The 60,948-nt window shown below is 45.6% G+C and overlaps 1 protein-coding gene across 1 annotated transcript; it reads right to left on the bottom strand.

Moving 5' to 3' along the window:
* Nucleotides 1-8,240: 8,240 nt before the first annotated feature.
* On the bottom strand, nt 8,241-21,968 carry LOC135896801 (uncharacterized). Its single transcript, XM_065425291.1, has 5 exons — nt 21,894-21,968; nt 20,861-20,927; nt 16,023-16,234; nt 13,054-13,270; nt 8,241-8,609 (listed from the first exon to the last, which is right to left on the bottom strand). Exons 2-5 carry the CDS (start codon nt 20,919-20,921, stop codon nt 8,317-8,319), a joined length of 783 nt encoding a protein of 260 aa, XP_065281363.1. The 5' UTR covers nt 20,922-20,927; nt 21,894-21,968; the 3' UTR covers nt 8,241-8,316.
* Between the last annotated feature and the right edge of the window lie 38,980 nt (nt 21,969-60,948).

The raw sequence follows: 60,948 nt of genomic DNA, 5'->3' as shown, positions 1-60,948 counted from the left end.
AATAGCCGCAATATCGAACGGCGGCGGGCCTAGAGTCGCTGCCACGACTGTGCCCGCTATCGAAACAGGAGGTGAGTTAAGTCTGAAAACTGTCGATAAGTAACATACGTTCAACGTGTTATTATTGTATGTCTAGCCTTGTGCGTTATTAAGGTATCACTGAGGTGACGCCATTCGGAGCTTTCTCGAAGTGCCGTGCGGTGTGCCGCACCAGCGTATACATTCCAATCCAGGTAACTAGTGAAGCTCCGAGGAAACACTTTTGCTAGCCTTCACGCTTCTCAAATTTTCGCGGTATCATTGTCTAAGCATTGTTTACCTAGCACTCGGACATCAAGCTTTCGAAAAATAAAGAGCTGTATCATAACTCTACCGGAAGTGCCGTTAACCTGATGAAAACGACCTGGTGACAGTGGCGCCGAATATGCCACGATCAACCAGACACACGCGAAGCGTTAAAAGAATATGCGCACTCTTAGGGCTCGAGTTGTGCATGTAAAAGGGCACCCCGCCTACTCGCGAGAGCTGAATAACGAAGAACTATACTATCCGCAGAACCAACCATATTTTCTGAAGTAATAAAGTGGGCAATGCACGCTTCGGCTAGACAGCCTGCCGGCGCGATGCCGAAGCACGGGAGAGTCCACGTGAACTAGGGGTGGCCGACACACGGTAGGGATGACTTTGGTTACAGAACGAAAAGGAACACTCGTTCATTTTCTTCGTCGGCGCATACTGTTTCCATAATACGTCCCCGGTCGACTTCCACCAGAACATTGCTGCCAATCATGATCAGACATTTAAACAGAGTAACCTTAATTAATAGAGGGAAAATCAGACATCCACCCGTTCGTAGCAATTGCTACAAAGGAAACCCATGCGCGTTCCTCGAAAGAAAAGCCTCAGAGTTGAAGAAAAATTCGTCCTGGTCCGGGACTCGAACCCCGACCACCGCCTTTCCGGGGAAGCCACTCTACCATCTGAACTAACCAGGCGGCTAACAGATGGCAGGGCGAAGTCGAATTTGTCGACAACACACGAAACAAAGGCAAATGTTTGACGTAGTAGTTCTGCGGAAACCCGCAAGGTGGAGAGAAGTTTACTTCTCTCGTATCGCTTAGAGTGTGCGTGGTAGTATTTAGAAATGAGGTCGGATCTTCGTGTAGTTTCGAGTGCGTATTTTACGCAACATTCTTTTTATTATTTCTTTAGTTCGGGTCCTTTGTGGACAAGAGAAAGAAAATGTTAGTGCTTGAGTCAGACGAAAGTGGAAGATTTGAGGAGCTTATTCGGAATATGTTTATTGTTTTGAGAGGAAAGCCTTGTCTTCACGGCCTGTGCTTGTGTCTCCAGACTTTTGCAAAGAATTCATTCTCCAGTGCGACACCAACAACCTTTGTCTAGGTGTCGTCCTTACCCAACTTAACGAACGCGGTGAAGAGCACCCCGTGCTGTACCTCATTCGAAAACTGACACCGCGAGAAGAGGCGTTTAGCACCTCGGTGGTTGTGCATCCTATGGGCCCTTCAAAAGCTAGGATGCTATGTTCAAGGCATGAAATTCAAGGTCGAGAGCGACCATTGCCTTCTTGCATGACTGAAGCGAATGCTGGAAAAAAACAGGACACTGCTGACATGGAGTCTCATTTTGCAGGAATACAACTTCGAGGTCAAGTATAGGAGAGGGAGACAGAATAAGAATACAGGTGATCTGAGCAGGGGATTTTAAGCAAGGAACTCAAGATTTTTTTTTAACGTATTCTGTACGTATCGCTATCGATATTAGTGAGATAGACATCTTATTTATGTCTTGCCAAGGGCTGACAACGACAAAAAGAGAAGAGAGACAGAGAGAGGGGCAGAACTTTGTAAAGCGGTGCCGGGATCATAGTGTCCCGTAGGCGTGTCACTCGGGCCCGCCGACCAGAGTCTGTGTGTGCTTGCGTTTTCTTAGGAAGAACGCCGCAATGACGCGAGTGCTGGGACCCCTAGCTGCCGTGGGTCCTCAGCCATAACATCGGAAGGGAACCCTCACGCTTCGGGCAACCTGACAGCTGGTCACCCTCAGGTTGGATCTCCTGTAGGAGTCTGTAACATCTCAACAAGGCCAAGGGCATTAATTAGACGTTTACCATGAGGCAACGCCTCCAACCCCCCCCCCCCCCCCCCCCATACATTAGCGTTGATCCAGAAGTTAGCGCAGCATTGACACCGACAGTTGACGGGTCAACAAAAGACCCCTCTAACCAGCAACCTGAAACAATTGATGAAAAAGGCCAACGTCGAATGCTACCGTGAGAACGGCTTCAACCTCGGATTCCCAGATTGCTACGCACTTGCTAAATTTGCGGGGGAGAATGTACAACATCGGAGGCGGAGTTCGGCGGAAGGGTGCGATATCATGGGCGGGCTATTGCGACCGATTCGACAACTGTGATTGTCCGTGATGCAGTCACCAGATTCCCTTATCTAGTCACCAGTGGCGTAGCCAGAAATTTTGTTCGGGGGGGGGGCTACGCCACTGGCCTCATGATTATATATATATATATATATATATATATATATATATATATATATATATATATATATATATATATATATATATATATATATATATATATATAAATATATATATATATATATATATATATATATATATATATATATATATATATATACATATATATATATATATATATATATATATGGGGCCAGTGGCGTAGCCAGCAATTTTGTTCGAGGAAGCTTTAGCTCGGGTGCTCCTATTAATATACATGTAGAAGGAGAATCCGTTTTTTCCTGCGACAACTTCACCAAATTTGAGGAGGTTTCTTGCATTTAAAAGAAAAAGTTTAATTCTAGTGACTACTGGTTTCGAATTTTTCATTTAGGTGGTCAATTCTTTATTAAAAATTGGCCAAATCGAAAATTTTCAGAAAATGAAACTATCAAGTTTAAAACTCCGTGACTCAACAATGAAAAATGATATCACAATTCTGTGAATTGCATCTAATAGTACATCTAGAGCGGACAAAATGGATATGTTACACATGAATCTAAAAAAAAAATAGTATTGTGGAAATATGGCTTGTGCAGAACCTTTGTACACCACGTAACCAATTCACGTAAGATACAAATTGACATAGCAAACTTGTCCGCTTTGACTGTTATAATAGATGCCGTTTACAAAACCACAACGTATGTTCTTCATGCATAGCTATTAGTTTGTAAACGTCGTGCTTCTATTTTTTCAAACTTTCGAATTTTTCAAAATATTTTAAACAAAATTCAGGCCCTAAATCGAAGTTGTGTTTCCAACAGAACTAGGATTTAGCTTTCTCTCTCAAATACAACGATTAGCAGGATTTTCTAAGAAAAGCGTTTCTGCGTTTTACAAGTATTTGAATAGGCCGCGTCGGATTGGGCCCGAGCTAAGGCTTCCTCTTAAACAATTTGTCAAGGGGTCCAATCCATGAATAATAACTGCATTGTCATTGCCAAAGATGCTGCAAACGAATTCTTGAACGCTACGCACAGTCAAAACAATAAAATATGTATTTTTTCATAAAAGAATATACTCGTATGTGCCAAAAATTTTGCCCAAAATAACTGATATCAATGCTTCCATATTTTTGTCTATTTAAGTAAAGAAAATATCACACGAACTTTAGAACTATATCAGTTCAAAACCAGGAAAGCAGTGCATGCCACTGATATGAAAAATTAAAAGGCAATGAACTGAACAAGTTGAGGACAAATATGTTAACGAAACTTTGTCATTCAAGAACCGTGCTTACATTCTTCTATATATGCAATGGCCAGTGAAAAATCTCAATGACGCTGTAATTTGTTTTAATGTATTACGCAGGAGCAGCTGCCACCGGTCGTGTATCGTGAGTAATTGCACCGAAATCATAGTCGCAACAGAGGGCACGTATAAAAAGCAGGAATTCTGCAAGATCTACGAGGGCAAGTCAAATGAATGTGAGCCAACAACGGGGTACTTTATTTAAAAGTAGTCTTCATTAGAATTTAGACATTTGTCCCATTGACTAACGAGTCGCGTGATTCCCGTCTTATAAAACTCCTTGGGTTGCTGCTTCAAAAAGTCTGTATCTGGTTCCCTTGAGCTGTTTTTTCGGTTGCCCCAAAATGTAGAAGTCGCAAGGTGACAGGCCTGAGCTGTATGGCGGATGCTGCAGCTTTTTCCACTTGAACTTTGCCAGTTTTGTATTAACGCCATAAGCGACGTGGGGACAGGCATTGTCGTGGAACAAGATGACCCCATTCGTCAATTTTCCACGTTGTTCGTTCTTGATTGCGACACACTGCTGTTCTGGCGTTTCACAATATCGGAAATAATTGATAGCCTTTCAAGATTTAGCAAATTCTATCAGTAATTTACCCTGACGACCGAAAAGAAGTCAACAACACCTTTCCAGCGGAAATGATAGCCTTTGCGTTCTTTGGGCTTGGTAAATTCGAATGTTTCCACTGTAAGCTTTGCCGCCGTGTTTCAGGCTCGTAGTAGTGGCACCAAGGTTCGTCCCCGATCACAAATGCAAAGAAGAAGTCGTCATCCTCATTGTGATACCCGATCAGATGAGTCAAGGCAGCGCGAAACTTCTCCGTCTTCTCGCGATGGATCAAAATCATGGGGATCCATTGCGCACCAAAGAGCCGATAACCGAGAAGCTCATGGATTATGGCGTGAACCAAACCGTGACTGATGTTCAGACGGTCTGCCAGTTCATCGATGCTTATCCTCCGTTCTTGTTTCATCAGTCCATGAACCTTTGAAATTGTGTGGGGGGTGATTGCACGACGGTTTTGGCCCGGTCTTGGAATGTCTTTACAACGTCCTTTAAACCGTTTGCTCCAACGCTTCACAGTGGTCAATGAAATGCCGTGTTCAACGTAAACGGCAGCCATACGGCGATTAATTTCTGTTTTGGAAACCCCTTTAGCTGTCAAAAACTTCGCGACACCGAGCTGTTCAACTTTTGAAGTGTCCATTATGTGACGCAACCATATTCAACCCAGTGTATGAGAGCATTAAAGAACAGTTATCTTCACACCTGCGTAAATGAGACATGCCGTTCTCCTACGCGCATGCCTCGCAGTATGAACCGTATGAACCGAACCATTATTGCGAGGTTAGGGTAGGCGCACTTTCCTTTGACTCGCCCTCGTACATTAGAAATGCAGATACAATGGGATATACAAATGCGAAAATACGGCTTGATAAAGGACAAAAAAGTATCACTGGAAACAAAGTTCACTGCATGTATACACAAAACCTCGCAACAAGATATTTAAGTATACGTATAAGTCTCCAATGAGTCTATGTATGTAAGAAAAAGTAACTGTATGTAATGCGTGAAACAAGGCAAATAAACATGTTGCACAATCATAGATTCACAGAATTCTAGATTCCGCCCCCATTCCATCCACTCCCCCCGATCTATTGCGCGCGACGGAATGCGGCGCGCTTGCTCCCCGCTTTTCTCCTTTGCGCATACAAGACTGAGCGACCATCGTCGGCTCACCCATTCCACCTCCCCTCCTACGCTTTCACTCGCACATACTGCATGCAGCGCGGGGTCACAATTGGATCACCCTTGGACTTTATACGAAACATGAGGGCGACGGCGACGGCAGGAATGCGCCTGGAGTGCCCATATAATGGCTATCGCAATAATGTAATAAACGCGTCCGGAAACTGAAGCGTGTCGTCGCCCATTACTTTCCACAAAAGAAGTATCAAAATCGAACTTTCACCATGCGACAATTCGCTGCGCCGCAACAATGAATTTTTTTTTTTCTGTGGGGCGGAGGCACCGAAATGAAAAAAAGAACGCATAGGAAACTATGTTGGCCAGAATCGAATGCCTACATCGGGCACCTAATGGGGCTACGGAATTAATACCGAAGAAAACATGAGACGATTGGCCCACTGAGAACCATACGCATACTGCTCAGTATCCCACACCGGCGAAACAAGACTTTCCGGAAAGGTTCCGCTCAAGGAACGCGATGCAATCCTTAGAGTCCCCACAGTGATGGCAGCGAGCGACCATTGTTTTTTTTTTCTCGCCTGCTAGCCAGAAATCTTCCAAAACTTTGTCAGGTGAAGATCCACTCAGCCGGAGCAAACCGAATGCCCACCGAAGTGCACCGCGCGGTGGTCGGGGCCATACGAGAAAAACATATGCGCTCTGGCTCGCTCTGGCAGCCCGCGGGTAGGGTAGCGAGAACAAAAAAAAAATTGAAGGGGCTCAATGTCTCCTCGGCGAATAAAAGTCAAAGTAGAAAAAAAAATAAGAACGTAGTTACTTTGGCTGGCTTTAGTGTCTTGACACGGATGTTCTGGCGTAGGTTGAAAAAAAAAATGTTGATATTTTTTATGTGACATGACGGCACAAATGAACCACCCCAACGCATCGTCTCATTGGACCTCGCTGCGTGCTTTGTCAACTCGTCTGCTAGTGTGTTGATTTGGCTTGTCTCGTTGTATGTTCCGATGTAAGACTTTAGAAAAGTCAACGGACCTTTGGCGTCAAATGTTTATAACAACATTAAACCCACAAAGTTCCGCAATTGAAAATTTAAAGCACAACTTTGGAAATGTCAATGCACGTTTCACATCAAGAGCTTATGAGATTTATACCCATAAAGTTTCGCAATGGATATCCGCGCTCCATAGATTCCGTGGCCTCAGTGAGATGCCGTGGCGAGCCCGCTCACAATCAAAGCGCCCTTCAAACTTTGTGCTTGAATGGGACTGCTTGGCGTTATGTGACTGCCGGTGTATGGGCGTTGCCACGAAATCCAGCCCGAGTTCGCAATCTTCGCGGTTAAATGTCTTTTCAAGCGTCAAAAAGACATTCTAGACAAAATCCAGAGTGATTTCCGGCGCCGGGGGTCGCTTTGGTCGGCGGTGCATGGACAGCACGAAAAAATTTCGGGGGGGGGCTGAAGCCCCATAAGCCCCCCCCCCCCCCTGGCTACGCCCCTGCTAGTCACCTAAGGAAGACGACGGTATTAAAAGAGGAGGCCTTTCCTGCAGTGAGAGAAGGGGCTGACGTGTCCTGATGTGAATTGACTTTTAATATGCTCCTACATGCAGTGGCTTCCGTTTCTGGAGCCAGTGTTAATATAAAATAAACCATTTTCCCTTCATTCCTACTACCGGACGCATTCGTCAATGGGCTTGGTGGATTCCTGTCCCAAACACCACCTCGAGCCGCGACACCACAAAACCCCCGCGACATAGTGCTTGACGTTTTGGCACAGCTACTTTCGACCACAGAAGGAGTGTGATAGTTGCAAGAATCATGACGTACCTTTCCTCTAATTAGCTTGCCATGTTATCTCCTGATGTGAGTTTTTTAAAGTCTTTTAAACATTACTGAAGTTTGCTAGTTACCGCATTTTTTTAAGAGTTGCCGTTTGAGCTTCTTGAATATACGAACCAATCACACGAGTTCGCTGGAGCGATCCTTCGGAGAACACTGAAAAATATTTTTGTGCCTGAGCTCAGCAGGCACGACTGGGTTAAAAGCTGCAAGCGTCATGAACTAGGCACCCGTAGTTACCGGCTTATACGCAGCGTCTATCCCGACTCGTGTATAAACACCACCTTGGAGCCGAAACAGGGTGTTAGAGGGGCGCGCTAATTGCCGGAAGACTGGTCTTCAAGAGCATAATGCGCTTTCTTCACTCCGTGTTACACAATGTGCTTGAACCATTTCGTTCCCAAAAAGTAATCACTTATTTTTTTTTCGGCTGATGTTCAGTTTCGGTTCAGCAACGTTCCAAAGATGTAGTCGTATTTTTCGGTCTGCCTCATGTGGCCGAAATTCTGGTTCAGGTACAGTTTTCCGTATAGGTTCAAGTTCGACACTTGGTTTGCGCACTGTTGTCTTCCTCGTTTGAAGGCATCCTCTATCGAACAAGATTTCATAACGAAACCGTTGCAAGTGTAGTGTACTGGTATTCGTTTACAGAAGTAGCATTTATTTCTTCATAAAGTGACGTAAAAAATTCATTTTGTCATCTCTATTTTGTGTCTTAGTCGCACTCATACCACGTCTGAATCTTTATATATTGGACGGCAGGCGTGAACTGATACACATAATGAAACACGTGACAGACAGGACGAGTGCCAGTCCTTATTGATATGTGTTCGCGCCTGTAAACCAGGCAGCATTGTGTCTCCAATTAGACCATCCAAAAATGTTTGAACCACTCTAGTGTTCCTTTTACTTCTTTTTCTGACTTTTTTTTTGGCCTTGCTTATGAACAGCTGCAGCGCTCACGCAGCAAGTCTCCTATTAGAAAGGCGAAAGAGCGTTTTGTCCAAGGCTCCAACCTTGGCCATTCTTTTCGGTATTTCCGAGCGATACGTCACGTTCAATGTTTTGACGATGATAGGCAAGATATGAGTGTACATTTTCACATTAAAGTCTGTCCAGACTTCTTGGGCCAAGGTCTGGTTCTTCTTAAAGTTTTGGAACTTTGGATTTGATGTCAAGTCACGGAATCTTGGAGACGTTGTCGTGTTGAGTTCAAAGGCTGTGATGTAAAGGCCGTAGCCATGAAGTTGACCTGTAAGAGAAAGAATGTATAAAAGAAGTCATATGCACCGACGCGGGACGTGACATTTAGCTATAATCTTCATTCTCATAAAGGAGAATGCCTCAGATTTCTTTGTATTTCAACGACGTTTATTGAAAGCAAAACGTCTTTCTTTTTCGTTACTGGTTATTAGCGTGACTGCCCTGCTAGTAAGATCCTACCTGTTCAATTCTCAAGGAATACTTCTTTTTCTCCAGTGCTCCTTCCACTTTAACAGTTACCTTTTTTCTTTTCCCTTGCGTTGCATTTTGAAGTAGAGTCGCGCTTGAGCTTGATTGTTTCACCAAGTAAAACTTCATCATACATAAAAAGGCAGCTATTGCGATAACAGCGGTTAAAGTTATGGGGGCCGCTGGCCTATTGCGCGATAGACTTAGCTTATACCTGCCACCCTTAATTCAACGGGGCACCTCAAAACACATCTGCATGCAGGTAACACGCCTTCGTTTAGGACGGGAAATTTGTCGAAAGTGCAACACTTTTTAAACATGGTAAATAAAGGTGTTTAGTCGGAAAACAATGTTGATAGGCTCATCTGAGCAAAAGATGGGCGCTTCAGGCACATATTGCCAGCTTATTTACAAAACCATGCGTATGCTGCACGAACAAAACTACCTCGGAAACATCCACTGTCCTCTTGAGCAACACGAAATATTTTTTTCAAGGAGGCTAAGTTGGTAATTCGCAAAAAATAATTACCGGAGCATTGTTTTGAATGCCAAACCTTCAATAGTGAAGTTGTACATCGAGCACATTAAGACACACCCAATCGATTTTATTCCACGCAGGCAGCTGTCGCGGTGTTAACTTTTCCGGGCTCCAAAGAAAGAGCCCGAAATCTGGAAAAGTATCACGTTACCATAGGCACTTGTGCGCAGTGACATCGGCACCTTCATACAAGTTTTGAATGAACAATCTGTGTTGCACGCATGCTGAACGTATGAATAGGCGGTAAGAGCAAATAATGGTTCCTAGACGACAACTACGCCTCGCCGATTCAGATGAATGGCCATCCGCAGACACAATTGTTTTTCGCGAATTGCGCAGTGTGCCAATAGCGAAAACGCTGACAGAACGTCAAAATTACCACGAGCTTTTTATCGATATCTAGCATGGCCCCAATTGAGCGAAAAATTTGTCTTGGCCAAAATTGGAACACATTATTTTCATCCCCATTGCTTACGGCTGGCTTATACATTCTGTACGCGTGCAGCATCGATCATTCACATAAAATGTGCTTCAGTGCACTACTATCGCAGCGCACAAGCGCACAATCACGTGGCCCTTTTTTTTCTTTTTTTTTCTCACATGCTTTCTTTGCACTTCAGAAAAAATAAACCCACAATACATGTTTTCATGGAAAGAAATCGTTCGAGTGTTTCTCAATACGTTCACGAACTTGTGTATGGAATGTTCTGCCTGCGAGACGATAGCTATAGAAATGTAGCTAATGTAGGTATAAACAGATTAAATCGCTCAATAAAAAGTAAATACTACACTGGTTGCGTTCGCCTAGCGTATGCAACCAGCGCAGTATTGATCATTATTCGGAAAAATTTTCCGCCCTAACGCTTACGGAGGCTTCAACAGCTGCAATCACCTGCGATCGCAGGGGAAGCTAGGCGCCGCAAGATTCGGGGAACGAGAGCGAAGATAAAACTTAGCAACATCAAGGTAAATACAACTGGCAGCGGAGCTTCCATAGCAGCCCATACGTTCAAAGCATCACACGGATGGTGCTCAGCCCATCACACGGATGGGCTGAGCACCATCCGTGTGATGAGGAAGCACTTCCGGCCGAACAAATGAACAATATTGAGATGCCGTATCAGTGGAAGATCATCGTCATCACGATTAGCCTACTTTACATCTTCTGCAGGACGAAGGCCTTCCCCGGCGATCTCCAATTACCTCTGTCTGGCGTCAACCAATTCCAACTAGCACCTGCGAATTTCCTAATTTCATCACCCCACCTATAGTCTTCTGCCGTCCTCGACTGCGCTTCCCTTCTTTTGGCACCCATTCTGTGACCCAAATCGTCCACCAGTTATCAAATGTACGCATTACATGACCTATCCAGCTCCATTTCTTTCTTTTAATGTAAATTAGCTAAAATATCGGCTATCCATGTTTGCTGTCTGATCCACACGGCTCTTTTCCTGTCTCTTAACGTTACACCTAACATTTTTCGTTCCATTGCTCTTTGCGCAGTCTTTAACTTGTTCTCGAGCTTCTTTGTCAGTCTCCAAGTTTCTGCCCCATGTGTTAGCACGGGTTGAATGCACTGATTGTACATCCTTCTTTTTAATGATAATGGTGAGCTTCCATTGAGGATATGACAATGTCTACAGTATACGCTCCAACCTATTTTTATTCTGTAAATTTCCTTCTCATGATCAGGGTCCCCTCTAAGTAATTCACTTAGGTAAACGTACTCCTTCACAGAATCTACAGGCTGACTGGCGATCCTGAACTCTTGTTCCCTTGCCCGGCTATTGAACATTATCTTTGCCTTCTTCATCTTCAACCCCACTGTTACGTTCTCTCTGTGAAGGTCCTCAGTCATTTGTTGTAACTCGTCCCCAGTGTTCTTGAACAGGACAATGCCATCTGCAAGCCGAAGGTTGTAGAGATATTCGCCGTCAATCTTACTCCTAAGCCTTCTCAGTTTAATAGCCTGAATACTTCTTCCAAACGTGCAGTGAATGGCATTGGAGAGATTGTGTCTCCTTGTCTGACCCCTCTTTTTATACGTATATTTCTGCTTTTCTTGCGGAGAATTAACGTAGCTGTGGAATCTCTGTGGATATCTTCCAAGATATTTACGTAATCCCCACGTATTACCCGATTACGTAATGCCTCCATCAATTCAGGTATCTCTACTGAACCAAATGCCTTTGTCGCAGGCACGAAATTTGTTTTCGTGGCCGGCAATTAAAGCTGGACGTTCTGTGGCTGGGTTTTCAAATGCCCCGCAATTCAACTCGATGGGCGTTTCGGTCGCTTAGCACACAAAGCGATACAGCCTAACGTCAGACACACGAATGTCAAGATTGCACCCGTGCACAGAACATTGTTTCTTTGCAGGCTAAAAAGAGCCTTGGGTGTTGAATGCTGGCCGAATCGTCAGACGCCAAGCAGCCGCACGAAAGCAGATACACTAAACTTATATGGTAGTCATAGCTCACTCCTTTTGACTGAACACGCAGAACAACGATGAAACTCAGCTCGAAAACAACTCGCCACCAGAATTCAGACAAACGTTGACAAACAAAACAACGCATCGTATGAGTGGGGCGTGTAGCAACACGTGAACTTTACGAGCATGCTCTTCTGCACACTTCAAGAGCTGAACTGCATTGCAATTGATGGCAGTTTTTATAGCGGCTTCTGGAAAAAAATGTATTTATTATTAACGATGAAGTAAACGACTGTTGTCTGTTTTTTCCTCGCCACACGTATGTAACATTGATTACGAACATTAGTTTCGTTGAATGAAGTGAAACTGCAGTCTGGTTTTAGCTAAAAGAAAATGTTTTTGCTTCTTAATGTTTGTTTCCTCCTTACATAGGTGCGCTTCAGTCACCGCTCCCATAATACGCCATACTAAAGCCGGTGACAATTGGTTTTGGACAGCTTTTCGCCCGTTTTTCACCCGAAGCTTCGCGACCCATTTGGATTGACCTTGGCAAAACTTTTAGGGGAGCGCGCTCCGAGACGTGTTATGTGTGATCTTGCTCAGTGGCCCTGCAGCACCATCACCGGAGATCGCAGCTGTTGAAGCCCGGTAACCGGCAAGAAGGAAAAGCTTAGGGTAGTTCCATTAGCGTGTCAGCGCATGCACATGTGCAAGCTATCTAGAACCAAGGGTCATCGGTAGACGATGTTATTACAGTCCAAAGCACAACGTTCTAGTGCTCTAGACAAGTTTGCTGACGACTGTACAACACTATGTATTTCCTACGCTAGTACAGACCCAAAATTTGATTACGAGGCTGCATACACAGGCTTCGGAAATATTCAGCTTTGTCACATATCCCATGGTGCATAAACTTTCGATGCCAACTGTACGTTTAACAAGCTCATAAGTAATGTAAACAACTAGTCAGTTACTGTAGCATGCTTAAAAACAGCCACTGAAAAGGACATTTTGCTCTCGTGTGCGTTTTTTTTTTCTAACTGCGGAGGAGTGACACATTATGTTGCCTATATAGGTATGTGCTATCCTATATCCGCTCTGAGACAATTAAGTTTCATGAATAGTTTGTAGGTGAGAAATAATCCGTGAAACATGCAGTGACCTGCTGCAGCCTCTATCTCGCGCCCAACCTCGTCAGCTCGGCCATGCACTCGGGCCAGAACACGCCAACTCATACTTAATCAGAAGGAAGAAAAGTGACAGAGTTCCACGTACACTTATTAATCTTGCACGTATTACCGTAGGTGTACACCGACAGCAAGGGAAGATTGATTCCAGAGTGCTTGATAATGACGGCATTGACATTAAAACTGTGCACGACGCTTGCGCCGTAGGAGAGCGACGCATCGTAGGTGGCGAGCGTGCCCTCCAGGTCCAAGTCGCAGTTCACCCACAGGCTGTTGAAGAACGGGTCCAGGCGGGCTTTGCAGTACTGCGCCACAAAGCACAGCTTGCTCAATTCACAGTTATTTTCTCGGATCCGCTAGCAACAGGAACTGACGAGAGTGGAGCTGCCTCTCCAAAATAAACGCGCAGATACGAGGATTCCTCTGTGCTTTTATATTATAGCTTGGCTCTCTCTCTCTCTCTCTCTCTCTCTCACACACACACACACACACACACACACACGCACACACACACACACACGCGCGCACACACGCACACGCACACACACGCACGCACGCACGCACACACACACACGCACACGCACACACACGCGCACACACACGCGCGCACACACGCACGAACACTCGCACACGCACACACACACACACACACACACACACACAGACGCGCGCGCGAGGCGCCGTTTCCCAACAACGAACGGTTCGTATAGTGTGGCATCCGAATTTCACCTGACAGTGTACCCACCGTTGGGGATACTTTCAATAATTTAGCTCAAGTCTCATAATGACAGAGAAAAGGAAAAAAGGCACACTCGTGATTTCTAGGCGATGTCAGGATAGACGGCCCCTTCTTATTATACGAAGTGGAAAGTGGATGGTGGGCCGTCATCATGGTTTGGAAAACGCGCAACACAGTAGGCTCCGAGTCAACTCGTATTTGATACCTCGTGTCATAAGCTGGAGTGCGAAGCGCTTCAGACCGTATCGAGGCTGATGGGAGGAGTTCAGTCGGAGCAATTGCCGGCAACTTTTGAAAAGCTAGGTTCACCTGCATCAAGCAACATCCATCCTATTCCTCATCCTCCTTGTCCCTTACAAGCATCAGGACGGAAATGTTTACGCAGTAGGAACGATGATGATGAATGTAGTGCTATGTATGACCAAAGAGCGCCAGGCCAGCGTTAATGAGTTCGAAGTGAAGCGCTAAATTACGTGCAGTGGATGTGACGTGGAAAGATAGGTGGGATCTTGTCGCTAAAAGGATTATAATGCAGCACCTGCCGCATAAGGTGTATGCGTTACGGGACGAGCGATTAGATCAGATTAGGCTTGTGGCTTGTTTCCATCTTCACCATATAATGATTTTTTTGTTTTCTTTTATTGATGCCAAACACCTTACTATTTCTCAATGAGCAGCTAGCACGTATTTCAAGTGTCCTTATGTTACATTGAAGCATTACATTATCATCATTTCGCAATCAGTCTATAAGAATTTGCTTTTTTACCATTTTTGTGGAACCAAGCATGTTCAAATCATTCTCTGTGCCCGAGTATCTCTGCATCAAACAGCTACAGTCATTTTAGCAGGACACGTACGTTAAAGCCCCTTTTGGATGACTCATCTGTAAGTTGGAAGCTCGTGAATCGCGATGTCTCATAGGCATGACAGAGTCGAATTAGCTTGGACTGACTTGGTGTTACTTTTTAAACCCTATCGTCGCTAATTTCGCCTTAGTAAGTTGTTTATAAGACTAGAAAATTAACTTCAAAGTATGATCTCTCACCGAAGTCGCCAGTACGTCAGTGCGGCATCACAGGTTTCAAGGTTTCTTTTTTTTTATTGGCCAGTTGCGGCTCAGGAAACGTCCTTTAATCTTGCAAAGTTTAATCTTTAGCTCCTCTAAAAATGCAATGCAGTCCATCCTTGCCAAAAAAAAAAGAAAGAGAAAGTACTAATCACGCATTCCACTCGGCAAACAGAAGCACTCAAAAGCGTCCCCAAAATGCTCTCCCAAGACCAGCCGCGTTCCAACAGGCGAACAGAAGCAGGAACGCTGAGATCCAATGGCAGAACAGGGGCGATTTGGCGACGCCGAGAGCAGTCAAGAGCAGTTTGAGCTACTCTCGCACTAAAGCTAAGCACAAAATAAGTCGCGCAACGTAAATGAATTATACCCGTTTATTTTGGTTATGTTTCCGTCGTTTTGCTTCAGCGTGCGGTAGTAATGACCGATGAGAAGCCAAGTTAGCGTGGTAATCCCCGCGGCAACGTAAACAACATGGTCACGAGATACAGCTTCGCCCTCTTATTTGCCCTCAGAGCGCATGGAATACCCACATGGGGGAGCAAGCAGTCGCATTCTTGTGGCGCTAGTGCTCTGCTCCTCTCTGCTCTTTGCCTCCGCCCCTGTTCTGCCAATGGAATGCGCCATGAGTTGGCCCGAGTAGATGACTTAAAAATCAGTGACGTCAAGGTGAGCTAGTGTGGCAACTTAAAGGCAGCGTCGATCACCACCAGTGTTTTGTTTCTGCGCCAGTTTTATGGTTTACTAAGCCAACTCTCACGGTGTTGTACAAAGATAACTTCCTCATACCTCTAGCATATAACGTGGGCTCTACCATATAACGTGGGCCTGCCAGAAAACAAATGCGGCGCCAATAATACCAAACCCGAGTGCAGAGCAATGGGAAGGAATGCTCTCCAGCGACCGTCAGGACGTCCAACTAGGGCTGATCCGACGGGCCCAGCTGGCAGCGGCATCCAGCGGAGCCCTGGACTAGGGGCAGACGGCCTTTGCCAAGAAGATGGAAGACACCATCTGACTCCGGGAAATTCATAAAACTTTCTAGAGCTCAATAAACGTTTTTCCTCCTCCTCCTCCTCCTCATACAGGGCAAATATTTTGTTTTCTGTTTTGAATCCCTTTACTAAAGGTGCTAATTAAAGACGCGTTTCAAGCCGGCGATCGAATGCGCGCGCTGCTTTTTGTTTTTTTCCGCAAACCTGCCCGTGGTCGTTGCCTTGCGAGTGCAATTGTGACTCTGCTAATCACCAACCTCTTCATTGAATTTGGGCGCGAATTTCCGGTGCAGGTCTCTCAGGAAGCCATTGGTCATATTGAAGCGGTATAGCGTGCTGTTCTTCGGTGCGCCGTCCTCCCTGATGGTGAAGTACGAGTCTTCCAATGGGAGATCATTGGGTCCGATGTTGGCGAACAAGTCGTGCAACACCTTGTTTTGGTCGGACAGGTTGCCTGTCGTCACGGAGCCTTGTCCAACGGAAAGTAAGGCGAAAAAAATTGTTCAGTCACGCTTACTTTGATACTTACCGCATTTGTTGTGTCTAAAGGGGTGTTCGAGTAGGGAAAATTGCGAATCAAATCGAACATGAACACTCGAAAAATGCTAGCCTTGAGCACCAAATCGAATGACAAATAATTATCATACCGATTACACCGATATGTTATCGAATAATGAAAGTGGTAAAGAAAACAGGAAGGAAATGTAGAAAAAAAAAGATTATTTCATTCAACATACACCATGATAGTTTGAAGTCCGTTCAATTGAACCATTTCTTAGCTAGGAGAAAGTGAAAATTTCCACCAGTTCCCGGTTGACTTACAATGGGCACTTAATTCAAGAAACCGGTGGGCCATATACACCCGTCTTTTTTCATCGTACAGTCCCCGACAGATGTAGTTGAACCGAACATTCTCGGCCCAAAGTGAATATTGGAAACGAAATATCATATTCTTGAAACAACTACTTACAGTCGAAATAGTTGTATTTGTTTCGTGTTCACAATTTCGAACACAGCCCTACTGACATCTGATGTCGCCGCAGTCAGAGCGCTCAAATTAGGAGGTTAAAGAAAAGTAGAAAGTACTGCCAAAGGGTTTTTCCTTTTGCAACTGCAATAGATTATATACAAACATGTACACCCAAGAGGAAAATTTTGGAGACCACAAGTGCCACCTACATTTTAAGTATGCAGCCTGAAATGAAGGTGTACCGCCCACATGCGCCTGTTCGGCCAATGTAATGCACATTGAAACAGTTTCAAGTCGCACGAAGAAATAAAACAATATTTTTTCTGATTCCATGGTCTCTAAACTTTTGCTCGCGAGTGTACATTTACTTCGTATTTTGCTCGCGAGTACACAATTTAACTTCGTATTTGAAAGTGTCTTATTCTTAACCTACACCATAGCGTGACAATATGGCGGGCATGCATCCTCGAAAACGAGAAAACATCCACGTCAGAACTGAGCAGTCCGAATTAAATTTTCTGCTAAAAAGTGATGAAGTATTCCTTTTCCTCCCTTAAGTTTCTAGTGGGCGTGCATATAGAACAGCGCGAGTCTCTCTGATATGGTATTGTTTTGACATACAGAGAAATAAAGAAACAAAAATAGGGTAAAAAGTGAGGAAGTATTCCTTTTCCTCCCTTAAGTTTCTAGTGGGCGTGTATATAGAACAGCGCGAGTCTCTCTGATATGGTATTGTTTTGACATACAGAGAAATAAAGAAACAAAAACAGGGCAACAGGGCCTTTTACTTTGCGGAAATTCTTGCTATTTCTTCACATCCACAAGAAGTAAGTGCGTCACATGAAACTATGAGGTTCGACGCCCCCTCACCAAAAGTAGTGTAAACATGCTAGGTATATAATAATGCTGCCAGAAGCGGAAAGCTAAATGATCCTAGATTTGTACACCCTTCTAGCGGTTACTACTAGGAGGGCCCAACATTACGCTTGACATCCGTGTCGTTACAGCAAATCATGGTAATAGTTATGCGGTTTTTATGTTCTGATTAATTTTTCGTTCTGTGTAGAGGCAACATCGGTGGAGCGAAACTTAAAACTGCAGCTTATAGCTAACTACGATGTGAGGAGTCTAGTTGAACGATGCCGAATGGCGTAGTTTAGTAAACTTGTAAACCTTGGAGGCAGCAAGGTAAGTATCACAGTTCTGTACTCCAATAAGACAAAGATTGTCATTCCTAGCGGCCAAAATTGTCATCATACGCTCTCTTGTTAACGGACGCCGGTATAATCGAAAACCCTTTTCGACTAGGATGATGATGATGACTACGACGACAATGTGAGCATCTCCATTAAAATTTAGCCGTCACACGTGCCACAAGGCTCGTTCTTTATGCACCATAATATTGCTGTATATTATTCATTAAATACTGTTGTGCTCCGAGCTAAATTATCCAAATGGAATTTCGCTTCCTTGCATGTTCTCCTTGCCTTACGCCAAATCTCCCAATGGTCTCTTACTATGACACCACGTCCATTTTTTAAAAAAACGTTTTGTCGGTGGTCGGTTCCGCTGGCTTGTCGCTGTCATCGAGCCATCGCTCGGTCCGAGAAAACAGTAGTGGCATCGTGGGCATAATTTGATTCGAGACGTCCCTTGTGCGGTAAAAATTACGCCACAATACCAATGCTGTTTTCATGTGTCTTGTGCAGTAATTCCTGATAGGAACACCCAACAGTGCGGCGTGCACTTTGTGCAGGTGCGATGAAACTCTAGAGCACCTGTCCCACTGCCCATCCTTTGACGCTCAATGATGCGCCCTACGAGTTAGACTAAGTCTGTTAGATAACATAGCGCTCTCGGTGCGAAAGATCCTGGGGCCATATGGGCTCTGCATTCTTGCATGCAAAGTGCCACAAAAGCGTTTCTACAGCCCTTGAAAGCTACTGGACTGTACGAACGCTTGTGATAGCGGTCATTTCTATGTGAATGTGTTCACAATGACTCACCCTTTATTATTTCCTTTTCTTTTCGTCTTATCTATTATTCCCCCTTTCCCCCTCCCCAAGTGTAGGGTAGCCAACCGGGCACGTCCTTGTTTAACCTCCCCACCTTTAACCCCTTCGTTTCTTTCTCTCTCTTGTACGGCATAGTATTGACAACGTTAAATAAATGGCGTGTGCAGTATAGGCGGCCCTCTTGTGCCGAGTGCTCGCCGCGCTCGTCGTGATTTCAGTATAATTTGTCTTTCTGGACACACGTCCGCCTAATAAAAAGTTAACTCACACTCTCGTTGTTAGCTCACATGCATCAAAGCATTTCTCGTTTTTCACCGTCGCCACCTCTACCGCCGTAGCAAAGTGAAGCAACACGCATCACTGATGTATTCACTGCTTATCGGCGATGCCAGCTCTAGCCAGTTGCTCAAAAAACAAATCTCCACTTAGATTTCATCGAGTAGACGCTGGAAGTGTCTGTCTGATAACGAAATTATTGCTTACGAGTCGCTCCGATCGCCGTTATTGAAGTGCAGTGTTGAAAAAAGACGGTGCGCTTCCCTCCACTGAACGAATTGAGTATGAGCTCCGAACTGCGCGACGCTGTTAGTGATTTATGTGCGCGTGGATATGTACCTTAAAACCGGCGGGTCCATCAGAAAGACGTTAATGCGAGAGTAGAAAAGTATGCAGAAGTGTCGTCTATAGAGCAACAATGAGACTAGGGTTACCTACTAGGGTCATGACCATAGTATACAGGCACCACGCGCCTCACTGCTTCACCCACTGCCCTAGGCACCATGCGCGATCCATGACTGCTGCTTGCGAAGCGACGCAGCTACATCGCATTGCTCCGTGCTCGCGTGCCCTTGCACGTTCATCTTTCAATTAAAAAACTTGGCTGAATTCCTATTACTCAATGGTGCCAAAGATGTTCTGAAACTGCTTATTATTGTTTAATCCATTGTCCCTCTCACGCGCCTAAAATACATTTGAGAAATTGAGGGTCCAATAGAAAAAAAGTAGACGTGTCCTGGAAATATTATGCGTACTTAAAAACACCTGGAACACCGGGAATGTCTACGATAAATACCCGTTGCATATATAGATAAGAAACGCAACACCAAGGACGTGGCATGGAAGGCTTCCATGGGATCACGTGTTAGCGGTATCATAGCGGTAACATTCTGTGGTTTGGAGTCCAACCTCCAAAAGCAGCAATGGAGAAAGTCACAAAAAGAGCACGCCCTCTCACTTTCTCTCCCTCTCTCTCTCTCTCCATCTAGAATCAAAGTAGAAAAATAATTTGTGAGAATAAAAAGGAAAGAAAGAAGTTTAAAAGCTATACGTGTTATAAATATGTTATTATACCGAAGCCGTTAGGCTCCTGGTGGCCGGCATTTTTCCTGTCCTCGTTCGTTAACAAAAATGTGGGCCGATCCCAGCAGCAGTGCAAAGCCAGGAGCAGTGGCTCCCTCCGCCGTAAGGCTGAGGCTTCAAGCACTCAGCAAAGTGAGGCGAACAGTGCATACATTCTTTGTAATCACGCATACCCATATACAACCACGTACGTTTCAATAAAGAACAAGCACAAAGCAAGCACCCGATCCACATAACTGATGATAAGGCGCTCCTGATAACAACTCGAAGCACGTAGCGCTCCTTGCATTTGTTTCGTGGTAAAGATAACTGTTGCGCAAGCTGCCACTGCGACGGCAACTTGCGACGTGAGGAGTGACGTCCCTAGCCTTTCGCATGTAAAATAACCAGCCTAGCTACTGCTTTTAATGTTGTTGCAGCACCTCTATGGGCAGCGGTACGCTGTCAAAATTACCATTACTCCCATTACTACCACTACTCTAAATTACCATAGCTCTCAAGCGATACAGCATTGTATACCCCCCTCAGCAGTTGCAGTGGTGGCTTTCAACAGCTTCGCTGGACATCCACTTTTGCAGGGCCGGGATGGCGAGTCAGTTTTTTTCTGTAGCCTTTCTTTCTTTTTCTTCCAGCTTTACGATGTGTTAACTATACATGTTTCCACTCGGAATACGAAATGAACTTTACAACTTTTCTGAGTTGGCATATCATTTCTTGGTGCTTTTAAGAGACAATGTGTATTGAGACCTACTTGATAAGATGATGCCCAACACGGTGTGCCACACCTTCATGCTTCTGAACGCAAGATGCATAGGACGCTGATGATGAAAAAAAAAGAACATCAGAACGAATGTGAGGCATTGCTTTTAGGAAAAGCTAAATCTGAATGGCACTAAATTCTTCATTGGCTACAGGTTTCAAATCGTTGTAACGAGCCTAAATTCATGTTTAGAAGCTAAGCCTGCGATTCCGCTTAACCATTAGACACCTGGTTACGCTTATGCGATTTTATAACGTCAGTCACAATCGCTATGGAACAATGTCGCCGAAAATTCTAACTTATTAGTAAAATCTTGATGAGGGCTAGTTGCTTCATATTTAGAACCGAGATTGAACAGTGCGAATAAAACAAGGACACGAGGAAAGAAATACTACAGACAAGCGCTTGTCTGTGGTATTTGTTTCCTCGCGTCCTTGTTTTATTCGCGCTGTTCAACCTCAGTTCTAAAAATTCTAATGAATGTGAAAAAAAAATCTGCAGTTTTACGTTCCAGAACCACGCTTGATTAAGACAGACCGTACAGTGGGGAACTCCGAATTAATTTTGACCACCTGGGGTTCTTTAACACGCACACGTTCTTTAATGCACGGTACACGAGCGTTCTTGCCCCCGTGGAGATGCGGCTGCCGCAGGCGGGGATAAAACTCGCTACTTCGCGCTTGGCACCGCAACGTTATAGCGGCTAAGTTACCGCGGAGGGTGACTTCTAATGAGTGTATGTCAAGTGCTCTATTACTAGACCCCCGCTTTGAAAACCTACCCCAAAAAGCCTGTACCCTCCCGCCCACTCCCAAGAAAAAAATAAGAAAAAAAAGGCAGACCATTCAGTGAAGCAGCTAACTATATATGCTGCCACCATGTTATAGTCACTCACACCTGTGATGATTGCAACGAGAGCGTCCACTGTGGTGTCATGGCTTGCCTAGTGATACCAAATAAGTAACGGCCCACTAGCGAAATTGGCCTCATCGGCCGGATCGCGTGAAAGCTTCAAGTGCCTTACCTGCTTCCAGAGTTCTCAATGAAACGATGCCGTAGAGCTCGGAGCTGCACGCCAATCACTGAAATAGAATCGCCGATCTGCGCACTGCAGCTGTCACCTTATCTTCACGTTCTCTCTGTTTGACCACTTGCCAATACTAAGCTTATCTGTTTTATTTTGTTGTACTTTTTTTTCTAGCGCCCATGGAAAGATATGCGTTAACAACCGCATGTACCCATGACTAGCAGTAATGATAAGGGTTCAGACAAAATGTTCAACTATATACTATATATATATCTCTATATTGAATGAAACCTTCATTCATTCATATCAAGATAAAAATTATTGGACTCGTTTTGCTTTGGAGGCTTTGCACTCTTTCTTTTTCGCCTTCAGAACGTGATCATGTGTTATCGTGCATCCTCTCCATCGAAAAACGTCGCTTTCGATATCTGGACCGCTATTCTGTAACGCTGCAATTATCTTACGATTCTTTTCTTATCACGTGGCACGGCGAGGGGCCGATCTCGGCAATAACGGAGGTGCAGCAGCGCGCGAGTCATGTCCGAGCCGATAACGAAGGTCGGAAAGCATGGAAACTGAAATGGAAACGTATTATTATCCGGCTCCAGATTGTTCTCAAGTTGTGATTGTTTTAGCAACTTCCAGAGTCTCAAAGACTCTACCTCTGCGGAACATGTCATGGTCACTCCACGAAAACAGAAAAGAAAACAGGGATGATGATGATGATGATGATAATAATAATAATAATAATAATAATAATAATAATAATAATAATAATAATCTTTATTACAAATAATCGTTTTGTACATATAATTTTGCTAGGTCTGCCGAAGCTTCTGTGGGCTTGTATACGGCAGAAACCTGGCAGTCAGGGCATTGCATCATGTAACCTTATCCCAGACAAATTAAATGTAAAACGAAAAAAAAAATAAAAGAAACGTATCACATGTTCTTCAGGTAAACATGTCCAGTAAACAACACTTTACGTACAAATGAAAACACGTAGCTCACAACATTAATTAGAACTGAGTTAACATGGCACAATATGTAAACAAAGTTACAACGTATCGATAACAAAATATCAAACAAAAAATCGTGAAAACAGCGGAAACAGTCTTACATTCATTTTGGCAAAGATCACACAACAAAAAGATAGACTTTATACATGTGAAAACTATTCTACGATGCCCTTGATGGCCTTTCTTAATCCCGACAAATTTGATACAGTACTGTACTGGGAAGGTTATCAAACAGGGGGGGATATAGTACCTTCTTTGTCCTTTTCCATAACGAGTTCTTGTCCGAGAAACTACATATCTGGGATCTCTACGCAAAGCAACACTTTTAAGGACAGGTTCTCGCAAAGCATTGCTCCAGAAATAACGCATCACAGTTGTCGAACGAAACAAAGACTCCGAAATCGGGCATTTTGAAATCTCGAAATAAGTTATCCGTAGTTTGGTTCTACGCATCACTTTTTAGTATGCTTTTTAATAGACTGCCAATTTTATGTTTCCAAAATCCGCTGCAATTAAAAAAAAACAGCAAATGCCGTACCTTATATGCGAGTAGCCTAAAGCATGCACTATCACTTTTTTTACCTTGGTAGGGGCATAACTCCTTATACGGTAAAGGGCACATGCAACATATCGTAATCGCGCAGAAATTCGAGCCATTTGAATATTCCATGATAAGTCAGTCTCGAAGTATACTCCAAGGTACTTGACACTATCCGCATATTGTACAGGGGCACAAACACAGTCTAAGCAATCAGAACTGTGAATGAAGACATGTTGACTTGTTACAAGAGCCTTTAACGGATTTCTGAAACATGCTAATCGAGTTTTCCGAGCACCGAGCCTTATACGGTTTTTTAAACAAGTTCATCACATTTTTTTATGTCGCTTTGAAGTAAAGCGACAGCTGCTTCGTTCTGCATGTGCTTAGAATCAAGCAACGTATCATCTGCATACTGGAAAATCGTACATGAAGTAGTTACCTGTGCCAAGTCATAAACGTACAATTTAAAAAGAAGCGGAGACAGAACGGAACCATGTGGAAACCCTGCGTTAAGAAACCGCAAAGAACTCTTTTGGTCGCCAATACATGAAATCTGAGACCGATTTACCAGGTAGTTTTGTATAAATGCATGGAAATGTCCCCGAAACCCTTAATGGTGTAGTTTAGCACATAGAATACTGTGGCTTACCGAATCGAAAGCCTTATATATATCTAAAAAAAGCCAACAGACTACCTGGTTAAGTTCTTTCATTCTTTCATTTTTTCATTCTACGGGTGCTATCGGACTTGAATATGGGGCAGCGGCTTTTCCATTTTGTCAAGGCTTTCCTTACGGATAGAAGGACATGTGTCAGGTTTGGGGAGATAAAGTCGGAAGTCGTTAAATTGGGTTGCTGTGGTACTCCGCAGGGACCCGTACTCTCGCCTATGTTATTCAATCTGGCGATGTCGAAGTTGGCTAATAGACTGGACACTGTCCAGGATATTGGCTATTCTATCTACGCGGATGACATTACTATATGGAGTGTCGGTGGTAGTGATGGAGAGCTTGAGGCTAGGCTGCAGCAGGTGGTAACAACGCTTACGGAGGAGTATCTGGGTCTCATGGGGCTCAAGTGCTCCACTAAAAAGTCGGAGTTGTTGATCTTCAAATCTAAGAAGCTAGGTCGTAGGCCGAGGGGTTGGGTACCGGAAGTTGGGCCTTGCATTAGAATTCATACTAGGGAAGGGTCGGTGATACCCAAATTTGAAGCAATCAGGGTCCTGGGTTTTGTACTTGAAGCAAATGGATCGAACATTAGAACCATTCAGCGTATTACCAAGAAAACGGAGGAGGCCATAAGATTTATAAGGAGGATCTCTAATAGGCATAGGGGTTTAGGAGAAGAAGGTGCGATGCGTTTAGTTCACGCATTTATTATGTGTCATTTCTCGTATGTGGCAGCTATGCTGAATTGGAATAGGGGGGAGAGAAATAAATTGGAAGCATTAATCAGAAAAGCCATCAAGGCTGCGCTTGGTCTGCCTATGACTACGTCAAACGATATGTTGTTACGACTGGGTTTGCATAATACTTTAGATGAAATTGCTGAGGCTCAACGTACCGCACAGAGGGAGCGGTTGCTAGGTACACCAGTGGGTAGGTATATTTTAGAGTCAATTGAAGAATCGGTGGCTGTGTCGCACGATAGGGCGCCCCTACACGAGTTGAACGTGAACCTTAGGGCAAATATCATGGTTCGTCCGTTTCCGCGGAATGTGCACCTCGTGCACAATGTAGGGAGGCGGGTCGCGAGAGCTAGGGCTTTGTTGCGAGAGGCAAAGGATCAGGAGGAACAGTCTGCGTTTGTTGACGCCGCATGGATTAACGGTAAAAATGCTTATTCGGTGGTGGTGGTAGATGGCAAAGGGAGCGTTAGAAATGCTGCTTCCATTTATACCAAAGATCCGGGGGTTGCTGAACAGGTGGCTATTGCTCTAGCACTAATTGATTCAAGAAGAGTTTTGGCGTTTAGCGACTCGCGATCTGCAATTACAGCCTTCTCGAGAGGACTTGTTGCGAAACCGGCTAACAGACTGCTACAGGGTAGCGATATCACTTCGCGTACTTGGTTTCCGTCGCACATGGGGACAGTGGAGGGAGCCCCGCGTAACCACAACGAGGTGGCGCACAGGGAGAGGCACGAGGATTAGTGTGCTGTGTACTCCCTGAAGGGGCTGGATCTCCCGCTCCTGAGTACAGGGACCAACTGTTAACCTACAACGAAATCACCAAGCACTATTACTTAGGGCACAGGGCATTCCCGCTGCCACATCCTAAATTAAATAGGCCGCAGGCGGTTACATTAAGGCTTCTGCAGACACGAACGTACCCTAACCCGGTCATCATGAATAAAATTAATCCGGACTGCGGGGTTCCAGTCTATTGTAGTAAGTGTGGGGCTTTGCTCGATTTACAACACATGCTGTGGCGCTGCTTGGCGTTGGCCGGTGATGGTTCTCGAGGTGAACAGTGGTGGCAGCGGATGCTGCACAGTGAAGTGCCGGCGGACCAACTCAGGGCTGTCCAGAGGGCCCATGTGATGGCGGAGGGGCTCGGCCTCTCTGTACCCACGTGAGAGCGGCCCGCATCAGTCCCAGACTGATCCCTCAGGACCTAAATAAAGTTCTTCATACCATACCATACCTGGTTAAGTTCAAATGTTTGATATAGAAGATCCGACAGTTCTTCAAAAAGCGCATGCGTGCTTTTACCAGACACGAAGCAATACTGGGAAGATGATAAGATGTTATGTTTTAAAACGAACCCCCCAATCTTTTCAAGCATGTGTCTTTTCAACTAGTAAGATCTTGATGAGAGCTAGTTGGTTCATACTTAGAACTGAAGTGAAACAGCGCGAAAAAGACGAGGACACAAGGAAACAAATACCACAGACAAGCGCTGACTGCCAACTGGAAGTTTATTTGAAAATCACCGGACATTTATAGCTTCATCAGCATAGGCATGCGCACATCATCCACAAAAACATCTGCAAATCATCATTTTAATCTTTCTTCCAAAAATGTTATTTCTTTTCCCGACAAGGCAAGAGAGGGAGTGCTCACACATTTATCGCCTTCCTTTCTTATATGAAAGGCCTCTATTATCTCCCTTTCCTTCTTGCTCTTTCCTTTCCCTATGAATTTAGTCTTTTCAAATATGGGGGTGCATTGACACATGTTACAGTGTCCAGCTAAATGACTCCCATAGCCATTCTTTAGGTTAGTGCTGTGCTGACGAGCTCTTTCTTTGAAGCACTGTCCCGTTTGACCTATATAAGATTTCCCACAGCTTAGCGGTATTTGATAGATGACATTGCGCCTGCACTCAGTGAAACGTGTTTTATGATTAGTGGTGCACAAGTGCCTTTCGCGCTTGTTCATGCGATTGCATATCGAGGACAACTTGCATGGGGCACTGAAAACCAAATTAATATTATGTCTATTAGAAACTTTCTTCAGATTGTGAGACAGCTTGTGTAGGTATGGCACCACTTGCACTAGTCTTTTGTCTTTGTTTTTTTCTTGGGAAGCATCAGAACTTCTTTTCTCTTTCTACAAAATGGCTTCGCATACTGAAGTGATCACAGAACTGGGAAAGCCTGCGTTCTGTAGTCGCGATATCTGATTTAAAAAACTCTAGCGCACACTCTAGCGCACACTCTAAATTGATTAAGAGAGGCATAGCGACAACGTGCATTAAGGCAGCACTTAGTAAGTCATGTGAGCATGAGTGCGATCATAGTTTTTTAAATCAGATATCGTGACTACAGAACGCAGGCTTTCCCAGTTCTGTGATCACTTCAGTATGCGAAGCCATTTTGCAGAAAGAGAAAAGAAGTTCTGATGCTTCCCAAGAAAAAAACAAAGACAAAAGACTAGTGCAAGTGGTGCCATACCTACACAAGCTGTCTCACAATCTGAAGAAAGTTTCTAATAGACATAATATTAATTTGGTTTTCAGTGCCCCATGCAAGTTGTCCTCGATATGCAATCGCATGAACAAGCGCGAAACGCGCTTGTGCACCACTAATCATAAAACACGTTTCACTGAGTGCAGGCGCAATGTCATCTATCAAATACCGCTAAGCTGTGGGAAATCTTATATAGGTCAAACGGGACAGTGCTTCAATGAAAGAGCTCGTCAGCACAGCACTAACCTAAAGAATGGCTATGCGAGTCATTTAGCTGGACACTGTAACAAGTGTCAATGCACCCCCATATTTGAAAAGACTAAATTCATAGGGAAAGGAAAGAGCAAGAAGGAAAGGGAGATAATAGAGGCCTTTCATATAAGAAAGGAAGGCGATAAATGTGTGAGCACTCCCTCTCTTGCCTTGTCGGGAAAAGAAATAACATTTTTGGAAGAAAGATTAAAATGATGATTTGCAGATGTTTTTGTGAATGATGTGCGCATGCCTATGCTGATGAAGCTATAAATGTCCGGTGATTTTCAAATAAACTTCCAGTTGGCAGTCAGCGCTTGTCTGTGGTATTTGTTTCCTTGTGTCCTCGTCTTTTTCGCGCTGTTTCACTTCAGTTCTAAGTCTTTTCAACAGTTGCACTGAGAAAGGAAGAACAGAGATGGGGCGATAGTTCCCTGGCTTCGAAGCATCTCCGCCTTTAAATTTCGGTATCATGCGTGCTTTCGTTAGTGCATCTGATGTTATGCAAGTATCAAGGATTCTATTAAAGTTAAAAAGATGTGGATGGGCCAGAACTCTGACGTTGTGACATATGTCTTGTGACGATATGCCGCCAAGTCCGACAGCACGGCTTTTTTCTAGATCGATGCAACAATCCATATAAGTCTTCTTTAGCTATTGGCGAAAGAAATGCGAAATCTAGTAATGAACCACGAACCCAAGACCACCGTTGACACGAACAGGATCAGTGGGTCCATCGTTATCAGCGCAAACCGAATAAGAGAAATCATTGAAGCTGTGCGCCAGATTTTGATTGATAGATCCGAAACATTTTGTTATCGGGTCCAAATGCGTACCTGGATAAGAGCATCTAAGCCCATTTACCAGGGACCACATTTTAGCGCGTTTATAACGCGAGAAAAAGAATTATTACGAAAGTGGTCCCTCTTAGAACAGCGCATCAGTGCTTTAACTTTGTTCCGGGCTTCCTGATAGAGGCATTTTAGTGCTTCGTCATCATGGTGCTGTCGACACCGCTTCCAAAAGTTTTTCTTTTCTTCAGTAGCTTTTATTATCCGATTGCTCAGCTAGTATAGGTGTGGTCTTTGCTTTCGGACCAAGGCTATTTTTCTACATGCCTTCTTTAAATCAGAAATCGCCGCTATAAAATTATTATATACACTGTTCGGGCAGCTAGTTGTTAACATTGCGTTCCAGTCATACTTGTTGTTACACATTTTGATTGTTTTGTGTTCACTTTCCTAGCAAAACAGACTCAGCTCTCGCAAAATACTGCATAATCACTATGCCGACTGTGAGGCCCATGCACCAACATGCCTACCGAGTTTCCCAGAAGGGGCATATGATGCCATTCGTTGCCAAATCAAGCAGATGGTCGGGGACGGCATTATACAACCTTCCATGAGTCTGTGGGCATGACCGGTTGTGCTAGTGAAAAAGAAAGACGATAGCCAACGGCTCTGCGTGGATTACCACAAACTCAACCACATCAGAAAATAAAGGACGTGCATCCATTGCCCCGCATCGATGACTCCTTAGCTCGCCTCCGGTATCCCTGGTATTTTTCGTCCATTGACTTGCACATTGGCTACTGGCAGTTTGAAGTGGATGAGCGCGATCGGGAAAGGACTGCTTTGTTACACCGGACGGCCGGTATGATTTTAAGGTTCTACCATTCGGCTTGTTTTCTTCGCCCACAACTTTTCAACGAATGATGGACACTGTTTTATCTGGCCTAAAGTGGCAATCTTGTCTCGTGTATTTAAGTGACGTCGTAGATTTCTCTGCAACATTTGAACAACAAATGGAGCTGCTTAACATCATCCTTCAGGCCATCTGTACCGCTGGTCTCTCCCTTAAACCTGAAAAAATGCCACTTCACCTACGACGAACTCGAATTCCTTGGCCACGTAGCCAGTAACGCTGGAATTCGATCCAACAGAGAGAAAACTACGGATGTTGCCTATTTGCTGACACCTACAAACAAGTGGGAAGCCCGACAATTTCTTGGGCTTTACGCCTACTACCGTCACTTCGTTGAGAATTTTTCATACCTCAATGAACCACTAACTCGGCTTACGAAGGACGACGTCCCTTTTGTTTGGGCGCAAGAACAGCAAGACGCTTTTCGCGAGCTCCAGGCCCGCCTCCAGTCTCCTCCAATTCTGGGCCACTTGACCCGGATGCCGATATAGAACTACACAGGGATGCAAGCAACATTGGTATATAGGTGCTGTATTTGTGCAGCTACGACAAGGTGTCAAACGAGTTATTGCGTACGCCAGCCGCACTTCCTGATCTGCGGAGAGAAATTATTCTACTACCAAAAAAGAGTGTTTGGCCATCGTGTGGGCCATCGCGAAGTTTTGACCTTACCTGTATGGCCGACCTTTTCATGTGGCAAGCAACCACCATTCTCTGTGTTGGCTGGCGAATATAAAAGATGCCTCAGGACGCTTAGCTCGATGAAGTCTTTGATTGGACGAGTTCGATGTGACAATTGTGCACAAGTCGGGGTAGAAACAGTGACGCGGACTGTGTCTCACGCTCCCATCGGCGCTGGCAGCACTGCTCTCAAAGAGGACTGCGGTTTTCTTGCTGTCCTGGCAGTATCTTAAATAGCCCAACAGCAGTGAGAAGACTTATAGCTGCGATCACTCATCGCCTACCTTGAGGGACGCATCTCGCAGCCTCCTCGAGAATTCGCACGTCACGTGTCACCGTTCTGCCTCCTCAACGACATACCTCACAAGTACCATTTCCAGTCAAATCACACCAGCTACCTCCTTGTTGTCCCCTGAGGGCTTTGCGAGGAGATCCTATGCGCCCATCACGACGACCCTTCTTCTGGGCACTTGGGCTTTGCACGCACATTGACCAGAATTCGCCAGAAGTACTACTGAACTAAATTACCAAAGACAAGCCCTATGTGAAAATGTGCTGTGACTGTCAACGCCGCAAGATTCCGCCTATGTGATTAGCAGGTTTTCTCCAGCCTGTCAATCCTCCAAAGGTTCCCTTTTAACAGGCTGGCATGAACTTACTCAGTCCATTTCCGATGACTTTTGCCGCCAGCTGATGGATTGTGGTCACCACCGAATATCTTACTCGGTACTGCGAAACCAAGGCAGTTCAGCGTGCCATCGCCTCTGACAATGCGATATTCTTTCTCCATAACATCATTCTCCGCCATGGCGCGTCAGCAGTAGTCATCACGGATCACGATACAGCCTTTACAACATAGCTTGTGCTTGAAATCATGCAACAAAAAGGCACTGCGTACCGATAAACTGCTGCGTACCATCTGAAAACCAATGGCCTAACCGATCGCTTAAACAATTGACATGCTGTCCATGTACGCCGCCCATGACCACACGAACTGGGACGGTGTGCTTCTATTCATCACATTCGCTTACAATACGGCGGTTCGGAAAACCACAGGATTTAGCCCTTTTCACCTACTGTATGGACGCGAAGTTACCACTATACCCTGGACGCAGTGCTTTTGCCTGACACATGCACACCTGCTCTCCCGCGGATACAGACTCCTTCGCTGAACGGGCAGAAGTTCGTCAGCTTGCGCGACTGCGTATTCAACGTAAGCCAAGGTATGATGCCCACCGTTACAACCTTCGCCACAGGGAGGCCCTGTACGGCCCTGGCGATAACGTCTGAGTATGGAGCCCTGTACGTCAACAAGGCCGCTCCGAAAGCCTCATATGGCGTCAGTTTGGTCCATACATAGTTTGAGAACACCTCAGCGATTTCAACTACAGAGTGATCCTAGCAGAATCTTCATGGCGCTCCCTCTGTAAGCCTGTTCCCGAAATCATGCGCTTAGTTTGGATGAAGCCCTACTACTCTTGATGACTCGCGCGTTCTGTACTTTCATGTTGGCGGTACTTATGTGCTTCTTTCCATACTTAACTTTTTTCTTCGCCACTTGTCCTTATGTTCTGTGACCTGACTCAATTGTGTTTTAGCATCGGGACGATGCATATTCAGGGGAGGGAATAATGCCACGCGTGTTTTACATGTTCGTTCCATAATCATCATCAGATAGGGCGCCCATTACTACGCATATGCGGAGGGTGCATGATGCAGCAAGTGTCGTCGTCGCTGCTAGACTCGTCGCTGTGTTCTTTGTCACTGTCACCTTCAAACAGTACTCTATCTGCGGTACAGTCAAGGGCATTAGATATGCTGCACTTTTTAAAGGCGCGCACGATCAAAGTACCTGGGATGTCGTCCCACGCTGCAGCTACCCAGCCCACCAGCTGCGATAGCGATGCACGTTTGATGCGGCCCGTTGCCGTTAGCATGTGGCCTTCGTCAGTCAACCAGTCCGTGTAATATTTCCGCAGACGATCCTTGAAAGGTTTGTTGATGCAGACATCAAGTGGCTGCAACTGGCCCGTCATGCCGCCCAGTATGACAGCGTGGTCTGTGTTCGCTTGGGCGAGCGCAGCCTTCGCGTTGTCGGTCAAGTGCCCATGGTAAGAGTCGACGACAAGGAGCGGCGTTGTAGTGGCATCCCCTGCTTAGTGCCATTGCGATAACACCACGCCACACACCGATACGGCCGACACGACACAGGTCAAAATGGTGACCTCGCTTGTGTACGGTTGGCTACTGGCACGGCTAGTAGCAGCTGTGATACTGACTTTTCTTGATGGCGCTAGCTATGCACCATATTTAGCAGATTCAATGAAAAACTGCCGCATTTTTTAAAATCCCCGAATCTAAGCCGACCCTAGAGTTTGGTATATCATTATTTAAAAAAAAAACTATCGGCCTAGATTCGAATAAATACGGCACATCTCTTGCTTTGTTGCGAAGTAAAGAAAAAAGCATGCAGACATTCCATTTGTGGGCTTTATTATCTAAACTTCAATTCGTCAATTCAAGCAACAGATCGCACAGATAACAGATGTTGTCTTGAAAAAGTCTCGAAGTCTTGTGATTGATTAGTGGATTGAAAACTATTATTCCACCGAGCTGGGGTGCCCACCTCTTAATCTACACGTAGGTAGGGGGGGGGGGGGGGGAGGACGAAGCAGTCCCCGCGCGTTGAGGACAGTGAGTCTTCACGGCCTCAACGGCCAGGCGGATTGCTCGAAGCTGGTCGTCTTCAGCCTCGCTCTGGAGCAATGCCTCCCAGGCTTCTCTACTGTCAATGTTTTCCTTGGCCCCTGGGTAGCCAGCACACTCCCATATATGGTCTAGCGTACATTTTTGCTTACAAATTTTACTGAGGGCGTCGTTAAAGTCCCTCGTCTGTGTTAAGTAGATCCAATGTGGTGATATATAATTGTTTCCCAGGAGGTGTCGCCAAATGCGAGCGTGCTCCAGAGAGAGAGACCGATGCGGAGGCGGAAAAATTCTTCTTTCGGCTTTGTAACGATCCACAATTTCCCTGTACGTGATCATGCTATCTTTTATCACTGGAACTGGCTGCTCTAGAGTTGCCCACTGGTAGAGTGCTTGGGCGAGCTCGTGAGCGGCTTCGTTGCCTTGGACTTCTTCATGGGCCCATACACAAATAAAGGTTATGTCCCTCCTGGGAGTGTTTTTGAGTAGAATTGGGGGGCTTCTTCCGATATTCTCCCTTTGTTAAAATTTTGGATAGCTAATTTGTTATCGCATAATATTACTCCCGTTTTGGTGCCCGCACAAGCGAGCGCTACTGCAACGTCCTCGGCTGTACAGGCGTCCCTCGTGCACGTGGAGCACGCTATCTTAACGCACCCGTCGCCATCAACCACCGTCGATACCGCAGCCCCATCTCTGCTGCAAGCGGCGTTCACGTACGCTACGTTATGCGCCGGTGTGTTTTTAAGTTTATTTACTAAAGCCTTAGCCCTGTGAGCTCTGCTCCCTTTGTTGTAGATAGGATGCATATTTTTAGGTAGGGGGGCGATTCGGAAGCGTTTACGCACGTCCAACGGAATGTCTTTCTTGTCAGTCGGGGCACCCCTGTCGCATTGGATTCCTACCCATTCCATGATTTTTCTCCCTGTTTTAGACAGGCCTAATCTTTCTAACTAAGACACTCGTACTGCCCCAGTGTGTGCAGCTAGCATGTTGTGAACCCCCATTTTGAGGAGGAGGTCTGTCGAGGTCGAGTCTGGAAGCGTCACCACGAGCGACGTCACACTGCAGACACGAATACGTAGGCACTGTTGTGCCATTACCACCAGCCCGGATTCCGAATCTACAAGATGCAGAATTTATCCTGCGAGCGCCCTTTGGACAAACCCGGGGCTGCGCCGAAAGGCACAGTGCCCTAATTCTCCCTTGACCAGTCAAGATGCTGAGCCGTCAGGCAGCGGTGTCATGCGGAGAAGTATCGGCGAGCGACATGTCCAAACGTGCAACCAAGTGCCAGACAGCCCGGCGCCGTACCTCCCTTTGCCTGGAGGTCACCGCGCCCGCCAACTTTGAACCGGGGGGCCAGCGTGGTCGCTTGTTGGACCTCTCGGACGACCGTCGAGTGCTGGCTTTGTATTGGGCCGTTTGAGTGACAATGGTTTCTCGGGGCATTATAAGCCGCGACGAGCCGTCTGGAAAAACCGGATCCACCAACCCACCGGGAGCCCAGTGCCGCACTCGAGTGGAGTGAGATGTGTCACGCGTTGGAATCTCGCCGGATGTCGCCGTGCGGGAACAGTCGCGTTTCCTGTGAGCTCTCGGCCCCAGTGCCGACCCGATCTTGTCCTGTATAATGACCTGTTTATAGTGTATAAAATCCATTTCGTTATTCTCACCGACGCCTGACTCGGAGCCTTCGCTACCAACGCTCTGTCACGAAACGGGTGATGAGCGCTACGGGACCACCTCAAAGTCGTAATAGTGGTGCAGCGGTGCAAAGTCGTAACAGCACAGGTACACAAGTGCGTGATCCTCTGGCTTGGAGTGCGGCAGCCACGAGCAGAAGGTGAAGCGGCGTTCATTATGAAATTTCTGATCTTTCCCTGGCGCTTAGTGATGTAATACTTTGCAGACACGATCGTTATCGCTCAGTATATGCTCTGCGCTTGTCAGCTCAAATGGCCACGCCTGGTGAGGGGCCCTTTAAGCTGAGTGAAATGCCGTAATAGCATTGTTCCAAAACGGCACAGAAAACAGTTGCTAGGCACTCCGCGATGCCAATGTGAGGAGCGCACATACCAAGCATGGTAGGCATTGCTCTATCGACGATGCGTAGGGTGCATGATGCAGGAAGTGTGGGAACTTTGTTCAGGCGTCGGTGCAATTGGGCACTCATCCTGGATATGTGTGCGCCAGTGTCAGTGGTTGCTGAGTCACTGACGCCATCGACTACGATGTCCATCAAGTTCTGTTTGGTCGCCAAGGTGATCAAAGGTTTTTGCGGTCAAGTCGTCAATGCAGCGTCACCTCCGAGAGTTGTAACACGTAGTTTTCCAGAGGCAGGTGTGGGGGCTGCATCGGGGGTAGACGACGAACCTGCAATAATAGGGATGATGGTGGATAAGCTAGTGGCGAATAAGACTGGCGACGTCGGAATGACGACGAGGCACTGTTCCAACGGCATGAGCTTCATTGTTTGGCTGTTGCGGTTGAAATGGAGGCTGGTAACTGTTTGGGGCGATAATTGATATGGCGGTCACCGAGGGGAGGAGACAGTACGGTTACGGTTATTACAATGGCGAGCAACGTGACCACCCAAGTCGCCGGCCCACTTCTCGTGCCAGCCTGTAATTGAAGTGGATCCCGTCTTGTTTAAAACCACCACACCTTCTCACTTCCCTGTTTACTTCGACATCCTGAAAGCCTTTCTCGCGGCTCATTTTCCATGGGCCCTCATTAGCAGCCGCTACGGCTTTTTGTACGTGACTGTCACGTACATGCACCTCCGCTACCGTGCACACCACGATCTGCACCTGAGGGGATAGTTTGCGCAAGTCGTCCACCCCCTTCGCCAAGCACTGGGCTAGTCCTGTCCCTTTCATGTTTAGGACGCCATTTAGCCCACCTGCTACTATGACAAGGTTGCGCACGTGGGCATTTTCGGCGAGCTTTTCTTTTGCTCGCTCCATGACAAAACCAGTGTCCGCCCTGGAAATGTCCCTACCGACTCTTTTATCGCCTTTCACCCTCTCCACAATTGCTTCTGAGCACCTAGCCAGCTTTGAGTCGCCGGCGATAATCACCCTTTCACTCTCTCCTACCTCGCCCTGCTTCCCTTTGTCCTTTTCCGTGTGATTCGGACTCGACAATGGGCATTGTCCCCTGTGCTTCTGCTTTTTCCGCGTGGCGGCCTCAAGGTAGGTGCCGCTCTTTCCAGCTAACCCTTCCCCACGTTGCTCGCATTCCACGTACTTTGCTGGCACTCTCTCTCCTGTCACGTCCAGGGACTGCGTTCCATTGTCACGACCATTCTCGTACACAATGGCGGCCCTATTCAGCTTTTCCTCGGCTGCTTCGAGTCTTTCTTCAGCTACATTTTGTGCATCACGCTCCCTATTTAGCTCATTTTTGAGCTCTTCCAGCTGTTTGACAAGCTCTTCCTGGAAAGCCTCCATTTTCTGCAACCTAGTATCGACATCACAGTGTGTGCCGGTTGACTCGATTCCCTCTCCATTCTCATCCATCCCCTCATCTGCCTTGAGGGACACCCCGCGCACTGCCTGCTTTCCCGGCTTTCTTGCCATGTATTGCACGGCTTTTTCTGATGCAATAAACTTGTGCTTTTTACGGCACCTCTAGCGGAAAATATTGGAACTATAACAACAGCATCCCGAAGTTATTCTACTATGCTCGTTTTATTAGCAGCGACGCGTGGTCGATTTTTTCGCCCTCTGTGGCCATTTGTTTAACTTGATTGTGTGCGGGGCCTGAGATCGCTCTGGAGATAAGGACGCGTGAGTGAGCGCGCAGCCAACACATACGCAATTGCAGCAAGTTGCTGCCGATGTGGAACGCCCCCCCTCCATCCCCCTCCCTACCACTTGCGCCTCCTGGTGATTCGCAACGTTGGGTGCCTTGCGCACGAAGGAAGACGGCGCGCTCTCCTCCCTTTCACGTGCGCGGGCGAGATTGAGCGGCAATCTTCAGGTGCCTTCGCAAGCTTTCACTCGCACATGCAGTGTAGGGCATGCGGCAAAGGTTTTATTGCCTTTGAGCTTGATACTAGAGTGTACCATCGTCAAGTACACTCTATACGGAACATCAAGGCGATGGCGACGCTGATAGTAGAAATACGACTGGAGTGTTAATATTGTTACGGAAGGATGAAAGAAGAGAGAGGAAGAAGAAGATCGCGAGACGCTGGCTGCTGCGTGTTGTTGGTGGTCAGCCATCTTAACTACTCTAACTCATCTTGTATATATATATGGTAAATACAGTCTTTTTATATTCCAAACATCCCCGTAACATATTGGTGGGAGGTGCGGGGTACCACGCCTGGAAACGGAGCTCCGCAGTGTACGTCGCATCGCCGTCCGCACCATGAATGATGGTGAGCTCGCGGGATCAACGTTGTTGCCGCCTCTAACGTCCCCGTCGCCAGCTACGTCGCTGTCACATTCGGTTGTGCTTGTGCAACCCAAGGATCCTGGAACTTTCTTCAGGACCGATGGCGCCGACGTTGAAGAGTGGGTCGCTATGTACGCACGCGTGAGTGGAATCAACAGATGGGACCCTACGCTTATGCTAGCTAACCTGTTGTTCTACCTAAGAGACACGGCAAATTTAAGGTGTGGTACGCAAACCACGAAGAGGAGCTAACCAGCTGGGACCAATGCAAAGAGAAGTTGACAGAGTTTGGCAAACCAGCCGGTCGAAAAATCGCCGCAAAGCAAGAGCTGGCCTCCCGTGCCCAATCTCCCATGGAGTCCTATGTCTCGTACATACCGGACATGCTGACACTTTGTTGTAAAGCCGATCACGACATGGCAGAATCTGAGAAGGTTGGGCACGAGCTTAAGGGCATTGCTGACGACGCCTTTAATCTGCTCATGTGCAAAAGCTGCTCTACAGTTGATGCTATCATTAAAGAGTGCCGACAGTTCGAGCAAGCTAAAAGCCGACGCGTCTTGCAACCATTCGCCAGGCTTCCCAATACTGCCGCAACATCGACGTGTGAAAATCAACCCGCACAGCAGCATGCGTCGCCGTCAGAGGACGTGGCGCGAATCGTTCGATGTGAACTGAATGCTATGGCGCTCGCAGCTTTCTGTTCGTGTAGCCCTAATGCTACCACTTTTTCAGTTCCCCTCGTACAAGCCATTGTTCGCTTGGAACTTAAAAACATTCGTTTACATTATGTCTGTGCTATCGCCAATCCCAGATATAACGAACGCCCTTCTACTATTTTCACTCCACCCCGACGCTTCTCTCCGCGTTATCGCAACCCGACTGAGTGGAGAACTGCGAACGGCCAGCCGATATGTTTCACCTGTCGCCGCATTGGTCATGTCGCCCGGTACTGTCGCAACTCGTGGCCCTCAACACTTCACACGCCGACCAACCAGAGCCGTTTTGATGGAAATGCCCGCAATGTTTCGCCCACCGCCGAGTCTAACAGCGCCTACTACTCTGCTAGGAGCACGTGGTACAGTCGCTCACCATCGCCGCGCGAAGACCAGTCTCGTTCGCCGCAAACACGTCGCCCATGTTCTCGTTAAGCCGGCGCGCATAAATCTTGGAGGCCATGCGTAGCGTCGTCTACCGCGGGTGACCACCACGTGGTGCAGCGATGAGCCCCTTCGCCGCCGCGACAATCAACTTACAGCAGGGATTTTTCCCTCTTGACTTTCCTGCTGTGTAGTTGCCAGCCGCTAGCAGAGACAGAAAGCCGGGTATCAGTGTGAAAACTCCTTTTATAGTTCAAGGATTCTGAAAATTTTTGTGGCGCAAATTAATCCTTAATAAGACGTTGTTTTATCATCATCATTAGCCTATTTTATGTCCACTGCAGGACGAAGACCTCACCCTGCGATCTCCAAATACCTCTGTGCTGCGCCAATTGATTTCAACTTGCACCTACAAACTTCCTCATCTCATCACCCCACCTATAGTTCTCTGCCGTCTCCGACTGCTCTTCCGTTCTCTTGGCACGCATACTGTAACTCTAATGGTCGTCCGGTTATCTTCCCTACGCATTTCATGGCCTGCCTAACTCCATATTTTTCTCTCAGTGTCAATTAGAATATTGGCTGTATTCGTTTCCTCTCTTATTCAAACCGCTTTCTTCCCGTCTTTCAACGTTAGGCGCAACATGCTTCATTCCATCGCCTTTTGCAAGGATTGCAAACCGGCACGTTTCTTTTTAGATTTAACGCTGGTGAATGTTGAATGATCTGAAAAATAAATCGGGCAGCACGGTTCTGCAGGGCTTCAAGGTTAGAGGCTAGATATACCTGATGGGGATCCCAAATTGCCGCAACATATTCAATTTTCGGGCGAATGATTGTGATATATGACTGTTTTCGTACGAGTGGTGGCGCTTGCTTGAGGGTTCATTTAAGTATTCCAAGAGTACGGTTAGCAGCTGCCAGGGTTAAATTTATATGGTTGATGATGATGTGTGTTGTTTTGTGGCGCAAGGGCCAGGTTTGGCCAAAGAGCGCCATGACTGGTGGTAGTGTTAATGATGTATTATGGAAGATGTGACTTGGCTGTAAAGTGGCCTAAAAATGGTCGCTGTAAATGCGTAAAATCTATGTACTATAAAATTATGGCGATGAATAATGACTAAGACTGTGAAGATTAAAATCCATCGTAAAAGAATGATGCATTGTTTAAAATATGCGAGACGTTGAATTTCTTACAGCACTACAGCCTCGCCAGAGCCCTTGAACCACAAGGGCTTAGAGGCATGTGCTTATTCAAATTATCGCAGCAGCATCCTCTGAAGAGAGGAAGTGCTACGAACGTGTGGGGCTAATAACATGAAACACAACATCTTCCAAAAAACCTAAGACGGCGTTGGTGTCAAAGAGTGGTTCTGGACCAAGTAACATAACAGGATGAAGGGGGATGTGGTGCCTGTATGCTAAGAGAAAGTGTTTTTTTCTTTCGGGTTCGGCTTCCCGACACTCCAGTAGGACGTGGAGGACGGTCAGCCTCTCCCCGCATCTACCACAGGTTGGTGGCTCGTTTCCCGTGAGTAAGAAGTTGTGTGTGCCAAAAGTGTGTCCTATTCTTAGACGGCAGAATAGGACATCTGTCCTGCGGGATTTTGTTACAGGAGGCCAGAAACCTAATTGTGGCTTTATTACATGCAGTTTATTATTTATTTCTTCGTCCCACATGCGTTGCCAGTGGTTTCGTAGTTTCCTTCTTAAAAAAGGCTTCAGGTCTGTGACAGGGACCGAAGCAGTAGAGTTAACTGCATGCAATGAGATTGATGTGGCCATCTGGTCGGCTAGAACGTTTCCCTCGATGCCCCTATGTCCAGGCACCCAGCATATGATCACATGTTGCTTAGATATATATGCTTTGCACAGTGCGGAGTAGAGTTCAACAAATACTGGATTTTTGTGATTACAGAAAGACATCAAGGCCTTCACAACACCGAGGGAGTCCGTATATATAACTGATTTCGGGAGTTGTGATTTGTTTATATGCTTTACGGCCGAGAGCAGTGCGTAGGCCTCAGCCGTAAAGATACTAGTTTCCGGGTGCAGCACGTCGGATTCCGAGAAGGATGGACCGACGGCTGCATAGGACACCCCGTCGTGTGACTTTGATGCGTCGGTGTAGAACTCCGTGCAGGAGTATTTGTGCTGGAGTTCCCGGAAATGCATCTTGATTTCAATCTCTGGAGCATGCTTTGTCACTTCCACGAAAGATATATCACATTGTATGAGCTGCCACTCCCAAGGAGGTAGCAGCTTGGCTGGATGCATTAGGCGAAGCTCAAGGAGTGGAACGTGCATTTCTTCACTAAGCTCCCTCACTCGTAGCGAGAAAGGCTTTCTTACAGAGGGGCGATTATGGAAAAGGGTAGTGCAGGTCATATCGTTAACAGTGGTAAAACATGGATGTTGTTGATTGGATTGTATTTTAAGGAAATATGTAAGGTTGATATAAGTTCTCTGTAGATGGAGGGACCATTCATTTGATTCCGCGTATAAGCTTTGAATCGGGCTCGTTCTGAAAGCACCAGTGGCTAACCGGATACCTAGATGGTGAACAGGATCTAGCATCTTTAGCGCGCTGGGGGCGGCAGAGTGATAAATAACGGCGCCATAGTCTAGTCGCGATCGAATGAGGCTTTTATAGAGATTCATTAAGCACTTCCTGTCACTACCCCATGTAGTCTGAGATAGAAGTTTGATTATGTTCATTGTTTTCAGACATTTTTCTTTTAGATATTTAATGTGGGGGACGAAAGTGAGTCTGTAGTCAAGTATGACACCTAGGAATTTGTGCTCTTTGCTGATAGGTATTCGTTGTCCACACAGTTCTAAGGAAGGATCCGGAACCAGGCCTCTCTTTCTTGTAAAAAGAACGCAAGAGCTTTTGTTAGGATTGATCTTAAATCCATTCTTGTCTGCCCACACTGAGACTTTATTCAGGCCATGCTGTACCTGTCTCTCGCAGACTGCGAGGTTACAAGATTTGAAAGCTATTTGAATGTCGTCCACGTAGACAGAGTAAAAGATGGCGGGTGGTAATGAAGCACGAAGCGTGTTCATCTTCACTATAAAGAGCGTACAGCTGAGCACGCCTCCTTGGGGTACACCCGTTTCTTGCGTAAAAGGGCGTGAGAGTGCGTTGCCGACTTTTACCCGGAAGGTACGATTTGACAGATAGCTTTCTATTATATTATGCATATTACCGTGGATGCCCATTTCTGACAAGTCTCTTAAGATTCCGTAACGCCACGTCGTATCGTACGCCTTCTCCATATCGAGGAATATGGATAAGAAGAATTGTTTGTGTACAAATGCGTCCCGGATATTTGCTTCTACACGTACAAGGTGGTCAGTTGTGGAGCGTCCTTCTCGGAAGCCGCACTGATAAGGGTCAAGAATTTTGCTCTGTTCAATGAAAAAGATGAGTCGCCGATTTATCATTTTTTCGAACACCTTACAAATGCAACTTGTGAGGGCTATCGGGCGGTAACTTGCCACTGAGGAAGGGTCCTTGCCTAGTTTCAAAACAGGGATCACAATGGCTTCCTTCCATGCAGCTGGAAGGTACCCTGCATCCCAAATGGTGTTGAAAAGTGTGAGTAGTGTAACCTGCGTGTCATTGTGTAAGTGTTTGAGCATTTCATACATTATTCTATCAGATCCTGGTGCGGAGCTGTTGCATGCGCTCAAGGCAGCTCTCAATTCGGCAATACAGAAAGGACGCTTGTAAGGCTCATTCTCTCGACCTTTTCTTGTTAGTGGCTTACGTTCTTCTATTTGTTTATATTTTAGGAAGGATTGCGTTTAATGATTTGAGCTTGATACACTCTCAAAGTGCTCTCCGAGTGAGTTGGCCTGATCTTGCAGTGTATCTCCCTGTGTGTTTATTAGGGGGAGTGAATGTGTTTGCCGCCCTCTAATCCTATTTACTCTGTTCCAGGCTTTGGCCTCATCCCTAAACGAGTTAATACTTGATAAAAACTTGTGCCAACTTTCTCGTCTGGCCTGTCGGCGGGTTCGCCTGCCTTCGGATTTTACTTTTTTAAAGTTGACTAGATTCTCTGCGGTGGGAGAAGCGCGTAGCAACCCCCACGCTTTGTTCTGTTTCTTACGAGCAATCCTACATTCCTCGTTCCACCATGGGACACGCCGTCTGCATGCCAAACCGCTACCTTCAGATATGCATTTAGATGCGGCATCTATTATAAACGCTGTAAAATACACCACAGCGGCATCGATTTCTAGAGAAGACATATCAGCCCATGAGAGTCTAGATAGATTTCGAAATTTCTCCCAGTCGGCTGTATCTATCTTCCACCTAGGAACTTGTGGCGGAAATTCATTTTCTTTAGATGTTCTTAGCAGTACGGGGAAGTGATCGCTCCCGTAAGGATTGCTCGTAACTTCCCATTTGAGTTCAGGCAGTATAGACGCGGAAACTATACTAAGGTCTATTGACGAAAAGGATCTGTTTGCAAGAGAGTAATATGTGGGTTCTTTCTTATTTAGAAGGCACGCTCCAGAAGAAAAAAGGAACTGTTCAACGAGACGACCTCGCGCATCGATGCGAGAGTCTCCCCACAAGGTGCTATGTGCATTGAAATCGCCAAGAACAACATAAGGTTCTGGCAATTGATCTACATAGGATTGAAATTCATGTTTCGTTAATTTGTAATGTGGGGGTATGTAAAGAGAGCTAATGGTGATGAGTTTGTTTAGGAGAACAGCTCGAACCGCCACTGCTTCGAGAGGCGTTTGTAGCTGTAAACGTTGACACGCAATGCTCTTATGGATAACAATGGCGACACCGCCCGATGATGCGACAGCATCATCGCGATCTTTGCGATAAGTTATGTACTGTCGGAGAAAGTTGGTGTGTTTGGGTTTTAAGTTTGTTTCTTGTAAACACAGCACTTTGGGATTGTGTTTGTGGATTAATTCTTGAACATCATCAAGGTTTCTAAGGAGACCTCTGACGTTCCACTGAATTATCTGTGTATCCATATTGGGAGATAATATGTGCTGTGTGGACAGAAACAGAAGTAGTGTTTATGGAAATTACAGTGATTAAATTACAGAGCCCTTTCGAGGCCCTGTAACGGGAGTTTTGCCCTTTCTGGAGCGTTCGAGTGAACCTCGCCGCTCCTTAGGCGCTTGGCGCCCCTGGAGGATAGGTGTAGTGTCCATTGCCTCTTGTGAGGCGCCGGACACGTGCTCTTGCGAGCGAGAGGTTATCAGGGAGTGTCCTGCCTTGGAGGGCAAGACCGCTGCGCCCAACAGCCCGGAGGTCGTTGGGGCTCCCTGAGGGATTTGGCTGCGCCGGCCGTTGCCAGCGCTGGAAGGGACCTGGGAGGTTGAGGCAGCCTCGGCTGCGCCCACCTTCGGGATCGATGGTCCCTTCTCCACGGTTGGCGGAGCAGCGCTAGCTGCAACCGCCGCAGGGGCAGACGGCGTAACTGCCGACTCACTGCGTGTGGGTCGGACAGCCGCCGGAGGCCGTTGTGACGCTGCCCCCTGACGCGCCACTTCGGCAAAGCTTTTCTTGGGCAGGTATGAAACCCGCCTGCGTGCCTCTTTGAAAGTGATATTTTCCTTGACTTTAATTGTAACAATTTCCTTTTCTTTCTTCCAGGATGGGCACGACCGCGAGTACGCGGCGTGCTCCCCATCGCAGTTTACACAGCGGAGAGCGTTCTCACAGGTTTCAGTGGTGTGTTCTTTGGCACTGCATTTAGCACAGGTTTGGCGGCCTCGGCAGCTCTGCGAGCTGTGGCCGAAGCGCTGGCATTTGAAACATCGGAGTGGATTAGGCACGTAAGGCCTGACACGGAGCTTTATGTACCCAGCCTCGACTGATTCGGGCAGGACACTTGAATTGAAGGTGAGAATTAGGTGTTTGGTTGCAATTTCTTTACCATCGCGCCTCATCTTTATTCTTTTCACATTAACAACATTTTGCTCGTTCAAGCCCTCTAGGAGCTCTGCCTCTGTCAGCTGAAGCAGGTCATCATCTGAGACAACGCCGCGTGAAGTGTTCATAGTGCGGTGCGGAGTAACCGTCACTTGTACGTCCCCAAATGACACGAGACTGGATAACTTCTCAAATTGTTTGAGATTCTGGAGCTCCAAGAGGAGATCTCCACTTGCCATCCTTGTTGCCTTGTAACCTTGACCAAGAGCCTCAGTTAAGGACTTTGAAACTAGAAATGGGGAGATTGTGCGTACTTGTGTGTCTGATTTTTCCGAGTGAATAACATGAAATCGTGGGAAGTTGGGTCTTTCACGACCAAAGAACTTGAATACATCTTCGGTGCGCCCTCTTTTCTGAGGGCGATCAAGGAGGGGTGGGAAGGAATTTGCCATAAGAGAACTTAGTTTTCGGCAATAACGCCAGCCACCCACCATGGAGCCCAACAAGGGGACGTTACAGGGACTGTAAAAACAGGTCCTGCAAACGCCAGCTGTACGTTGTTACTATAACCAAATATGAGATAACCTAGGTTGGTTATTCACACAAGGTTAACCCTTGCTGCCTGGAAATATTGGAAGTAAACGGAAGCTAGGAGAAGACAGGAAAGATGAAAAAGTGAGAAAAAGACGAAGGCTGGAGGGAGAGAGAGACAGGAAAAGGCAACTACCGATTTCCCCCGGGTGGGTCAGTCCGGGGGTGCCGTCTGCGTGAAGCCGAGGCCAAAGGGGTGTGTTGCCTCCGCCGGGGGGCCTTAAAGGTCCGAACACCCAGCATCGGCTCAACCCCCAGGATCCCCTTTTCCCCGGACACGGCTAAGCCACGCACGGTTAAACGCGGGAGGGTCCAACCCTCGTGTGCTCGGGTACGTGGTGTCGCAACACACCAAACGCCTGCTTACGCAGACGCCCCTGCGGGGTAAATTTATATGGTGATGCCACGTTCAGTCAGACTGGAAATGAAGGCCAAGATATTTGTAGGAAGTGGAAGACTCAATCGTGCTGTTATTAATGAAGTAAGTGTTTTCAATTCGAGACTTTCGGCCGTTAAATGTCATTAACTTCGTTTTAGAGATATTAAGCGACATTAGCCATTTGGAGCACCATAAGGTAATTGCATCAAGGTCAGATTGCAAGCATTGGCGATCGATATCAGAGGAAATTGTGCGGTAAATTACGACATCATCGGCAAAGAGACGAACCTGGGACGTTACGCCAGAAGGAAGATCATCAATATATGTTAAGAAAAGTAAAGGACCTAGCACGCTGCCCTGGGGGACACCGGAAGTAATGTGGGCAATAGAAGAATTGTAGTTGTTAGCCGAGGTAAACTGGAGCCTGGAGGAAAGAAAAGCTTTAATACATGCGAGAACGTTAGGGTGAATGTTTAGGCATGCAAGTTTGAGAAGTAATCTGTGGTGCGGAACGCGATCAAGAGCTTTGGAGAAATCAAGGAAAACTGCTTCTACTTGTAAACCAGTGTCAATGGATGAGTGTAAGTCATGAACAAACCCTGCAAGTTGTGTTTCACAAGAGTAGCCTTTGCGGAAACCGTGCTGATACTGGTATATTGTGTTGTGGCTTTCTAAGTATTTGGCAATTTGGGAGTGAATGACGTGTTCCATCACCTCGCATATGGTACTTGTTAGCGAAGTAGGCCTGTAGTTCAATGGTGAAGAACGGTCGCCTGCCTTGAAAAAGGCTGCTACCTTGGTTATTCGCCAATCATCGGTCGGGGAGAGTGCCTGTAGCGAGGGATTGTGAAAGAAGGGCCGTCAGAATACTGCAGATGTCATAGCGTGTATTTTTCAGTACAGTGTTATTGATACCATTATGATCACATGTAGAAGACATTTTCAGTTTGCTTAAAAGGGAAAATATGCCTGCTTCGGTTACACCAATTTCTGGCATGTCGATGTCAGATATACGATCCTTCATAGGTGTGGTAGTAATATCCTCGCAGGTAAAGACAGCTGTGAATGTCTCATATAGAAGTTCTGCGCATTGTGATTCCGGAAGTGAAGTGTTGTTGCTATCATGAAGAGTGATATCAGGATGTTGTTTGGGATTCATGATGCGCCGGAATCTTCGAGCGTTATTTTTAAGCATAGATGTTAGGTTATGGCAAAAGAAATGACGGCGTGTGGTTTTAAGTAATGTTTGGTATTTTTTATCGCAGGCTTTGTAACGCAGCCAAGAAACCAACGTAACGTTTTTTATCGGCCCGTCTGTAGAGTCGCTTTTTTTATTGTTTGAACGCCGAAGCTGCTGCGTGAACCAGGGAGCAGTACGGTTGCTTTTTATTGTAATGGTAGCTAGGTATACATTTTTCTATCAGTTCTTTGAAGAAGTTTTTAAAGAGAAGCCAATTTTCTTCTACCGTGAATGATAGGTGCCTGTAAAAAAAGTGCTCTGAAAAACTCAATAATTCGGAATTCATACTAGCAAAGTTGGCTCTGTTGTAGCATCTGATTTTTTTGTTGGGGGCTTGTCGTGTGTTACACGGGCGTGTGAGGTTGCCGGTGATAATGGCGTGGTCAGAAAGGCCATCTAAGTGAGTGATATCAGAGCAAAGGTCAGGATTGCTTGTAAAGGTCAGGTCGAGAATATTTGCCGAGGTTGCCGAGTGCCACGTAGGTTGATTTATTACTTGTGTCAGCGAGTGGTCTAGGGAATTGTTTAGAAATTCGTTCGCTTCGGTATCTTTGCACACAACTGTGAGCGTTGACCAGTCTATTGAAGCAAAGTTGAAGTCGCCGAAAATAATACCGAGTTGGGAAATCGGATTATCACATCATCCAAAACTCTGCGAAATTCACTCGCAAACGTGCACGTCATATCAGGAGGGCGATAAAATACACCGATAACAAAATACGTCGGGCCACACTTGAGGGAAACTAACACACATTCAAGAAAGGAATTAACAGCAACGGGAACGGCCATTATATCATGTTTTATGCCAATAAGAACACCGCCTCCCTTTCGCTGAAGCCTGTCAGTACGAAAAAAAAATTAAATTCTGTACCGTTGACCAAGATACAGTTGTCAGGAACAGTATTATTCAATCAGGGGCGCTATAACGTAAAACTATTCCAAACTTTTCTATTCCAATTCTGCTATCAGCCCTCCACGATTGGTCAAAACTTTTTTCGACCACCCCCACTTCACCTGTCTGTCACGCGACGTCACGAAAACCGCGATAGACCCCCAACTGATATGATGTGTACACACTGATTATGCATGATTTAACAGAAAAAAGAAAAACAGTTATTTCTGATTCGACCCCTCTTCGCCATTAGCCCTCGGCTATTCGTAAAAAGACCACCCCACTTCACCTGTCTGTCACGCGACGTCACGAAAACCGCGATAGCTCCCCATCTGATATGACGTGTGCGCACTGATCATGCATAATTTGACCGAACAAAACAAATATAGTTATTTTTTATTCGACGCCTTTTTGCCATTGGCCCTCGGCTATTGTCAAACGTTTTCGCCCTGTACCCACTTGACCTGCCTGTCACGCGACGTCACAAAACCGCACAAACTCACCGCGTCAAAGTGACGTGCACGCGATAAAGATGCATTAATATGCCGAACAAAACTGAATTTTCTTCGGAATAGCCGCAGGCTGCCCCGTTCCGAAAGGAATAAAACATGACTGGAGCTGATCGTTGAGACGCTGGCTACTCGCACCTGCCGGAGAGCATGAGTGTATTTGCGTATAATAAAACTTCCTGCGTGGCAGTGTAACGTTTTCGAGCACTTTCGGCACGTTTACCACCTCATTCTGCCAACTCTTCTTTGCTGAGGGTCAGTTTAGCGTCATTCTTAAGCTTCCGTTGCATGCCGCCGCGATTTTCGACCAGCCACCACAAGCTAAGTAAGGGAAAGCCGACCAATCGCAGACCCCGGCACCACCCTCTTCATCCGGTTATCAATTTTCAGTGCACTGGCTCTGCCCCAGCGGATCCCTCTCCACTTGAGCGTTCTCTTCGCCTCTTGTCAACCAATTAGATACGACAAGCCGCTCAGTGTAGGCAATCTTATTCGTTTTTCAAGCAAACAAAAGTGACCTCCTATTAACGCGGAGAGTGTTTGATTGGTCTGTACAGACAACCCTGTGGGTGACCGCTCGGTGCTTGCGTCGCTGGTTACGCAAATATGACGTCAGGAGATTGGAATAGAAACATATTGGAATAGTTTTACGTTATAGGGCCCCTGGTTTCGGTAAGAGCCACTGTGGAAGCTGAACAGGAATCTATCAATGAAGACAGTGGGACAGTTTTGGGGAGAACGCTTCGTATATTTGCGTAAAAAGCCAACATCACTTGAGGCCAATTGCGCGTTATGTAAAGAAGGTATTAATGTTGTGGCGGGAAAGCATGTGTTAGTGCGTCATTCGGTCTGGTCGCTTATAGCAGTTACACTTTCTGTGCCCCGTTCATTGGTGTTAAGACGAACTGCGCAGTTGTCCGAGTCCCACACGTACACATCTTCATTGATAAAGATCTTAGTGAAGACGAGCTTAGTGCGATCACCTTGTATGCATCCTAGAAGGTGCATGTACATGGAAAACAGATGCAAGTTTGCACTAAAAGAAGTTTATTCACACAAAAATATATACACAGAATTTTGAGAGAAGTAATAGACAAATAATAAAAATAATAAATGTATAATGAGTTAGTTGATTACGGCATGGCAGCTGTCGTATATTCTCTAGCAAGCATCGATTATAATGTGTTTTTTACATTCAGAACGGATGTCTCTCAGAATGTTTGCAGAGTGAACCCTGCACAGAAACAAGATTGTCAGTGTTAACATCATCTTCAGGTTAGCACATCACATATATAGAACAGCTCTTTAACAAGGTTCACATGCAAATTCACATGAATGCTAAAACTGTAACCGTCATGCCTGTTTACTTGCAGAGGAAATGGCAAGGATGGGGCACATTTTGCAGTGCATACCCTTTGCTGCGTTGTATTTACTACGTGTTATTAAAATGAGGAAAGTGCGCAAGGTCATTTCCACAAAAAAGGGAACAGCCTAAAACTATTGTTATAGCCCCCAATGTTGTGGCCTGAATAAATTCAGTTTCCCCAAAATGTTTTCTTAACCAATTATCGTAGCAATTTTAGTAGCACTCCGTCAACAATTCTCTACCGACTTGGCTTGGAACTATTGTTTAAAATAGGGGTGTGCGAATATTCGAAATTTCGAATACGAATCGAATATTTTCCTTATTCGAAGCGTATTCGATTCGAGAAATGCATATTCGGAAATTCACGAATATTCGAGGACGGCCGAATAACGGTGGAAACGGCGAATATTCGGATAGACTGCGAATAATTGAGCAATTAACCAATTGTATGCTTGCTCCGCATTCTCCTAAGAACATGTTTATTAACTGAGAACTCATTAACTGAGAACTGAGATCCGCTCATTATCTGTATGCTCTGTTTCAGTCTATCTGCTTCAGGCCCTTGAGACATGATCAGTTGGTTTCTTTTTCACCAAGCTTTATAATTCCAATTATATTTGGAATGCCCCATTGCCTTGAAGGTTGCAAAGGCAACTAACGGTTTGCTAACAATGTTGCAAAATGTATCAAGGCTCTTTGTGCGGAGTGCGAATTTGATGAAGTGGCCAGCCTAGGCATGTTTCTTGATCCGCGCTTTATGGCCACAGTTCATCAGGCATCTGGTCAGATGATCTGGCTGAAAAACCTTGTGACAAGGGAGCTCCAGGCAGCCGTCGTGGAACACCGTTTGGACACCGCCGTGCCAGCGTCGACTTCGTGTCCACTGGTGGCATCGAGCGCATGGAATGCTTTTGACGATCTAGTGATGAACAAAGAGAAGACACATTTGGCATCTGCCCCTGAGAGGGAAGTTACAGACTATGCGCAAAAGCCTTTTCTGGAAAGGGGCATGAATCCTTGTGAGTGGTGGCAGTCCATTGGCCGCTTCAGGTACCCGCTTTTAAGTGCACTCGCCCGAAAGTACTTGGCGATCCCTGCCACCTCAGTTCCTAGTGAAAGAGTCTTTTCTACCGGTAGAAATGTGACAGTGCATAGAGAGCGTTTACTTTCTGGCCATATTGAGCAGTTAATTTTCCTTAACGACAATCTGTAACAAGCGTTTTACCTCACTGAGAGCATTACCTGAGTCCATTATCTATAATTAGTACCTCTTTAATTTGAAGCAACCTTGTAAAATGCAATATTATTTTTAAAATGGTAATAAAGCTATTGTTACCTCTCTTGCAATTTTTTAATACTACATATGTATGCGATATTCGATTCGATATTCGAAGAGAGTTTTCGCCTTATTCGTATTCGATTCGTATTCGAAAATTGCAATATTCGCACACCCCTAGTTTAAAACAAAGAGCTTGATCCCTGAGTATGTCATATATCGGCATAAATGTGTGTTAGAAAAATTTACCAAAACTGTCAAGTTACTTCCCATTCTAAATATATTTCGGCGAACAGTATGAGCTGTGGACGTACTGAGGATAGATGTCCTTCAGAAAAAAATGGTTTGATGGTGTATAGTAAAACATTCTTTACACAGAAGTAACGAGCGTTTTGACGGACTACTAAAGTTGGTATACAGACAAAAGCTAGAAGAAGACATGTTGACAGGGCACTTAAAATATTCTATGCGCAAAAGTAAGAAGGAAGTCTATTAACGGTGTACTTAAAATATTCTTTATACAAAAGTAAGAGGGAATTCTTTTAACGGTGTATTTAAAATTTTCTTTATGCAAAAGTAAGAAGGAGGTCTTTTGACGGTGTATTGAAAATATTCTTTATACAAAAGTGAGAAGGCAATGTTTTAACGGTGTACTTAAAACATTCCTTATATAAAAGTATGAAAGAAGTATTTTGACAGTGTATGAAAAAATGTTACTAGAATGTAAATTTATATATACTGTCAATAAAGTAAAATAGAAAGTTGTTAGAAGTCCTAAACAATGTTAATAGGCTTTTTTATAAGAGGAAGGAACGCATGAATACGCCAGGAGCCCAGCAAACGAGGCTACATCCAATATAAGAGAGAGAGACGGGCCGCCGAACAGGCGAACTTCACATGCGGAGCCCACCTCGATCACTTCAGTGGCGTGTCTGGCGCATGCCGCATGCATCTGGTGCGTCTGGCGTGTTAGCTTGCATCACCTAGGTGATGCAAGAAAAATAAGTTGTAGAGTACGAGTTCATTTCTACGCAAAACATTTTATCTTTAGCGGAAAAGAATAAAGATTAAAAATAAAACAATGCTGGTAACTTCACATTAGTTTTTTTTCGATGGTCGCGGCAGCTAACGGACGGCATTTATATTAGTGAGGCGTATTTCCTGTTGCCAGTTTTCGTAGAGTGTTCCCCCTTGTTGAATTTCTTTTTCTGTGCCAACAGTGCAAAACAGGCGCAAGGCACTCCATCGAGCTGTGTGCATGCAGGAGAAAGCGTCGCAATGGCCGTCACTGGAAGTTTGCGCTACTCAGTGAAGGAAAAAATGGAAATGGTCTAGGTGTGCGCCGAAATGAACGGCAACTCCAGGATATATAGCCGCGCGGTTGTACTCGTCTCGTAACCCGGTCCTCCCTATCCCCGCCGACATGCCACGACTTCACCTCTTTACAACCACTTTCTCAATCTGTATTGTCTAAAAAAACGCACACAAACCCTGTATAAAACGAGGCCCAAAGACGGCGGGGACCATGAGATGATTTAATTACGTCATAAATTACGCAGCCATCGGCATATAAATAGTATGTGGGGTTAAATATACTAGTGACAAGGAAGATCTCTGAAACATTAAGAAAAGGACAGAACCTTCCGGGACAACTTGAATTGTTGAAAATTTGTGCAGCACAATGCAAACGGAGAGAAGCAAGGAACACAGAAACGGCTTGAACTGGCGCTGACTGGCAAATATAACAAATCCTTGTGTCTTTAAGACAGACACTCTTTCAACATAGGTGCATGAAAGTTACCACCAGTCCATGTCGTTTCTGTCCTTCTTCCTGTCTCCGTTTTCATTGCCGTGCACAAGCTATGTACAATTCAAGAGATGTACCAAGTAGCCCGCGAGTGGATTCTACGGGACAACCAATGGCTATGTTGACGACATTGAGGCTAACGGAGCTTATACGTTAACGAACTGGGAGCGGTGGCAAAGAAAACAAGAAACTCACAGCATACAGGTGAGGGTCATAGTGAATAACATCTAGTTTCTGCGATAGTTTATGATGGGTAGCCATGTCGACGGAGCTTTGACAGGCGAATAAGTGTGAAACCATATTCAATTGGCCGCATTCAAAGCAAGATTATGCACGAACTCGATTAATCAGGGCATATTATTAAAGGCTGTAGCCCAAATTGATGCCGAGCATAAGACAACGAATAATTTTTTTTGTAATCAATAATATGTTCTTAAATAATTTAGGTGTAGTGTTTTGCACGATTACAAAGTTATCGATATTCGGCGTGTGGTTAGACAGGAAATGCTTATTTCCCAATCTGTAAAGCAGAACTTCGGCAAGCTTCCAGGTTGAAGGAAGTGCACACGAAGTTCAAAGGCGTACTGAATATAATGACTAGATATCTGACGAGAAGAAAAGGGGATAACCGAGGAGCCCAATTTTTATTAGCGATATCGTAAGAAGCCAAAAAATACCTAACACCAAGGACAACACAGGGGAATTACTTGCGCTTAATAAATGCGATAAAGAAACGATAAATTAATGGAAATGAAAGTGAAGGAAAAAACAACATGCCGCAGGTGGGGCTGCTCTCAAGCGTGCGTTCGGTGAACAAGGTCGGCTGCATCGTGACTGGCGACGAGGAAGCGGCATGGCGTTCTTTATCTCATCGGCAGCGCTCGGCCAGCAGCATGCATTTCCGCCGTCATCCGACGGGAGCCGACCTGGTTCACCGAACGCACGCTCGAGAGCAGCACGATACCACTGCGCTAGGGCTCCGTCCCGTTGCTTTCTTCATATTTCACGGGAATTCTTTGCAACCGGAAAAAAGGACTACGTGAGATGTATCGTGAAAGAAACAACTCGATCAGTGGTTTCTGAAAGTGCTCTACAAATCTGCGTATCATACTTGGGGTCGGCATCCAATAATTAAAAAGTTAAATTAAAATAAATTATGGGGTTTTACGTGCCAAAACCCCTTTCTGGTTATGAGGCACGCCGTAGAGGAGGACTCCGGAAATTTCGACCACCTGTGGTTCTTTAACGTGCACCTAAATCTAAGTACACGAGTGTTCTCGCATTTTGCCTCCATCGAAGTGCGGCCGCCGTGGCCGGGATTCGATCCCACGACCTCGCGCTCAGCAGCCCAACATTATAGCCACTGAGCAACCACGGCGGGTTATTAAAAAGTTAGGTAATTAAACCTAATTAATTTGTGAGGTATGGGGAAAACAAGAATTTGTCTGAGTTACTATAGGATATTGCGAATAGTATGCGTTCGGTTCAATTCGCTTCCGGCGCGCCTTTCATTTTTAAATTCTTGGCTCAAGTTATGTGGGATACCTTGTATATATACGGGTGCAGCAGCGCGTTGCTTCACCAACATGGCGGCTACGAATACATCAGTGCACCACATTCGCTGCCGCAGGTAACCTGCCTTCACTGGGATAGAGCCGCGACCAGAACGCTGCTGGCGTGTGTGCCAGAACCGTGGCAGATTTCTTGAGCGCTGTGTTTGCCTCACTAGGAACGCGTCCTGGCGTGCTCTCGAATTTTTTGTTGTTTACGCAGTCTCTCACCGCTCTGGTACGCCAACGTGATGGCTACGATGACGGATATGCAAGCCATCTTACGAAGAGATGAGGCGCTAAAATGAGGAAACTTGAGTGGTTGGAGCTGGGTGCTTCACACTGTAGAGCGAATACGATAATTGGCGCAAATTTATATGCGAGCGTCGAGGTATAGACGAGTGTGTGTGTACTCCTTTTTACCTCGGTTAGCGCCTTGAAGTTCGCCTCATTGACCTCATTTGTACAATTTGGTGTAGTCAACAAGAACACTGGTCGGTTGAAGTAGACAGAACGGGACTTTAGTATTACCAGAAACTCTGACAAGCGTCATCGTCCCAATTATAACGACTGTTATTAACGAGTGCTAATGAACCAAAACTGGACGTAGATCTGTCATTACAGTTCTAGCGGATATAGATCATCGCACGTGCCGTGCGGAGGTTGATGCTTTGGCTCCGACCGGCAGCAAGCCGTCCTTTCTTCCCCCTTTTCATTTCTGTACTGATTTTTATGTCCGCCGTTCAAGTAAAGAAACAGGTAAAGCTAATTTCCGCTATGCTTTTCTTATCTTTAGTGTCTGTCCGCTTCGTTGCATTGTTCCAAACAATAAATCTAGAACCTCGGTGCCCCTGAGTCGTCTCGCTCGCCACCCGGTTTGTTGGAGAAAGCCCGCCCAATATCGGCAGGACCACATGTACCAGCAAGTGGGGGTGGTCCAACGGCCTTGAAAATTGTCGCATGTCGCAGCTGGTGATGGTACCTGGAGGGAAAAGGGTGTCGCCGGTGGAGGATTCCTCGGGCTCGCTGCCCGTCTGCGAAAGCGGACGTGTTCCGCATCTCCCTGGAGTGCGTCCGCAGATGCGTCAACGACCCTCATAGACGACGCGCACCTTGCCGTGTGCCGACAGTCGTCCCATTCGACGCACAACAGCTGCGGTACGCGTGTTTCGCGGACGCTGCCACAGACGGCTCCGGAGCCCGGCGCTGCCGCGACATACCTGCTGCTAGGGGCCACCACGCGCGTCGTCAATGCTTGGTCGGCGCCAACAGGTTTCCGACAATGGACGCTTGCCGGAAGGGCCTGCTTGTGCGCTTTTCCCTCGAAACCTGCTTTTATGCGTAATACAAATACCTTTTTTTTTGCGTTCAGTATTTATCTGAACCTTCTCGCTTTCGACGCTTATTTTTTTTCTCACGTGTTAGCATTCTCTCTCTGTATCTAGCAGTGTACCAGGCACGTACCTAGGATTTATTTCCGAGGAGGGGGGGGGGGGCAACCCAACAACCCAATGTAACTTTTCTATGCAAATGAGCAGGGGGGGTACCTTTACTAGTACAAATGTGAATAACACCCACCATTCGCCATAAAGGTGGGTAAACCCGCAAAAGAGAAATGAAATAAGGTACGTGTATCTCACAGGTAGCACGCCTGTGAGATATACCTTGTCTTTACTTCGCAAACAAGGAAGCACATCGAATGAACTCGCGCAAGAAAGAGGCGGTGGAAGAACGCTGCCAAGAACGAGTAAACAAACGAAAGTGCAAAATAAAGACTTCTATCATCATCATCATCATCATCATCATGTTTTACGACCGCTGCAGGACGAAGGCCTCTCCCTAAAGTAGATTTCTGTAGTAGCGTGCAACTTAAAAAAAAAGCAGCAGTTGGCAACCAAGGCCCACGGACCGCATCGGGTTGTGTTATTCCACCAGCCAATCACTAAAGAAAATAAAATCGTCGTCATGCGGCCTTTTCAATATGGCTTCATACTTGATACCTCCGGAGAGCCTGCTGTTCTTCTTTTCTTCGGCGGAAACAATGAGGTGTGCAAGAGACATGGACAAAGCGTATGGAGTCAGCATTTCACTCTTCAAAAGTCTACCCGCCATGGTTGCTTAGTGGCTATGGTGTTGGGCTGCTAAGCACGAGGTCGCGGTATCGAATCCCGGCCATGGCGGCCACATTTCGGTGGGGATGAAATGCGAAAACACCTGTCTGCTGAGATTTAAGCGCACGTTAAAGAAACCCGGGTGGTCCTAATTTCCAGAGTCCCCTACTACGGCGTGCTTCATTATCAGATGGTGGTTTTGGCACATAAAACTCTTTAATTAATTAAATCTTCGAAAGTCTGCGGTACAGTTCATTTCACTGCTGAGCGCATTTTACTGATGAAATTTCATTGCCAGCTGAAGTGAAACTTGACAATAAGTAGTTGCAGTGAAGCAAGCATTTTACTTAACTTCAATAATGTATCAGGCTCTCGCCATTCCACAATAACAGGCCAGGGAGAACGTATAAAGTTACGCGCTAATAATAGAGAATTATAGATAAATATATATTTGCGGAACAATAACAGTTCTTTTGTATCCCTCGTTTACTGCTCTACCAAGTGAAGTGCCAAAACCGACTCGTATTGTTATTTGGGCTGCCAAATAACAATATAGCGGTGGCCAGATGCATGGCCACCACTCCCGTACAACCGCGTAGAGCGCAGGATGCTGCGGTTCTAGAAGTACTGCGCCCACCGCGGAAAGTTAGAAAAAGACCTACATAAGAACAGCAGAGAAGTGGCTACGTCAGGCGGCTCGACTGATAATTGTTTAAGTGTGACTCAATATACACAGAATTGTTCTCCACTTCCAGCAAAATAAATAATTTTTTTAAATAAATAATGTTGATAAATTAAATTGAACAAAAAGGTGTTGATTCATAAATACTGTCATAAACAGCGGTTGAATTTGTTAATTGTCGCTTTTCCTTCCTGTTTGGCTGACGCCTTCGCTTAATATCTCAACTCCTTGCGACTCTTGTTTCCAGTTGCCAATTTTGGACAAAAAGTGGTGTACAATTAGGGGACAACCAGACGAGGTAACGGGTGACAGTCATATTGCTTATGAGTTTAAGGGTTATTGCTTCTGTTTCTCTTTTGTAAAAAAAATCAAGCCATTACTTTTTAGTACAGCTGCCGAGCCCGCCGTGTTGCGTTGTTGTTATTGGCGAATGTTCGCGAGTGATCTGTTCTTCAATACTTTTGGCAGGGGATATTGAAACTAACCCGGGACCCACGCTAGATTCTGTGCTCGCTGAACTACGAATTAATTGTGTCCGCAGGCCAAACCAACTGACCTCCGAACTTCAGACTGTTAAAGATCACCTGCGATCTACGGACGTAACATTGACTGACGTATGGAAGCGTTTGACTGACCTTGAAGCACATTACAATCGGCTCTCAAGCATGCACACTGAAATAGATGACCTGAAAACATTAAACGCTGAAATTACCTGTCAGTATTATGACCTTGAATCCCGTGTAGAAGACAGCGAAAACCACTCGCGCCGAAACAATCTGATATTTTATGGCATTCATGCTCCCAATTCTTAAGAATCCTTCGCTGATTCTGAAGCAATAGCCATTCGTCACATCAGCGAAAACCTTGAACTAACAACCGATCCTGCACATATAGAACGCGTACACCACTTTGGACGCCATTCGCCTGATCGCGTCCGGCCTTTGGTCGTCAAATTTAACGCATTTAAAGTCAAACAGTCGATTTTATCGGAAGGTAAGGAATTCAAAGACACAAATTACAGCGTTGGTGAAGATTTCTCACCCTCAGTCCGGCATGCCCGAAAGCATCTAGTAACTTTCGCCAAAACAACATCTACAGCATTTAAGCTGCGTTTCAAAACATTGTTCATTGATTCAAATCGTTACGTATTCGATGAATCCTCCCAGACAGTAAAGGAACAAACGTAGCAATCACCACGATGTCAATTATCCTCCAACACACCGCAATCAGCCCCGCAAACTACCCTATATCTTTCCATAATTTTCACCAACATACGCAGCTTTATTTCAAAACGTGGAGTCGTCTCTAATACCCGCCGTGGTTGCTCAGTGGCTATGGTGTTAGGCTGCTGAGCACGAGGTCACAGGATGGAATCCCGGCCGCGGCGGCCGCATTTCGATGAGGGCGAAAATACCCGTGTACTTAGATTTAGGTGCACGTTAAAGAACCCCAGGTGATCTAAATTTCCGGAGTCCTCCACTACGACGTGCCTCATAATCAGAAAGTAGTTTTGGCACGTTAAACCCCATAATAAAAAAAAACCGTCTTTAATCTTGTTTCATCCTCCAGCAGCAACTTACTCGTATTAACAGAAACATGACTTAATAGTGACGTCACCGATCACGAGATCCTGGCTGATTTGCCGAATTTTCACGTATTCCGCAAGGACGGCGATGGCAAAAAGGGAGGAGGAGTGCTCATTGCAGTTAGCCAGGAACCACCATCCACTTTTGCTAATCTTTCATCCGATCTCGAGATACTATGGATGAAATGTCAAGTTACACCACAATCTGTTTTACTTGGTATGTGCTACAGACCCCCACAAAGAAACCCTGATTTCCCTTGGAAGCTTAATTCTACACGAAGTGAAATTTCACCCAAGCACCCTAATACACATATCTTGTTTGGTGACCTTAATTTTCAAAACATTGAGTGGGGTAACCTAACTGTTGACGGAGGATGCCACAGCGAGGCAATCGAGTTAGGGAATGTTTGTCTTAATTTTAACCTTACCCAAATTATCTCCTAACCAACCCGCGCCTAACCCAAGATTGTGAAAGTATTTTAGACTTAATACTAACCAGTGTCCCTGAAACCATAAAAGCCATTTCATACTTGCCTGAAATCGGTGACCACAAAGTAGTCCAAGCCGACTTTATAATTACTCCGCTAAAACGACAAACCACCAAAAAGACCATACGACTCTACGATAAGGGAAATTACATCGCTATAAATAACGAACTAAATAATTTTCTTCCAATATTACAAGAAAATTTTCATTGTCACTCGGTGCATGAAAACTGGGCGTTCTTTAAGGATAAAATAGATATATTAGTCGAAAAACTCATCCCAAAATTCAGTTTCCGTGCCTGTTCTCTAAAACCATGGTTTACTAAAACACTTCAAAGACTAGAAAACAAGAAAAAAAAAGATGCCTGTTCCTCTCCGCCAAGCTGCGGGATAATGAAACACGTGGTCAAAATATTATACAGCCGAAAAAGCGTACCTAACGGCAATTCGCAACGCTAAGCATTCTTTTTTCCACGCTGACTTGCCGAACATGCTGACTACCAACCCAAGAAAATTCTGGCAGGTTACAAACTCAAACCACGCATGCGCTGTCACTCTTACAAAAGAATCAGGTGAAGTGGCCACCGACTCTGAATGTGCTAATATGGTCAACACCACCTTTTCTTCCGTATTTAGTAAGGAAACCAACATGCCACGCCCTGCGCAATCCAGTGTCTTCGGAACTGTTATGCCGCCAATTTTCTTTGCCGCAACTAGAATTTCTGCCATAATTGACAAACTTAGGTTATCTTCTTCAGCCGGGATCAATAACACTAACTCAGAATTTCTAAGGAACACTCAAAACATTTGTGCATCATTCTGGCGTTTACTGTACTCACAGTGGCTTTCGACGGGCCAGCTTCCTGCCGATTGGAAATACGGAAAGGTCATTCTAGTCTTCAAATCAGGTATCAGAGAATCACCGCTAAGTTACCGACCCATTTCTTTAACCAGTATCCCGGGAAAAATCATGGAGCATGTCATTTACACACGTGTCATGCACTTTCTCGATTCGAATAATTTCTTCAATCCTGCGCAGCATGGATTTTGCAGGGGTTTTTCGTGCGAAACTCAACTAGCCGTGTTTGCGCTCGACTTACATGCTAACTTAGATTGCAATATTCAGACTGACGCCATTTTTCTGGACTTCCCAAAGGCGTTTGATAAAGTGCTCCATAAGCGCCGTCTACTCAAACTTTCACTGTTAAATCTTCACCCCGACATCATAAATTGGATCCGTGAATTTCTAGATAACCGCTCTCAGGCTGTTTTTGTTAACAATACTACCTCTGCTTCCCTTCCAGTAACACCAGCCGTATCGCAAGGGTCCGTCCTTGGCCCGCTTTTATTCCTTAGAAACATTAACGACCTACCAACTCATGTATCTTGTAATATCCGAATGTTCGCCGATGACTGTGTTATTTATCGCACGGTTGCCAACGCCTCTGATCAATTAACCCTTCAAAGTGATCTTAACCATCTAAAGCAATGGTGCAATGATTGGCTAATGGAACTTAACCCTCACAAATGCAAAGCCTTACCTTTCAACCACCGCCACTTTCCACTTGTTTTTTCTTATGCGATTAGCAGCGTTCCTGTCGAAGCAGTTCAATCATTAAAGTATCTGGGAATCACTTTCTGCCATGACCTTTCTTGGGCTTTACACGTCACTAACGTCATATCATCTGCAAATAAAACACTTGCATTTTTGCGACTTCATCTATATAACGCACCTAAAAGCGCAAAATTGTTAGCTTATAGAGCTCTCGTATATAGAACAAAATTGGAATATGCTTCGCCAATTTGGAACCCACGACAAGGTCATATTCAACACGCCCTTGAGTCACTTCAAAACCGTGCTACTAGATTTATTCATCGTTCGTACTCTTATGATGTGAGCGTGTCATCACTAAAATTAGAATCTAATTTACCGCTTCTCTCATGTCACCGCCTTTTCGGCAGTCTTTCTTTATTCTACAAACGTTTTCATAACCCGATTGGTATCCCACCATACCTTGTTCCTCCAACGCGCATATCTAATCGCACTGGTCATGCTCTTCAAGTCACGCGCCCACTTGCACGCACCGTTACCTTTTCTACGTCATATTTTCCTCGTACAGCTGCTGACTGGGATGGCCTTCCGGGCGACATCGCCGCCATCCCTTGTCCATCCACCTTCATAAAAATCGTCACCAATCACCTTTCACCATAGATTAACACATGGTTTCTGCTTATTTCTGTGTAACCCACCCCTTATGTAATACCCCGTCACGGGGTCCTTAAGGAATAAAAATGAAATGAAATGAAATTGCAGGGTTTGATGATGGACGCTGTC

Source organism: Dermacentor albipictus, unplaced genomic scaffold, assembly GCF_038994185.2.
Source record: "Dermacentor albipictus isolate Rhodes 1998 colony unplaced genomic scaffold, USDA_Dalb.pri_finalv2 scaffold_11, whole genome shotgun sequence".
Lineage (NCBI taxonomy): Eukaryota > Metazoa > Arthropoda > Arachnida > Ixodida > Ixodidae > Dermacentor > Dermacentor albipictus.
Note: the sequence above shows the minus strand (reverse complement) of the source record. Positions and strands in the feature narration are given on the sequence as shown.

Coding starts and splice junctions, on each gene's coding strand:
- LOC135896801 (XM_065425291.1), bottom strand. CDS start 20,921: ATGCATCTTGCGTTCAGAAGCATGAAGGTGTGGCACACCGTGTTGGGC. Junction 16,235..20,860: donor GTTGGGCATCATCTTATCAA/GTAGGTCTCAAT, acceptor CCGTTGGACAAG/GCTCCGTGACGACAGGCAAC. Junction 13,271..16,022: donor CGCCCAAATTCAATGAAGAG/GTTGGTGATTAG, acceptor TTTGTGGCGCAG/TACTGCAAAGCCCGCCTGGA.